Here is a 65,339-nt window from a genome sequence, read left to right as displayed (position 1 = left end):
GAAATCGGATGATCACTTTAGGCGAAACTTTATTTTTTTTTTAAATATTGTTGATATATAGAGATCGCACCCTGTATATTTTATTGATGGGACGATTAATCGGAATCATGGAATCGGGTGTTTTTTTCTGGGAAAGGGATCGGCTTTGGGAAAATATTGTTTGATTTACGGACTATGATTCATATTTATTAGTTGTTTTTTAATACTTAACCCCTTAAAAAAAAAAAAAAAAAAAAAAAAAAAAAATCGAGCTTAATACAAAATAATTTTTTTTTTTAAATTAATCTTTGTAAATTAATTTAATTCTTCAAATTTTCTTCCCAAAAAAATTAAATTTTCTGTGAATAACTATATATTTTTCTATTTTGTTTCCAAAAAATTTATATTTTTGAGACCAACATGGGATTTTTAATTTTTTTAACAGAAAATTATATGTTTTAGGACCAAGTGGGGAGTTTAGAAATTTTCCTAAAACAAATTTTTTATACTTTTTGAGAACATTCATGGTTTTCAGAATATTTTTCAAAAAAATTTAATTATCTGTTATTAACTACGTATCTTTGATTTTTTTTTAGAATAGATAAGAATTATTGAATTTTTATTTAAAAAAAATATTTTTTGTGAACATCTGTGAATTTTTGAAATTTTTTTTCCAAAAACTTTATTGTTTGTGAATAACCATGGGTTTTTGAAATTTTTTGTAAATAATTGTTGGATTTTTGGAAAAAAAATAGTTTTTTATTGTATATTTGTTTTTTTTTTCCAAAAAGTTTAATAATTACAATTTCATTTTCAAATTTTTTCCAAAAAATATCAATTTTTCGATTTTTTCCAAGAAATTCCTAAAAACCAATAAAATATAATCTTGTGGATTCCCTTGATAGCAATATAGTAATTTTTAAATATTATTTAAAATATTAAAGAATTGAAACTTGCATCAGGATTTTTATTTTTTTTTGGAATCGCCCATCAATTATATATTTCTTATTATTAAAATCCTTCATATTATCTGATGAGAGACTGTATTGTAATATTTCTAATTCATATTATATTAAAGCGTAGCGTTGTATTTGTATATTATATCCAAAATTATTTCATAGAAATAATTAGATAGCCAATACAACGCGGGATTAACAAAAATTAACATAAAATTGTATTCCTGTCCTCCTTTAGACGGAGAATAAGTGTAGTATAGCTTATTAATTCGTTTATTTATAAAAAAAGAATAAATCATAAAAAGTTTGATGTATCAAGTGAGACTAAGGATGAATAGATGACAACAAATTAAACTGGAAATTTTTGTGTGTTAGGCCCAGGTCTCTAGAACTACATGGTCAGATATATTAAATGAAATATATGGGATTCTCACTCAGCACTGATCAATGACAATTAATGCATTAATATTGCCTACATACATTAAGGGTTTGTATTTATCTGCCTAACTACTACTTACATAGGTAAAAGAAGCCATCGGCTATTAAAAGTTGTATAAAACTATTACTTGATATATATTATTATATATAATAGTTTTGAATGTATCTGCCTAAATTCTTGACATTCCGCTGTTTGGCTTTCTTATTTTGGAGATTTTATAATAATAATCATTATTATAAAAAAGTAATAAAATAATTTAAAGCTTTCTAAGACAGAAATACGAGTGAGTGGAGAATATTTTTCTTCCTCTCCAAAACGAATGGGATCTAGAGAGAGAGAGAAAAAAAGAAATGTGCGTAACCCAAACACGTACATACAAAATTGTACCGCACAAATTTTCAATAAATGACGTAAGGAATAAAGATTAAGAATTGTCTCTTATTATTTATTTTGAGTCGCAAATACCATCACGAATTCCACTACGTAATTTCAAATTGATATATTATAGACATTAATCCTTCTCTGCGTGGTTTGATTTACATATACGTACATTAGGGCGGTTTGTTTTTTAACTTTCTTCGAATTTTGATTACGTCTGGTTCAGAAAAGTTGTCAATTGCTAAAATATAACCAACGCAAAATTTAATTTTCCTACCATGTCATCTTTAGGTAGCATATCCAATTCAAAGTTATTAAATTAAACAATAGTTATTTTTTTAATCAATTTAGAATGAAATACAGTATCAATTCTTATTTTACATGAATTAATGATGATGGACATTATTCTAAAGTATAAACAGCATCAATAAAGTTTTTTAAATCTACACTATGGAGCATTTTAGGAGGATAAAATAAAAATAGGATGCACGCTATACGCCGATCATCAAATTTTCCTAACTTTTTCTATTTTTTTGATAGAATAATTATAAGAATAAACTTTTTAAACACCTTATATAGGTTTAAAAAATATATCTATTAAAATTTCTTTATAGAAATAAATTATAATTGTCTTATTAGTATCTATATTTAATAGGTAAAGTGTTTTTGTCTTTAAAAAAAAAAAAATTATATTTGTTGGAAAAAATTTCAAAAATCCCTAATTATTTTCACGAAATATTTGGTGAATAATTTTAAATCTTTGGTTTTGTGCTCGGCTGCATAATTTGCACAAATGACCTTATGTTAAGAAAATAAATCTTTCAATTAAAAAATTTTCCCCTACTTTTCGCGTAAAATTTTTTCCTCCTGACCAAAAGAATTTAAAGTCAAAAGCAAAAATTCCATAATTTGGAGCAGACAGCTACATCTCCTCTTGCTCATCCCCTTCAAATGCCCCTATAATATGACAAAATTCATTTTTCTTAGATGAAAAATGACTGTTCCTCATTCAAACAAAAATATAAAATATGTTTGTATGGAATTTATTTCAAAAATTGTGGAGAAATAAAGGGAAAATGATAGTACTTTTTTAGAATTCTATTAGGGAAGAGGTTACGTGATACAATAAAAGTTACGAATTAACAGAGTGCTATTGCAAGTAACTAATAAATACTTTTCGATTTCGACCCTATTCATATCTCTACAAAGTCATAAAAATACTCTTAGAATCCATATTGACATTGTATTTTACTAATGAGAATACCTACGATATTGAATATTTTAGGAGTCGTTTAGTCTTCAAATTACTTTACTTTTCTTTCAACATACAAAGACATACATACATTTCCACCAAAAGTACTTTACTTAATTCTAATTTTTGTTCAAATTTGGAAAAACAATGTACATATTCGTATATATTTTTACATTTTTTACTTGACAGAAAAAAATTGTTCAACTTGAAAAAAAGAGGGGGGGGAGAAACACTTTATTCATATGGTACAATGAAAAATGATAAAAAAACTTATATTTTTCACCCTTCACTTAGGGAAATAAATAAGACGTACACAATTGATGCAAAATGCAAAAAGGGATAAATAATTTATTTTTTTCATAGAAAATAAAAAAACAGATTTATTTCCATCTTTTTTAGTGCAAACATTTATTTAAATGAAATTAAATTTTATCTCATTATTGAAATCAAATCCATTCTTAATGACTCTATAATGTACATAATAGTGTAGTTGATGATAAAATATTTTCACTGATCTGATAAATTCCATCAAAACTGAAGGTGACCCATTTTGGGGACACAAAGTTGATATTTTTACAGCATAAATCCTTATGAAACTTCATCCAATGGCTTTATTAATAAAAAATAATAATTAATAGTTGGATTGAGTACTGTTTTATGTCAATTATAAACAGTTGAATACCTATGAAATGTCTAAATTTGTACATTTTTTTAATCAATTAGGTACGCAAAAGTAGGATAATTTGAGAAAAATATGTTATTGTTTCCCTTGTAATAGTTAATATTTGTTAACAAAGTGGGGACCCAAAACCTTAATAACGATTTTATTCCCATTATGTTTAATTATGAGGTTTTATTAAACAACCAAACATCAGTTTAAATAAAATAAACATGTTTTGTTTTAATCCCATGTCTTTAAGTGTAAATATGTCTCAGCAACAATAAAAAAGGCAAAAGGTGCTAATCTCCTCCACGGCAGTATCAGTTCACAGAAGCCTGAAGAGACATTAAGTATATCCATCCGAAATACTTAAACCTTATAAATTCAATTACATCCCCATACCGGGCAAAAAGAAATTAAAACTATTTCAATAACAAGATGCCTGACTTTTGGCCTCTTTTGGCATAGCTAGAAGCTCTGACATCAATTCCCTGGACTTGGCAGTTTGGGATGTTTGGACAAGAATGTCTGCTGCCCAATTTGGATTCGCTCCGAGTTGCCATCATGACAGTGTGGTACGCCATGGAGTCGGCCTTCTTCGTCAAGATCTGTCAATCTGTTCACCCCCGAGTTGAGGATGTTATTGTTTGTGAATGTCGGACATATTGAATATATATATTTACATATCACAATGGGTTTTGAGTTTTCTTTTCATTATTCCATAAAAATCAAGTTTTTGGTCTTTATTTTATGTTAGTATAAGTTTTGGGTCCCCCAATCAGTACAATATGGAGATAAGATTGTACAGCGATGTAATTATATATTTTAACACATTTAAGAGTCTGGTATATAATGCAACTATGCATTAGAATGATATATTTTTGACATACAGTATGGTTAAGTCCTTTTAATTTGATGGTCTCATATTAACATCTAATAGTTCACTATTTTTCTTAATATTCATGGAAAAAAGGCTTTCAATATTATAAAACTTGATTTTTAGGCCCTCAAAATATCCGATACCTTCACTTATAACGACACGTTAAAACGCTCTATAGTTATTGAAGATACCCATATGGGATTAAAAGAATGTGTTATGTTTTTTTTAACCACCTTCCATTATACCAACGTTTCCTCACTAACACAAAAATTAACAGTGGATTTTGTTATGAGGTGTTGATTGGTCAGGCCCCCCTTTAATCGGTGTTTGGAACGTTTCTTGAATGAATTTAAATTAGCTTTGATTAGGCCGGGAACATTTACAAATAATTTAACAAAAATATATCTTTTGAAATCGATATTCAATTCTAGTAGTACGTAGGTGGCTATTTATATTTCTGGCCAACTAATTAAAGAACAAATAACTAATAGAGAAATCGCCTTAATTGCTTTTCAAAATACTCTCCATGAAAATCAATAGATTTTTGCATACGTTTGAACCATCTTATAATCCTTTCTTTCATTCTGATTGAAGTAACTCCATAACAATGGTTTTGAATGTGTTAATGCCTTCTTTTGGTGATGAAACCCGAAGACCACGTAATTTATTTTTGATGTATGGAAATATAAAATAGTAATGGGAGATAAATCAGGGCTGTACGGCGGATTACCCATCATTTCATTGTTCAATAATGCTCTAATGCCACTAAAGCTACTTGACCTGTCAATTTGACAGAACAGGCAACCATTTGCTTTGATGTACTTTTCCTACGAACAACTTTTGGTGGATTTGGCTCATCTTGAAAGACCCATAAAGTTGTTAGCCGTTTTGTCTTAGGATCATATGAATATCCATATTTCTTCACCTCTGTAATATTATACACAGCTTTTGATGCACATTTAATAATTTTTTTTCAGTATTTCCTGCCACCAATCGAGATGACCCTTCTTTTGATCATATGGCACACTACGTGGATTCAATCTTTTTTAGATCCAAATGTTCATGCAATCTTCTGTAAATGCTAGTCATGCTGATCCCAAACGATGTTTTGATGTCTCTATACGTCACACGACGATCTCGTTTTATTAACTCATGCGTATCATCGATGTATTCTGCCTCAAAAATTTATTTTTGACGACCTTCACAAAATTCGTCGTGGAGCAAACTCCGACTTGGCTTAAATTCGTTATATAAGTGTTTCATCACACTGTAGGATGATGCATGATCGCCATATCATGAATTAAGCTTATCAATATACTCTGAAGCAACCTACGTACTTGATAAGTTGAATACGAATCTGTAATTAGTTTTTTTCATATAAAATCTGGTTTCCGAGAATTTTCTATTCGGAATTTTGGAGTATTTTTACCCTGTTGAGGCAACTTTTATGTATACAAAAAAACAATAACCCACTTTTTTTTTTAAATTTTAGGTAAATTTCAAATATATTCTCATATTTGATATGCAGTCATCTAATCCTGAGAAAAAAAAGGGGGAGGGTTCATTCTATAGCAAAAATACAAAACCGTTTTTGGAGCTCAAGGAGACTAGAAATTGTTTTTATTTATAAATCAAAAAGTGACTGGCGTTCCAAAAAACAACTATAAGAATAACTACGTCTTCTAAATTTATTCAATATCAAAAAAGTTTTGATAAAAAAAAGAAATTTCTGAAAATTGCAGTTTCGTTTTTTCAGGTGCAAAAAAATGAACTTTGAATCAAATAATTGATTTGTAAATAAAATAAAATTTGTCTGGAAAGTCGTTTGCATATAAACTTGACACATCAAAATTGATATTTAACAGAAATATCTGTTATTTTCTGAATAATTTTTCAATAATTTTTCCTTCTTTTTTTTTTCATAAATCGTCAATTTTCAATTTTTAAGAAGAAATGCCCCAAAGCGATGTACATAAAATTTTATACCCTAAAATTTCATAAATAGAGCATTTTCAATTTTCAGAACATTTAATAAATATTTTTTGCAGTATTAGCAAAAATGAAGCAGTTATCGTGGGTTATTTTTTCGAAAAAAATATTTCTGTATTTGCAAGTACGAAAATTAAAATACTGGCGGATTTGTTTTCCTCTTTACAATGCCAATAAATGCTATTAATTAATTTTTTGAAAAATTAGTACAAAAAAAGTTTCTTTAACAAAAATATAAAATGAACTTCTCCTCTGCACAATTTTTGATACATATATGTTGCTATGTTATTTGAATTTTATAACACATTTTTTTTATTCTGAATGTCATAATTATAGTACCAAGCCTTTAAGAGCCAATAGTATGAGTATTTGGGGGAGTTTCTGTCATGAGACTTAGTTAATTAACGGGATTTAAAAAGTTTGATTAGTATTTGAAATATAAGTTGAAGTTATTTTACCGCTCCATCGTTATTATCATAGTAAGATTAAAATTATTCATTTTTTTAAAACTATTTGACCATTGTTAATATGATTTCCAGCTCGTCCTTGGCTTAGCAATGCCAGGGAACCCTTTGCTAATGTGGTTTTTTGATAATAGATACATCCTTGACATTTTCTAAAAATAAAGGTACAAATTTCCACTCTTCCTTTGGATTTCTCATGCAAAAAAATTCAATTCAATGCTTCCTAGAATATGCTGTCCTATGGCTTCCTTATACTAATATTTTAAACTTAAACAAACTGCGTCTGATCTGAAAAGAGTAAATAGTAAAATAGTAATGAGATAGTTTTGTTAGCATTAACCAAGTTACTTTAGACTTTTATTAAAAAAACCTTTTTATAAGCTCCTTATAAAAAATTACAAAATAAAAAAATTGTTGAACCAAAATATGGGTTTTTAATATTAAAAAAATGGCCAGTATATATTTTTCCCCATACATATTCATGTGTACATAGATAAATTTTATAAAAGCAGCATACTTATATCTAAACATTGTATTTAGAGGGGAAAAGTTGAGTTAAACTATTAATCATAAATATTTAAAAAAAAGAAAGTTGAACCATACAGAAAACCCCTTTCATAAAAATAATTCCCTTGATGATTAAAGCCGAGAGAGATAGAGAAAGAGGTAATTCGACTAAATTTCTATAAAGAATCTCAGGCATAGAATAATTACTTTTTTATCATCAAAAAATTTGATAATCAAACTTGACTAATAGGAATTTAATTAGTCTTCAAATCCATTTTGAAAGTTGGATTTATAATTTCGAAAAGAAAGAGGCGGGAAACTTTAAGATTTCCCTACATTTAAGAAGATTAGGGTATTAGAGGATTATGAACTAAGAAATATTATAAAAATAATAAGTAAATCTAAGCAGGTGAAAAGGTCTACAATACTGTTTGGTGTTCAGTTAATTAAATCATGCATTAATTGAATTATGTCATTTAAAAAAGTTCATTAGATCCGTACTTTACTTAAAATAGTGTATCTAGAGTTAACGTTTTAGAAAAAGTATGGTATCGGTTAAGGATCAATAGTATGTTTTAAAGTTATGTTTGTCCTAATTATACTATACAACAAAACTCAATTATTTGAATGCCCACCAGAGAAAAGCCACATTTACTTTTTTTATTTAAGACATAGAACACAAAAAGGATGTTTAAAATTCTCAATTTTTCTCAGGTTTGACCTTTAAACCACTTTTTAAAAAATTACTTTTATAGAATATAATTTCGATTGAAACACATATTTCGAAATGAAATAACGATATACATGAACATTAAATGTAGTAACAATTGATAAAAAACATTCCAGAATCTGAAAGATAAACTATTTATTATTTATGTTGAATACAGTTCCTACAAAATCGGTCTAAACATACAAAAAATCTATTTAAATGGAGGATAATATATAGAAACTTATATTTTTTGGTTTTATTTTTCAATTTCTATATATAATTTATAAAACTAAACAATGAATTTTATACATGGATTACTTAACTTCTGGATAGATACTAGCAACACAACTTCCTCGATAAAGCCTTGAAAATATAAAATAAATAATTCTTCCATTAAATAAAAATTGTAGAAGAGAGGAATTAATTCTTGTCAAAAGTGATTAATCATGAAAATAGAGACGGGGAATTATCCCATTGTCCATTTAAAACCCTCATTTGTGATCTAAATAATCAATAATGGAATTTTGGATCATCTGGGAAGGATTTTGTCGGAGGTTAAACTTCAAAGAGTGCTCCAAAAGTACGACGTACAACGTATCACGTACGATTAAATTTATTAAATACATAAAGTCAATGAAAGAAAGAGCTAATTTTTTATACAAGATTTACATATATACTTTTCAGATCAAACTACTTCTAATCGCAGATCACTTTTATAAGTGAGTATGAAAGAAATACATCTCATGAAACCTCATAGAAGTAAGACATTTTTAGAGGGAATATCCATAACATAGTTTTGAGATTGTCAGTTCCTTCATCATATTTATCTTGTATTGAAGAAGAAGGTCTCTTGATGAACCATTTTTCATATATAGATAACGTCACATTATGTAACTTATGTCTCATCTCTTCAAAAATTGATTAAAATGTTAAAAATAGGGTTTGTTATTTGATTTCAAAGATGAATATATGTTTGTAAATCATTGTGTGAAGAATTTATGAAAGATGTCTCGTCCTCTCCTGAAAATATATATATACAGAGAGAAAGAGGGTATTTGCTTGAATATGTACATTTAACCTGAGGAATTTCAAACTTTTAAAGCATAAATTATTTAATACAACGAATCGTTATTATTGCCCCTACTCAAACTAAAGACATGGCATATAATGAAGATTAGCTGATATTTATTTGATTTCAAATTGACTTTCAGAATTTAGGGTGACAGCAAACTCAACTTTTACTTCCCAATATTTATTTATTACATTATATTTAGAATGATTGGTATTAATATTCTTCAATTGTAATAACTCATGATTATATTGATCACTCGATGTAAAATAATTCACCTATAAAATAATATATTGGAATAAACTTATAATTTACTTTTTATTTCTATAATTATTATTTTTATTTGAAAATCTTATCATGGATTACTCAAAATCAGGTTTAGTTAATCTATGATCATATTTTTTATAAATGCTGATACCTAATAGTAAATGTAGACATAGATGGTAACATCATAATTTTCCACTGAGATTTTGAGTTTTTTTTTTTTTTTTTTTTTTTTACATTAAACAGACATTTCTCTACAAAGTTTTTGAGTATAATGATGCAAAAATTATTAGATATGATGGACAAAAAGAAAAAAAGAAATACCTGATTTTAAGACATTGAAAATATTTGGCAAGATGTAGGACAAGACATAATAACTGAGTCAAGAGATTTACAAAAAAAAGGTTCAGAAGATGAAGAATTTAATAATATTTTGAAGGCTCTATATTTTTCCAGATATATGTCATTCTGAAGCTTAATCCTTTATCTATCTACTTTTATTTTTGTAGCCACACAATTTATATCTAATTTTTGTTTTAGCCTTGACAAGTTTGAAATAAAACTTTGAAGAAGAACTTTTACACCCTTAATTATATTTCATCACCTTTCCATTTAGACTTCACCTCAACTATTTACAAGTCCTTTGTATAATTGTCCTTTCTGTTTTTTAATCCTAAAGAGGATACATCATTTTTTCTTTAGATACATCTTTTTAGTTCTCCATTTGTCCATTTAGTTTCTATTTTGAAGTCTTTATGTTTAAAATGAAGAAAACAAACAACTTTTGTTGAGCTATCAAGGGATTTACCATCTATATAAAGATTTTTTTTTAGATAAGCACTCATCAGATATAACTAAAATAAGTATATAGTATTTTTTATAAGGTAATAAATTTGTATAGGTGATTTTCATTTTTTAAGAGTTTTCATGTTTGATGTTAGAAATTTGTATAAAGAAATTTTTTTTAAATTATTTTTGAGCCTTTGACCAGATGATTTACCAGTGTGGTAACAAGGAATCACACAAGTTGAAGGCATATTTAACCTCTAGGAAGAATAATCACTTTCCTTGCAAATTATAGGTTTATTTTTAATTTATTGAATCAAAATAGTAATGTTTATAAATAATAGAGAAATTGCGTGATTTTAAAAGTTAGAAATTAATCTAGATGTTAATTAATCCATGCTTTATATTACGACTACAAAAAATTTACCGTCAAAAAAAGTTCGATTATGATACATTTTTTTAGTTTAACTTTAAATTTTCTTATAGAATATTTAATTATTATGCAATGTAAGGTTGTGTGAAGGTGTTGTTTTGAAATTTAATATAATTGAGTCAATTATTTGACTAATTCTAAGAAGTAAACAATATTTTAGAGGAAATAAGAGTTCAGGAATTAAATATAAATGAGTCGATTATATTTCTTACATGTAAATACTAATCAAATACGTTGAATATGAAATATATTTAATTGAGGTTAATTTTCTTGTTTCTAGAACACTAAATACTTGTTAAAATTAGTGAAATAATTTTAATGGTGTTCTATAACTTAAATAACAATAATAAATGTGGGTTTTAGTTGGCAACCAAAAATGATTTGCCATAGTGTTATTATCTTTTATAAAATATTAGGAGTTGATAATAACTTTAAAAAAGAATGAATGTGACAGTATTAGTTATCAAACTTGGTTTGACAAATAATCCAATTGTCAATATTCATTGGCTGCTTAAAGCACCTAAAATTAACCATTGAATAAAATGAGAATCGAAATAAAAACTAACAAGCCACAAATTCTCAACTGATCCAAATGCTTATATTTTTTCGTCCAAATTTCTGATCCCGGTCCAACAAATAATTACCATCATTATCAATCTCATCAAAAACTTAGTTTTTGATCAAGTTTTTCATGAACTGTTGATGAAGTTTGTACATTTTGAGATTTATCATAAAAACCCTAATTTTGACAAGGATTCAGTCTTTATCTTTTATTAATAGAGTAAAAAATCCTTAAGCCACTTGCTGAAAGATTTTTTTTTTGGATTGGTACTCGGAGCCATTTTTCAAATAACACCATAAATTTACGTTAGGCACTGTTTTTTTAAAATCAGTTTTAATTTGACCAGATCTGAGATCCTACTGAAGCCAAAGGTCAATACTTTGACTGGAAAATAACAAAATATTTTTTACGCCCTTTCTATTCTATTGGAATAGACGTTTCAATTATATATGGCTACATTAATGACTAAGAAAGCTCAGGCACACATCTATTTATAGTATTAATTTTGTGATTTGTTAATTAATAAATTATACCATGTTGAGTTTTAAAATTAGGTGTTCAGATTTTAATGGACCACTTGGTATATCAGTTCTAAAAACTTATAAAGCTCAGCCCTTGATGACGTCATTCAACATTATTCCTTCTTTGTTTGATAATTTTTAGTACCGACTGTCCTAAGGACTGACAGTGTTAAGAACAGGTCCCAAAGACCGATACGGCCGGTCCTAAGACAGGAATGAAATAGATCGAAAAAATAAGGACCAACACAACATTAGTCTTTACATTTGACTGTCCCATAAAATATAGCCATGGGACTGTAGGTAACTGGAATAAAGAAGGCATTTCCCTTGTCCCAAATGAGTCATTTTTTCTTGTATTGTTTACAAAACTATAGAAGAGTAAACTAGGGGCCAAATATATTGTATATAACACTTTTTAAAGGAATAACCTACAAATTTCTGAAGAAATTAGTCGTCTTCAAATTTTTTTAATCAAATTTTAATTTGAACAATTATTCTTAGCAAAAATTTAATTTTCAAATTTCAAAATTTGAAATAAATAGATATATTAATTAATATTCGTACCGTTCGATATGTTTATTTTCAAAAAAACAATGACCAACGAAAAATGAATCGATATACATATTTTAGAACTTTAGAGAAGAAAAAACTTTCAAGAACCGACGTTAAAGTGTCGTTCACGCAACTTTTATATTATTGTTCCAAATTCTTTTGTCATATTTTATCTTCTTTTTTCTTCTCTAAACCTATTAATCTCCTTCTAAAAAAAGTGTGCATTGAGGAATATTCTTCAAATTTTACGATCTTTATTTTTTTATATATGAAGTATTCACTTGTTAATAAAAAAATTAATAGCATTGAAGAGCAAAAAAAATGTTACGAGAACCACTTAAAAAAACTTCTTGAAAAAATTCATCAACATTCCTTGATTGGTTTGGATGTGAACCCCGTACAAACACAAAAAGACATTTGTATTTGATATATATGCTATGGGTAATGTGGAAAATTGGGTGTTTTGCAAAATGCCCGTTAGAACGGGCAATCTATAAAATTTCAATATAGTGGTCATTTTAGGTTTATTTACATCTTCATTTAAAATGATTGTGATTAATTTGCAATTTCATTACATCGAATTTGATCGTGAGTAATTTCATTGCAAGATGAAGTTTTTCCAAAAAGAAGGAAGTTACATTGCAACGGACAGTTATCAATTCTGACGGATGGAAATGAAAATTGTATTAAAATCGTATCATAATCAAATCCTTAACGATGAAATTGCCAGGAATTAATTGTAGTAGCAATCAAATTACCCACAATAATTTACCTGACATTGTAAATTAATGTAAAATGGCCACTCTATTGGAAATTTTATAGATTGTCCACACTAAGGGGTATTTTTCTAGATTTTTTTGTAAGATATAGATCTAATATTCGTAGGTGACAGATTGTAATAGAGCTTGAAATGTCTACATGCATTATATAAATTTGAATTGTATTTTTTTATAAATCAAATCCGAAGATTTTGTTGAGTTGGTTTTTTATACCCTATTTATTTACATACTCTTTACGATTATACCTATACAAATGTCGTTAGGTACATAGCATACTAATGGTTGTAAAAAATAGGGAAATCTGACAGGCATGAAATGCTCATATGTATGTAAGTATATGTTATATGTTTGTACATACATTGAGCTTAGGGATTTACACTTGAGTTATGATGAATTTATTTATATTTATAAGTGAAAGCAGGATTCTCCCATTGTCTGCTATTTATTTGCTTCCTTTCTCAATTCTTAATACCTATCATTTGTATTCGTCATCAAGTTGTATCTCTAACAAATTTATGGCACGTTTGAAATGACAAGCAGGCTAGAAAAAAAAACTACATTACATACATTAATACCGAGTTGTTTTTTATAACATCTGTATATACATATATAAAACACAGTTTGACTGCATGTGGTGCGTCCTTTATGGGTGCCCACGCAGTTGGGCCTTGTATGTTGAAACTTTGCATGAGTGCCTCTTTTGAACCTTGTCAGGCTAAGACGAGTGGGGGGGGTCATATAGGGGGCTTATTCTGTACCCAAAACACAAAAACTATTTTTTGAGCTCAATTAGACAAAAGGTACATTAGATAAAGGGTTGAGTTATAAATCAAAATGTGATTGACGCCTCAGAAAATAACTATAAGAATAAGACGTTTTCTAAATTTATTCAAAATCAAAAAAGCCGAGTGAAAATTGCACTTTCGTTGTTGTTTTTTTCAGTTGCAAAAAAATAGACTTCTAAAGAAAATATTGTACTCGCAGATAAAATAAAGTTTGTAGAAATTGGTTTGCATATAAATTTGACACATAAAAGTTGATTTTTAACTAAAATATCTGTCATTTTCTGAATAATTTTTCAAATTTTTTCTCTCTTTTTTTTCATCAAAAGTCATTTTTTAATTTTTAGAAGAAATTTCACAAAGCAATGCATTTGAACATATGTTTCTAACAACACTGCTCACATTTTCAGCCACTTGCGTGTTCACCTAGTGTTTCAAGAAAAACTGTAAAATCTGGTGACTATTCACACTGAATTTACTTTTGTGAAGACGAAACACATATTACACCACTTGATGAAGTTATCAAGGTTTGTTGAAAATTCGTATAATTCTAGTAGCAGGATTATTAACTGTGAGCCCAAAGATGATGGAGTCTTCCATTATGATGTAATATATCATTCGAGACCATGGTGCCCTTTAAAAATCACTTCATCTGTACAACCTGAGGGTCGGAGTGTATTTTGGATACTAGAAGGGATCTTAATTATGGATGATGGTAAAAGGATCTGAGTAATAAAGAGATTACTTTGAAGGAATAGATTCAAACCCTTTTGATGAGATATTTATAAATATATCTGAAGGGCCAAAAAATGTGAATTACTATCTAATAAGAAAAGGAAATTATAACTGTTTGTAATAAACAAAAGTGAGAAACAGGGATTACTCATAGGGCGCCACAAGTTAAACCTATTGATTAAGATCTATTTTTACTTTAAATATACGTACAAGCCAATTTTTCAAAGGGACATTTGATTCAATCATATGCTTTATATTCAAATTTATGGGATGAGTTAAGATTTGCAAGAATTCTATTTATAGTGTTGAACCTTTATATGATTTAAGAGAGTTGTATTAGCCCTTATATGTATGATCTTTCATATAAAATCTATCCATTTATTTGACGATTAATTTTACCTACTTTTAGTGGAGTTTGCGACAGACCCAAATGGTCAATAAAAATAATTTATTTATATAAATTGACAATAATTCGTAGAAGAAGAATACAAATTTAATTCACACTTAATTTGCAAAAAAAAAAATTATATCCGGGATCCATTGATGGGCCTCATTTGTAATACCCAACCTTTTATCTGAGTTTTTGACATTTGGCCAATGACTAAAAAGTAAAGACTCTTAATAATAGCTCTAGAAATGGTTTTATCATCAAAAAGTTAAAAGTATTTACAACAGTACAACCCCTTAACAGTCTGAGTAATCAAATAGAAAGGACTGTTCAAGAAAACATGTTTATATTAGTGTTATGAATGAACATTCCATTATGTCCATTGAAATCTGAAAACTTATTAATTCAAAAAATTTATAAAGGTTGAGTTATTGAAATTAATTCATCATATCATTATTTTAAATTGAGTTAAAAATGTACAATTCATATATCAATATATTAAGTATCATTTTTTCGGTCAAATGTCGCAAATGGTCTTTCGACGAAATTTACAGTCGGCAAATTGTCCTTCAGAAAATGTATATCGCCAAATAGTCCTTTGGCGGCATGTCAATTCAGTAAATTGTCCTTATTCAGCAAATATTTTAAAAAACAGCTTTAAATGAAAAATTAAACTATAGAAGAACCTGAACACAACAGAATTCCACTGCTATATGTAATCTTCTAATTTACTACAAGGATATTTTTTAGTATAATTTTTGAAAAGGAATATACCGGCTGCACATTAAGCAGTGTGTGGTCCAATATATATTAAAATACATAACCTCTTCTCCCTTTTTAATTACTTCATCATTAGTGTATCTAATTTATTCAATTAAATGGTGTAGAAAACCATTTATTAAATTTTCCATTTTTTTTTAGGTTGATAAATGAGTTTCGTTGAATAATTATCAAGGTTGAATAGTTATGCTCATATACATACATATATAAATCTATATATATACAAACCATTAATATGAAATATGGTAGCCAAAAACCCATATAAAGGGTGCTATAACATGCTCCCTGCTTTTGCATCGATGTGTATATATTTTACATACATGAATTGATATATGGATAAGCTGAAATGAAAGAATAAAAATATATAAATATGTGCTTTATAGTATACTTTTCTTGCATCTAGAATTATTGACACTTATGTAACGTAAAAAGAGGGATTCCTAGGTTTTAACTCTGGGGGACCTGCTGTTTATTATTCTTTTACTGAAAAATAAAAGTAGCAATTGTATTGAATTAATGGTGGGATATGCAGAGTTTTTTTTTTTATTTTCACATAAATAGGTTGTTCATAAATAATACATATTTAGCTATATATTTTAGCTATTCATATTTAATAGTAAGTGAGGCCTCAAAATGTAATCGTATATTGACACGAACAGACAAAAGTTTAATACATTTTGTTTTAATAATAAAAGATTGATTTATGAAAGCCATTCACTAAATAAAAATATGAAACCAGGTTGTCAAAAACAAAACAAAAAAGACTTCATTCCCATACCCAATGCATTTACTATCTCTAATCTTATTTGTTAATCATTAATTAACTGACTAACATGTTTATATTTCTACAATAAAGCGTGAAGAAATTAACTTTTAAATAACTTTGTATGAAGAGATAACAGAATGTTTTTTGTTAGTAACATATGTAAATAAGTGTTTGTTTTGTTGTTTTTATACTCGTAGATTTATGTCTACTTTTAATAGTTGTTAAAAGTTTCAAAAGAAAAGTTGTCATTTACATTTAATTACTTATTATAATAAACATGAGACATATCTACAGAGTGGGATGGGAAAAATCCAAAGTAATTTATACTTATATCATTCATGAAGCACTTGTGAGAAAACCAATCAAAAATACCGAATTATTTAAAGGACGATACAAGGGCTTTCAAACGAGTGACAAGTTGTGCTTTACGCCTAAGTACCAAAAGTATAGGTGGCTTTGAATCCATGAAAGGAGGTCTCAGGGGTCCCCCAATAAAAACATCTAGCACAAAATATTGTTTATTTAATTCATGGCGTCAGATGGAAATATTATTACTCCCTAATTATTTAAAGCAGGAATTAATATTGTGGCTGTGAGTAAATTTAGGTCCTTGAACATGTCGTTATACCATGGATTTGTGCTAATTATCCGAAGGGGAACTAGGTCTGGCAGCTAGATGGTGGAGCTTGCCATACGTCCGCTATTTTACAAATTTATTAGACAAGTCAAAATGGTCACCTTCTAGCCTGACCTTAACCCTTTTGACTACTATTTGTGAGCCACTATCGGAGTTAGGCCAAAAAGTAAAAATAATTCGTGATGCATTAAATTGACATTTCAAATTTTCCAACTTTAAATAGACGCGATTATTGAAACCCATGGCAAATTTATTGAGTCAATTAATCATGTATGTACTCTTTCTAACAACATTTCCTGATTAAGTGAATTTTATCAAATAAATCCCAAGTTTTTATAAATGTTTAAACTTTGCATCTTTTCCTACTCCCAGCCTATATGTATTTACTTACTAGGGTTTCTCATTTACTAGGAAATAAATTTATTAAACTACAGGATCCCCTTGGTAAACAATAAATACTGGGAAATTGAAGTATTTCTTTCTGTACATCAAAAAGAAGTAATACATTTTAAACAAGTCTTTTTCTCAATTCTCACTTTCTTTATTTTCATAAATATTCAACTTTTTTGAAGTCCTTAGTCCAACCCAACCCATCATAACGACATATATAAACTACCGATATGAAACAGTTTATATATCATTTATCCGGAAGAGTTAAAGAAAACAAACTATGCAAATCCTGTCAAGTCTATGAGGCCCATGCAAGAGATCTCGTGGTTTTCAAAGTGGGTAGAAATAGACTTGTGAGGGCAGAGAGGCTACTTTTGACACCATCAATGAAAAAGAACCAATCTCTTTCACTGCAAGACTCTTTTGAATTCTTTTTTGCTCTTTTGCCCCCGATGAACAGCCCTGATGCCGACCCTCTCAACTACACCTTTTGGTTGATGTCAACCCAGTATGTACAAATTCAGCTGTTTTGTCCCGGCTTAATTTTATATGTAATGTTTCTCTCTGGCAGGTATGAGAGATTGGTAGTTAATTCCTTCAGACTGGCTATCCTTCTATCCTGAAGACGCAAGCCATTCCTTATAGACATATATTAATTGGATGGAAGTTTGTACTTAAACAAGACAACGTCCCAAAATATACATCCAAGCTCTGCAAAACTTCTTGGAGAAGAAAGAAGCCTCTCACATCTCATCTATTATGCAATGACCAGCTCAATCTCCGGATTTGAACCCATTAGAGGTATTATGGGAACACATAGACAGAAAAGTTTGGGGAAAGTGCCCCACAAGTAAGTGGAGCATTTTGAAGAATGTTTGGAAGGCTATCACACCTGCCTATCTTGAAAAACTAAGAGCAAGAAGACCAAAAGTCTTTTAAGCAGTTAGAGCGGCAAAGGAAGGATTTTTTTGACGCAGCTAAAATTTAAACTAAAATGCTTTGTTTTTTTTTTGTTAATAAATGTTTATATCCATATTGAACCCTAACTGTTCTTCATTTTAATAGCCTAATTACTGTGTTACCTGATGATGAAGTCATAGGTAGTTATAAAAATAAGTGAAATTCTGTTCTCTCCCAACTTTTCCTTGCCAGTGTATATGCTAGCAAATATCAAAATTTCTAAAAAAAATCTCCAACACCGATGCAGATATTGGATACTTTGCCCGATATATCGGTTTTAAGTTTTCAATCCGATATATCAGTTCGCTTCTACTAGAATCATATAAGATTGTTGTTGTTTATTCTTCAAAACATTTTTGTAGTTTTTGAGCAGTATGTATTATCCATTAATTATTAATATATTAAATGAGGGTTAGTATTTAACATTATTAAATTTAGGATTTATTGGTAATTTTCTGTAGGTGATAAATCCCGAGAAATCCTGTGAAAACAGGATATTGGAGAAAAAAAATCTAGAATGTACCTACATTGTAAATTAATAGAGACACAGCTTTGAACAAAATACCTTAGATCTCGAATGGCAAGACTTTTCAGTTGGTATGAAAAAAAATCAGATTATTTGTTCTTGTGTTTTTTTCTCGTCCTGTGTAATAAATAATTGTTGGTATGTAAACTTTTCTGTTATTGTACAACATAGATTGATTGCATCATCAATTAATATGGCATAATAAGGATTAATAATTAACTTCTATAAAGCGAATAGATAGGTCAAAAATAGATGAGCTCATATATTTTTAAATCATTATTAGAGAAGGCAAACTAACACCATTAGTAAGAAAGAGATGATAATAAATCTATAAAGGAAGAAAAAAATTATTTGATTATTTATTTATTTTCTGATGCTCTACTCCCCCTGCCAACTTTTCTAATATTAGGTTTATAATGTGTGTGTTTTTTTTGTTTTTTTATTAAGACACATGATGAACTGGCATCATTAGTTAATCGACTCATCTTTTCCTTATTGATGCAGTGTAATGAAGAAAGCAATATTTTACATGTATATGCTAAAGATAAAATTGTCAGCAATTCTTAAATGAATCTTTAGAAAGCATTAAATGTTTCAGGAATGCTATTCCAAACAAAGAATACTGATTCATCTTAATTGTGAGAGCCGAATTCATGCAATCTGCCTCTCTCACGTTCTTGTAAATTGCCCTAAAACTGATAAACTTTTGTTTCCCAACGGAATAGAATTGTAATTCCACTAACTCAATTTCCAAGTTACCCATGTTTAGTCATTCAAACAAATTTTGGTAAAATTTGCCTTGTCATGGTTATTTATGATTAGTAGAGTTTCTTCAAACACCCAAAATTGGTCTTCCAGATTGCTTAAAACTAACGTAAAATAGGCTTCTTCAACAATCCCAATAGCTTGATCTCGATCACTCAATTCCCTTGAGAAAGTATTTGTAATATTTCAGTTGCTAAATCATGTTTGGAAAATCTAGAGCTTACCTTCAAAACTAATGATGGTCCCAAACATAATATAAAACACTTTTATCATAACCTTGTAGCTTAACATTTAATTCATTTCAATACATTGACAGATTAGTAAAAAGTATTGTACAATGAATTGTACTGAAATCAACTGAACTATTATAGTCCCGATCGAGGTTACATCATTGAATTTTTTCAATCCATCGATATAAAGGAATGACCGAATACTTCCTTTAAAAGCTTTACAATTTTTAAACTAAACTGTTCTTTATACATTTTATGACCACTTTTATATCGGGAAAATTCTGCTAGTCGATCAAACAATTTGATATCAGTAGTTTCATTATGACAAATTGAAAAGAAATCCCAGCCTGCCAAATATTTTTCTAATTTACTCACTATTTTAGAGTTCATGGCCATTACCAGATTTTGAGCCGTGTTTTTGGAGAAAGGTAACTCTTCCTTGAGCTTGATAATAGCATCTTTGTTCTTAAAATCATAAAAACAAAAAAGGTGCACTGTCCACAAAAGCACTTTCAAAAAACTCAACATCAGTGAAAGGCTTCCCATCCTTAATAGTATTGTATGAAAGACTGAAAGTTGCTGAAACCAACTCTTAATTTCCACTAACGAATCTCAGTAAATTTTCGATTCAGCACTTGTCTTTCTTATCTCTTGTGTTAATTTTTACGGCAACTACAAGGTATGGCGTTCTATTATTTTTACAAAATATTATTTAGCTACTATAATTATTAATAAGTTATTATTAAGTATTAAGTAAGAGGATAGTTCTACACCGATTGGATATAAATTGTAAACAAAGTATTATGCTTCATTGAGAGGAGATTTGGAATTTAGGATACCTATTATCAATCGATAAATAGGACTTATTTTTCATCCCAAAATAAGGACCGAAACAGACAAAACAAATAATCTTCTTTTGCAAGGGGAAAATGCAACAAAAAATGGGCAAAACATGTTATATATGTTTTAGCTTTCTCTTAAACTATTTTTCACTGTAATTCACATCATTAATATTTTTTCTCCAAAAAATATAAGTATCTCTTAGAGTAAATTAATAAATATTGGAAAAACTATCAAACAAAAAGCTATATCGTGAACCGTTTTCACGATAACCGAGAAAAAAGTCACTTTTTCTGAAAAATTAGCAATTTCAAAACTTTGAAGTCCTTAAACTAACTCTAAAGACTGTTCATTTTTTCACTAACTTTACCAGTTGTATTTTTTTTTTAATCAAAAGGAACGGATTTTGACCTGGCGGTCCGAACATTTTAACAAAAGAAAAAATTAGAAATACCCTATTGAGTAAGAATAATAACTTGTAGTACGTATTTATTTACAGTATTTTTATTATTGAAAATACATAATATGTTTAACAGAAATGAGATATAATATGATTATCTATATTATTTTTTAAATAATAATCCCGTATTTATAAAGTACTTTGGAATTAAAAAACAAGTCCAATTCTAAAATATGATACAGTCTGAAAGCGAAGTAACTACTCCCTTTTTGACTCATGCCCTTTTGTATAACGTGTCGTTATCAGTTTGGTGTTGTACCTTTTGATTCATGTATCTACGTCGTATTATGTTATTCTATCTTGAGACTTGCTAAATCTTTTGTCTATTAACCGTAGCGTTGCATTCCAACTTCGTTTTTTGTAGATAATAATACTCACATATTACTTTTTCAACCTTTTATATTAAAAATAGCCTTAGTGCAGGGGAAAATATACTCATTATATTTTAATTCACATAAATAAAACAATAACAGGCTTTATTTAATCTTTAATAATTGTCAAACAGGTTGGATATTTTAGCACACTATTTATAATTCAATGTACTTTACCAAATTAAATTTTTACTCGATAATTTTGAAACATGTGTTTCTTTTGGAGTTGGATGATCCTACAGAAAATGCTTGGACTACAGGACTGTATGGGTCTTTAAATGGGACTTAAAGTTTGAAAACTTTCTCAACAATGCAACATTTATAATAGCACTATGATCCTGGCTGATATCTACTCTGTCGTCATTTCCCAAATATTATTCGATGAATTATTTTTTTACGATTAACGTTTAATGTTATATTTAAGAAAGACCTTAAAATGACGTCTAAATTTTGTTACCGTTAAATCACTATAAATTACTGTTCTAATGGTGCATGAGTGTAATATATTTTATATTAGTTTGTTTGCCAAACAATGAATAGTGGCGCAACCTCGCCGCAAAATAATACAACTTCCTGAATTATTTTATTATTTGTAATTTCAAAATTGTATCTGGGACGTAAAAAGAAAATGAAAAAAGGAATATCTTTTTTTCATTTATTCGTTTATGTTGCAACACCAAAGTAAGCACTGTCCCACATCTTTGCAGATAATATATATATTTTTTTTAACTTTAATGGCCCATTGATTTACACAGTACTCAGTCAACATGGTACTTTAGAATAGGGTACTAGGACAATAATTGCTAACGTACAAAACGTCAAAAAGACAAAACATATAACTGACAACTTTTATGAGGATTTTTTATATACAAAAAAATGAATTAAAGAAAATACAAAAGTACTTTTGGTAATGCTGATTCAATGGTTGTTTGTTATAGGTCTGCGCCTACATGCTCATTGTTATCACATTTCTAATAGATGGCATTGCAATTTTTCAAGTAGATTTGTATACAACACATAATGCTTTTTTGCCTTTTTTGAGTCTTAATCACTTCCATGATAGTTTGAAGTCACTATAAAATAAATATGAAAAACTATAGCTTTAATCAGAACCGAGTCTAATTAAAAACTATAAATCCTCATAAAATTTACTAAAAATATATAATTAAAGGAAATAGGATGATTTTTAGAACGTAAATGGAGATAAATTGGTTGCAATTTCATCATGGCCGCAGATCCATTGTTGTTAAATTTTCTTTATTCCATTCTTTTGTTTTGTTTGGAAATTGCCTCATAAAATTGAACGTTCAACTTTCTGTCCATTCTACGTTTTGTACGTTTGAACTGTTGTTTCTGTTCAAAGTTATGTCCCAGTAACGTAGAATTGTGATTGTATCAAGTGGTGAGGATTATCAAGTAAAACCCTTTATGGTTTATGTATTTCTTTAATGTTTATAATTTATTAATTAACTATCAGTCTCTCTCACCCCCTCTCCTTTTTTCCATCGACATACTATTTCTATATTAAGCTTGAAGTTTTATTAGTATTGCAGTTATTGACTTGTTTTTTTTCTTAAATAAAGCAATATTAACGTATATATATAACAATAAAAAATTATTAATCGATAATAAAAAGGTATTTTTAGACCATATTTTATACATTTATTCAATTAATCCTAGCTTATAGATATTGCAGTCGAACAAAATGAAGGTAAACCGTTTTACACATATATTCGACCATCTATAAGCATTTGGAAACATATAGGCTTTATGTCTCAACTAAAATTCTTATTCCACTTACCAAAAGTTTAGTTTTTTTTTACATTAATTTGACGTGTTTGTTTTTTATAAAGATATTTTCAAGTCTTATAACATACTTTAAATTTTTTCATAGGTAAAAGTTTGTTGATTAATGTTATCAAGGGAAAAAATACAGTGGCTAAAAAAGTGCTGAAAGATATAAATTGCCTTTAAAAAGGATTATCTAACATATGTTACATTAATAAAGGATGATTTCTCAATAGGAATTAAGTAAAAACTAGAAAAAGGTTTTTAAAAAAATGCAAGTAAGGCTTAGAATCATAGCGCCTTTGTATGTTATATTTGAATGAGTCAACAAATTTTCCTTTATTGAAATATAGATATTTTCATATTTTGAAATAATTTCTTCTGTACAATTTTTACTTTTTTTCCCACAGATTTGGTAGATTTATACAAGGGTTTCCCAGAATTAGAATTCTATCAATTTTAATGTAATTAAATTCAAAGTAGAGAGTGGAGATCCAAAACTAACAGTAACTAACATGATTGAATTACAAAAAATGGCGTTTTTAAGGAATCAAGGCAAGACAACTAAAAAAAAAGTGATCTGTTTTAATAAAATATTTAGCTATATTTTTCATTCAATATGTTTTTTGTCACAAGCAATAACCACCTCGACGCGCCGGCTAACAGATTTGCGGCTCAGGATGATAGATCAATGCTGTACTACTCTGTCATGATGGAATTTTGGAGCGAATCAAAATTTGGAAGGGATTGGCGACAGACATTCTTTCTCAAGGGCCATGAACTCAACCCCCCGGACTTTGAAGTTTAGTGTGGAGCAACTACCTTTTTATTATTTACTCTACAGAAACTTCAAAGTCCAGGGGGTTGAGTTCACGGTTAGGGGAGGGGCATAAGGAGGCAGGCCAGAAGTCAGATATATTGTAGGTGAATAATTTTTTGTTCTTCTTAGTTGTATGGGGCTGTAATGGACTTCTTAATGGTGTAAGCAGTTTGGATAGAGATACCAACGGTCTCATCAGCCTTCCTGCCACTGACACCGGCACAGAAGAGATCGCACACGTGTGGCCTTTTTGTGTTGTTGCTACGACATCTTTACACTTGGAGATATGGCATAATAACAAAACTCGTTTATTTTTGTTACATCTGTCGTTTGGTTGCGTAATGAAACCTTGTAATTAAAAATAACGAGGATAAAATCGTAATTAAATACTACTATAAGTTATAGTATAGATTTTCTTTAGAATTAAATATATCCCTTATTAAATCCAATCGATACTAGTGTATCTCGTCATTGGATGCGCTTTCTTATATTTAAAAAAAAATATTGTGTGTATTGATTTTGTTCAACTAGTTAGAAATCACGACACCGATTTTTAATAAAATTATTCACGATGAACATATAAAATACAAGAATGGTGGAACAAAACATTAAATATTTTTGGCATAAAACCTTTTGGGCTCCTTCACCTCCTTGACTTTGCTATATGGAATGTATTTGATATGAAGGTAAATTTAGCTTCTATACTCAGTAAGAACTCTCTGATGGCAGCTGTAGTTTCTGTGTGGGCAAAATATTCCCTTGTGCGTACTAGGTACAGGTCAGTGAGTCAGGAGAAGCACATTGACTGAGATATTGGTCAATTGTAAAGCAATATTAAACCAATCAAAAAGTATGAATATAAATCCTAATTCAAGCCATAGTTTCTGTGTGGGCAAAATATTCCCTTATGCGTACTAGCTACAAATCATTGAGTCAGGAGAAGCACATTGACTGAGATATTGGTCAATTGTAAAGCAATATTAAACCAATCAAAAAGTATGAATATATATCCTAATTCAAGCCATAATCTGTGAATAATTTAATTTATTTTATGTTACTCTAATTTTGTGCTACACTGTATATCCTGGTAATGAAATTATTTGTATACTTCACTACATAGAGACCGCACAATTGATTTGAAAGAATGGCCTCATTAGTGGCAAATAGGTACAAGAATATGATTAACTAGGTACGTATATGTATAGAACTTTTAGAAAGCCTCTAATTAAAAATACATATTATATACATATTTTATAGGCTAAGCTAAGGTATCGGGTAAGACATTGAGTGTCAACTGATTTTTAAAGGCCTTTCTCTGCAAAAGAAGTATATTACTTTACTAATAAATTAATGTTTATATATATATATATAAAAGTGAATATTTGAAGACATTGCTTTCAAAAGTATTAAAATACATAATGAATACCTTCAAGTCATTATGTGTATGTATTTATGTGCATGGAAATGCAATAAGTAATCATATAAAAAAACATTGACTTCAACTCTTGAGACATGTGATTCAAATGTTTATTTTCTCGAACGTACGCTTTACTATGAATACTAATTATTTAAAAAAAAAAAAAAAAAAACATTTGAAAGTTACGTGCATAGAAAAAGGAAAGAAAACATGCAATCTACATACATACAAGTACATAGAAAGAAAGTCAATTATACAACGTAAGTAGGTGCAAAAATTATTGACAAAAATCAAAATCTTGTTTTTGTTGTTCGTACTATATTTTTTCGCCTTCTTTTCTACACGTTTTCCTCACACTTTTTCTTGAGCGTTTTAGCAGACCGATACTCTGAGGGACACTCTATCATACATAATAATGTTCCAATAAATGAGGCAAAACACTCCTTTGTTCTTGGGAATCCTCAAAGTGAAGTTCATGAAGCAACAACCACAAAAATCACCATCACCACTCACAACTACAGTCTACTACCCCCCCTTGGGGTTACGAATGCCCACGCTATGGTGAGCGGATCCATGGGGAAGAAACATCATCTACAAGGTACAAATATGAATTTGAATGGCTATTATTGTATAAAATGTGTTACACTACGAGGGCGGATTAATACGTCAGGTAATATTGAATTTAGGAGGGGGATATTAATTCATTAAAAGAAAATTCGACTTTTGCACAACTTTTCTAGTAACTACGTATCTTGGTAGTATTTGGGTGGGAAAAAGAATTTAAATCGGGCATCAAGAGTAATTTTTTGAAATGATAAATTGGAATATAATCCATATTCCTCTTTTTAAGAAAAAAAATCTACCACTTTGGATATTCAAACAATCAGAAACACTGTACTGACCTCCAAATCGAATCTAATTAACATCAGTCTTAAATTTTATGCCTACATTAATAAAAATTACTGTTATGTGGAGTGTGAAAATTAAATATACTCATAGATGGATTTATTTTTTGAATTACATCATTCAATATTAACCGTTATATGAAAATATAACACTTTGGGCATGATTCAGAATGATTGATTAGTTCCAGTTAATTTTTATTCGGCTATCAATGAACAGTAGAAAGATAATCATATCAAACAAAAGCTACCATTTTATTATAGTTTCAACTTCGTATGACGATCACCATCAAGGACATTTGAATTTTTTTTTAAGGATTTTCACATTACTTCGTCTAAGAGATTATTTAATACATTTTTGAACTTCTTTTGGTTAGACATGATAAATATTCTGATCATATCAAAATCTTAAAATCCAAAGACATTTGTATGTGCTCTGCTGATAGAATCATTCAGTTAGTTTGGGAAAAACAATTGCTTTTAAACTTTTATTTGAATTAATTAAAAGGCTGACCGGCTGTGAAATATCTGGGATATCCCAAGGATTTATTTTTTCAAATCAGGATAAAGTTACTTCATTTTAGGTACTAAATTCTTGTATCAAACATTTGTGGATGTTGTTCATCGTAGGAAAGATTATACTAAATAGCAGTCTAATAATAACTGACAATATTCGAAAAATTTAGAGAAAATCGACTCCCTCATATGACAATGCAAAAAAACTTATTGGGTCAAGCCTATATTTTTATAAAACAATGTTATATAAAGAGAAAGGTACATAATCACACCACAAGGGTAAACCCCCACCCTAAATTATGTTCAAATTTATATGAATTGATTTCATGATTTATATTTCAAATCAGGAATAAAATATTGGTGATAATATAGTTCAACTGTTTTTGTCTGCTATTGTGTTGCCTCATGTCAGTTACTCGGAACACAATCTCTATATCTATATATATTTTATTTTTTTTGAGACTATGTCTAACCCAAAAAATAATTTCTTTATTACCATTAGCTATTCCCAAAAATATTGTCGTAACTATATAAATTGCAAAGAAATGAGGGTACATACCCCCTTCCCCTCCAGTGCTTCACTAGTGAGATAGACTCTGTAATATAAATTACATCTTGATTCATTCAATATATCATCGACCAAATAAATACTTGATAAATTTGTCAAAAAATAGAAGAAAAAATGATTAAATGAGCATTTTTAAGAAAAAGTATTTTTCGGGGTAGGGGGTTTGGCCAGGAATTAAAAATTATTTCTTCTAGCTAGCTTAAAATATGCTCTTGCATCTGAGAAGTAGGGCTAAAATTGAATTTGGTTTTAATACCTCCCTCCCTCCTCCTAATTGCATGAAGCAATTATACTAGCTAGAGTTAGGAGTTGACATTGTTTGTTTAGATCTGCGGTTACCAAATGGGGGAACGTATACCTTTTGGGTTGCTTGATATTTTGAAAAAAAAAATATTTTACAAGTGAGAGATCACTGACAAAAGTTTGAAAATGCCAGGCTTACATGATACTCACGGACAATTTCATACTGGTATTTTAATTAGTGCTGATTTGACTCCCATTTAATTTTGACAAGTCGTTTTTTTCCTTTTGGAAATGGGAAAAAGTATCACGTAATACGATATCGTGGACTTTTGTGATGATTATAAAATGTATTTTTATAATAGCACGAGGAGAAGGTGGGAACAAAACTTATGTTACTACTGAATTTTAACATGGGTCTTAACATAGCTGTCTGTCAAGTTATTTTTGAGAGAGAAAATGAATTACTGTAAGCAAGAGGAGAACTTTCTACATCTAAAATAGCATTACTAAAATATTATAACTATGTTTAAGCTCATACATATCTAGATTATTATGCATTTTTAAAGCAATTACCACCAAAGATAGGCAAGAACTTTTTGTTATGAGGGAGATATAAACTCACCACGATTAACTAAATAATAAACAAAAAGGAAGAAAGAACAAGCAAATACCCGTTTTTCCTTCTCTAATAACTAAACTTAGTTTTTTCTTTACACAAATACCTTCTTTGTTGATCATAACAGACTGGTTTCCTGAGGGAGGACCATCTTCAGTACTAGTTCCACCACAACGACACCTCAGTAACCCAGTTTAAATATCATGTAAACAAATGATTCTCAGCCTTTTTCCAGTGATGTATCACTTCTATAATATTTTTCCAACCCTAACAAGAGCAAAGTATATTCAGTTTAAGTGATGTACCACCAATTATAACGGTTTATTCAAAATCTCAAGTACCTCTGTGGGACCCACTGATCAAAATATGTACCACTCAAACATGTTAATTTATATGTTCCAGTATTATTACTTCAGTCAACTTTATCAGACTTAACTACTCTTGTATATAAAAGAAAAATATACATTCTCAATATCATATTAAAAAAACAAATTCTTGAAGAAGTGTATAAATAATAGTCTTTTTTATTTCGAAGAAAAAATAATTTGAACTTTATGTGTAATAAATTTGTACGAGTTTTTTATATCTGAATATAAAAATGGAAATCAATTAGAGACAAATAATATATAATTTATTTGAAGGAAAAGTATATTTAATTCTTTATAGCACAAATGCAGATTGCTAAAAATGATTAAATCTACATTCAGCTTATTTTTTTATTAAAATTATAAAATATACAGAGTAGTGACCCAAAACTTGTAGTTAAATGACTAAATTACGTAAAACATGATTTTTATGGAATCAAAAAAAAAAAACTCGAAATCAATTTCTGGTACGTTTAGTTATATCCAGCTTTTCAATATGTTTTCCTTCACAAGATTAGCAGCTCTTGAGGATGAAGGCTGTATCTTTGGCGAATCACACCATCATGATGGCAAATCGGAGAGAATCCAAATTTGGATAAGTGATGCGGCATGTTCTTTTCTAAGACACCTCAAATTGCAAAGTCCAGGGAGTATATTTCAAGGCTGAAGGATTGCCACATGGAGGCAAGGCCTTCCAAAATATACATTCATAGGTTTGTTTATTATTATATCGTCCTTATTTAGTTGTAAAGACAGCATTCTCGTCCATTTACTCTCGGCCCAATACAGTTTTGTTCATAAAATGCCTAAAGTTTGTTCCTTGATGACGTACCTCAACTTTATTTATTTTCTTTTTTTAATCAGTTATAGTACTGCCATTCCGAAGAACAGACAGTCTTACTGGCCGGTCCTAAGACTGTACTAGACCGAATAAAATAAAAACAAACACAACACTACATGTGTTTTTGTATAATCATAAATAAATTAGAAACATTAAAGAGCGAGTCTTTTCAGGCTAAAAAGATATACCATCACTTTACTTCCAGCAACTCTTTTCATATCTAAAATTTGCTTTAAAACAATGAATGCCTCTAATATATGTAAGTAGATAAGAAAACTTAAACTCTGTTTAGAACTTTTTTTTCTTTTGAGCAGTCTTTTCTTTTCTTTAGATATATATATATGCTGTTGTTCTTGTTTATGACAAGTATTTTCGTTTAAGTACATTTATTTTGTCATAAATATGCGATATTTTTGCCTCAATTTCTCTCTCCTCGCCCATAAATTATTTACAAGAGAGTCATAAAAGTGTATACCTATATCTATGTATAAAATATAAATGCTATATTCATGTATATGGATTTATTGTAGGCTATACTATTAAGTAAATAACTAAGCATACAATTTCTCTGAAAAAGAAAAAAAAAATGAAAGATTTCTTTTTCTTTTGGAACAAGACATTAAAGTACTTTGGCTTGGTTGTATATATAGGGAAATGAGGTTATCTAAATAAGATTGCGTGATTAAGTTCCACAGTAACAATATAAATACATACTTTATATGTATTTGTGCATTTATCTTTTCGTTAAATTGACTTATTTATATTTCAAGGTCAAATATCTTTATGATGTTTGACAGTTGAAGGTCACTACATATTATGACGTAATCATCCATATTTTTAACCATTTGCCATATATTTTTTGTAAGTATACATTTGTATATATAAGTGGGTGCGTGGAAATTCTCCGGATTTTTTTCCTCATGAAACTAACTTGTGGCTAAAGATTCTGCTTTGGGTGAATTCTTCTTTTGCAACTCCCTCATAGTCTTATCAGGCACTTCCAGCTTCCTAGAAAGCCTCTTGGTTGATGTTGAATCGTTGTCTTCAATCAGAGCTAGGGCCACCTCCATGTTTGTTGGTGTTCATGGCATCCCTGATATCTTTTTATATCTGAAACTCGTGCCTTTAACTTTGTAAACGGTCTTGTTGTTCACGTTGAACCTCTCGGTGATGTCTTTGAGCATATCACATACCACAACCCAATCTGTGTTTCTTGTGAGAATAGCCTCCATTTTCTATCGTTTCTGCAAACCTTTTGTTTATATCAAGCTAGAGACAACATTTCAACGCGGAAGGATCTGAAAAAAATTCAAGCAACTTTTGTAAAAATATCAAGTCTGTATCTTTACTCAAAATCGGGATATAAGTCTGTAAAGTCACATTTCCACGCAACCAGAAGACTAGCTCAATATTTTCAAGCCATCTTTCCTTTAATTTAAAGAAGATGATTAAGGTCCTGATTGTGACAAAAAAAAACCAATAAATGTTAAAGGTATGGTTATTGAGATCCGTCCTATTATCAGTCTCAGGCTGTATGGGACGTTTACCTATTTATTGTATATTTTTAATTCGTATAATGAAATAGAAGATACAAAAATCATCTTTTATATCTCTCTCCCAAGATTTCTGATCAAGGGTATTTATCCTTTTTTTATGTGATTTTTGTCTTTTTTCTTAGCAAAAACAACAGCGCACGTTTATCGTGCTCTAGAAGTGACGGATTTAACTTAAGAATATATTATATAATATACAAAGTCTTTTTTTTTTAAATAGGTAAGGTTTTATTATTGATGACATAAAAGCTTACTTCATATATTTCAAGGCACGAAAGGATTTTGTGTAAGTTGGGTAGGGGGTACCAAACAAATTCATTTGAATGTATGGGTTTTTATTTCTAGCTGCAACTTTTGATGTGCCTAAGCCCGTGATAAATCATTCAGAATACACAAGCTTTTTAATTGCACAATAGCTAGAATAGAAAATTTACCTGAGCAGCAATACTCTGGTTTTATCTATCAGGGAAGTGGTTCTCAAACTGGAGTCGTGAGTCATTTAGGGCATCGGAAAGATAGTATAAATCTTGTTTATTAAATATGTAATGGTACGTACTACGTAAGCTATGTAAAATATTATAACGAATCCGGACAATAAAAAAAATAAAAATTACATCATTTGATAACTATAGTTTTATATCATAAAACTATAACCATGAGCCTTCTAGATCCTTCTTTATAGTAGTGGAAGCACTCTGTAATAGTAGAATAAGATCTAAAATAAACAGTGTCAACGACAGGGAGACTTATCGTCAAGAAAAAATTGGAAAACTGGACCTGAAAGCAATGGTGAATACATTAAAATGCAACTTAACAGCTTCCCATCAAAAATGATTGAGATACAGATTGGCCAACTCTTCTTTTTTTACTAACAAGTAGGGGGAAATGTAGAGTATAGAATCCATCTGACGAGAAAACATAGAGACCTCATTTCCTTTGTTTTACTTTTGCTTGTAAGTGGCTCATGTTGTTAAAATGATGGAGTATATGATCCGTGTAAAGTATAGCCAGAAACTGACCACTTTGGATTGGGTAATAGCAACGTTTTTGAAATAAAAAGAAAACCTAAAAATTGAATATATTATTCTTACAGTCCAAGGGATAATACTTATATGGTGTTTAAAATAGAAAAAATGGATACTCTAGAAGATTCAATCGGTGATTATAGGTGCATGAAGGGGTCTCAGATTTATCTTTTTACGGTTTTCTACTGTTTTAATTTTTTAATTTCTATTTGTTTTATATTTAATTAAATTGGAGAAGCATCTTTTCAATTGAGTTTTATTAAAATTTGCCTGGATATGTAAAAAAAAATCCACCATGCAAAAAAAATATTTCTTTAATTTGAGAACCACTTTTTTAAAGCATGAATGCTTCGCTCGACAAGAATGTTCTAAAGGATTTAATTGTAATATGAATCCCTTCCAAAGAATAGAAAATCAATTCTACATGTATATATATATAAAAAACAATTGATCCAAGCGAAATTGAAAATAGTTGAGTAGTTTTGATAATAAATTCATTTCAGTATGCCCTTATTTGGAAAAAAAAAACTTACGCAATATTTGTAAGAAAACAACTTTTATATAAATATACCCATATATGCATAAAATGAAGACCTTTTTTAAATACCTGCATACATTGAGTGATGCATTTTCTACCCTTTAAATAATATTTGCAAAAAGATAAACTTAGTTATAACTACTTTTTTCTATAATTTTACGTTCATTAAAGTATGTATATTTTTTTGGGAACTTATTGTTTAATAAGGGATGGACCTTAAGGACTGTCCAAGGATGCTTATTAAAGCTTTTTATTCATTTTGCACACAAATAGATACAGAGTTATTCATCAGATTTAAAGGTTTCATAATTTGTCGGAAATTTTTCAGCACTTAATCATTCAATCTGGAATCCGATTCACTTCAACTCAATCCTAGATCAACAAGAAAAAATATAAATGAAATGGTGGACAAAGAAATCCCACATATAGTCATTATGCATCCATTAAGGAAAGCGGTGAAAGTTCTCTTTATAATTAAGAAAGATGCCATCGTAAGTTCACTGAAGACTAAATTACTCCATAAGTGTTAGTACCATTAAATATACAATCCAGAAGCTTTGTAGGGCTGCTAACTGTGATGACAAGCAAGGAAGTGGCCGTTCAAGGCCAACGAATATCTGGAGGAACGTTAACAAGGTCTGGTTGAAAAGTTATAGGAACCGTTAACAATCCAAGTCAAAAATGGCGTAAGAAATTGGAATTTTGCAGCCATCAATGTTTTAAGATGAAATTTTTTAGCTCAGTTACGGTTAGAAAGTCATAGAGGCTATATGAGTAAAAAAATGGAGAAGTCAGAGAAATTCTTGAATTTGTACGTGGAAGGTCTTTAGTGACGAGAAAAAACCGGATATGAATCACAAATTTAACCTGTTGTACTTGCATAGTCTAAGGAGAATTCCTCAGATAACAAGAAAATATTTTCCTAGCAAGATGGAGCTCAAAGTCATACGGCTTGAAAATCTGAGGAAGTCCTGAAAGAAATAATTCTATTTTTGGAAAAATTGATATGGCCTCCTTTGAGTCCATATCTCAACACCTTGGATTATTTTGTATAGATTTATCTAGAGTCAAAGGTTATGATTAATGCCTATCAGAAAAGACTTCACATCTGCATTGAATACTTCTTTACACCTATGATGAACACAACACAGTAGTATGTGGTTCGAATCAATCAATGAATAATTTCAAATCAAAATAATCCATCATGTCTAATGATAATTAATTGATTATGAAGAAGTGATTATTACTTTTTCCATAAGAATCGCTATCGTGTTTCTTTATAATTTAATTTATTTTAAGTTCCACAACAGTAAAGATTTGTACTACATTCAAACAACATACCATTGTGTTCTGATAATTTATGAATATAATTAATAAAACAAATATTAATCTGCAAAAGAACACCCATTAATTTACCAATATGATATACATAGTATATGAACAATACCTATATATCATCCTATCATTTTAAATTGAAATAAAATACATAATCGTATACATCAATAAAAATTAAATATCCTTTTTTCGCCCAAATGTTCTAGAACCCTTTATTAAATCTTTATTCTAGAAGCAGGATAAGTTCCTCATCACAGAAGAGCTTCAGGGATCTCAAGAAGCTATAGGGATGTTCGTTTACCTTCCTTATCAGCTCCGAACACAACTAAAAATCACATGGGCTAAAATTAGGACTGTTGGAAGACCACTCATTAGCTTTGATAACGACGTGAAACTAGCTGTCTAGGTAATGCATGACTGTTTTGCCAACATAACAAGGCGATGAGTAATAAACTTTATGACATGTAGCTTCCAGCAATGGGATTACAGCCTTCTTAAGAAGGTCCCAGTAGACTGAGGAGTTCAACTTGAGACTGTAGAATAATTTTATATATTTTATTATCTAAGTATCAAAATTGCCCAGTACAATTAAGTTAAAGAGACACATTTAGGTGCATTGAATACTCCCATCTACCAATGTTCTTTTCTCTCTTATATTTAGCCGATTTTTACGGAAATAATATTAATATGTTCGAAAGATTTTACACTTATGCTAGTGAACGCTCTAGAGACTAAATTACTCATCAAGAAATTTAATTTTGCCAAAGGAACAAAGAAAATGAAAAATTTGATCATTTTTTTTTTCTTAAATTCTTCTAATTATTATTTCATTCTTGAGGAGAGAACATATATGAATAGATACAAGTATTGAATAGCTATGTGAGAAAGTACTCGGGGAAAACGAAAAGTAACAGTGGGGATTTCTGGGGAAGTTATCCTGTATATTATTGAAGCAAAATTTGTACTGGCAAAACTGAGTAAAAAAACTCTTTTCTTTTTTTTTCTTGCTAAATTTATGCAAAAAGTACCTTGTTATATTTATGCAGTCAATTTTATTATTGGAATTAACCAATTTCTTAGAGTGCAAGCGTTAGAAAATTGTATTGAGAAAGAGCAAGCAAAGGCTGTTGTTAAGTATTGAAATATCTAATTTACGTAGTATGGAACTGATACAATTTTCATCTAACACAAGCCGTATTAACGGTGCTTCTCATAAAATATAAATAATGCATCATTTACTTGAATTGTTGCTAAAGTAGCATTTAAATTTCATCTGAAATTACAATCAAAAAGTTCTTATAAGACATTGTTTAAATGACTTAAGACACATTTGAATCAGGAGTTGATCATAAATAATTATTCTTCAATAATAATAAAAAATATGGACGCCATATTGTTGAATAATAGGACACTTAAAGAAAGGAAAATTTTGAGAGGGGAACTTATTGAGGTTATTTTAATCTTGATTGGTCGTACTCTTTCAGCAATAAAATAAACCATGCAAGAAAGATGACCAAATGAATATAGGTACTTGTTCAGGAGTCAGTTTGAACATACAAAAACAGAGAAGATTGATTTATGAAGAATTTGCTATATTCGTATCAACAGTTTTAGTAAAATATTAGATTGAGGATGTGATTTCTATATGAGCTCAAAGAAATGATTTCTGTCAACACAGCGATGTATATGAATACAGCAGTACTCTGAAAGACATATCAAAACGTAGTTATTAGTTCTATTTAATGATACTTATTGGAAAAATGGATCACCCTATATGTTTTTGACTTGCAAATAACCAGCAACGACATAACTATTAAAGTCATGAATGAATAGGCCTCCTTATAAGAAAATGAAATATGATAAGGTGAATAGGTGCAATCTAAAAGATTTTGCAACCAAAAGAATTATCTCCTTTGAATCAAATGGAAATTCCAACATTGCTTCTATATTAATCTCCAAGCTTGAGGAGTGGCATAAAAAACAGAACAGATAGTCAAACAGTAAAGAAATAACCAATAACAAAACTGCAAGTGGTCAATTCATTCTTCAAATTGTGTCAGGAAACCTAAATTTTTCCAAATTTTCGTAAAATACATTACTTAATTCAAACCCTTTTCAAAATTAAGTACTATTAAAAATAATGATTACTTTTATTATTAAGAAATAATACTCTTTATTGACAGTAATTGATAATAAAAAAAAAGGTGTACGTTATCCTCTGTACCCAAAAAACCTCTTTATACCTTTCTTTTAGTTAGTTCTTGATTTAGGAATATAGTTGAAAATATTTTTTAAAGATCAAATTCTCATGTAAAATATTTTATTTGTTACAAGCTATCCTTTGGGTATTTTGTAGACTTATAAGGAAATGTGATAGCATTATCTAAAAATCATTAAATTTTGAACGATAAAGAGCTTTGAATACTAGATCCGTGCCCTGTATCAGCTGATATGAGTAAATCAATATTCCAGAAGGAATCCTGGATCGAGTTAATAGGTAGAAGAGTAATAAATAATTGTTAAATAAAGAAATATTCACAATGGTCATTTTGGTAACTTTAAATATTCCTTAATCAAGTTCATATTTTGTAGCACTTATTTTTTTTTATCAAACAAAACAATTTTTATACCTTAAGAGCACAATTTTTCCAAAAGAGTTTTTTTACGAACCACTCTATTGTATAGAATCATTGATAGTTATGTTCCGAATGAATAAAAAGCTTGATTATTTTATTTAGTAAACTTGTGAGGCAGTAATTGAATAATTAATTAAAACACTTTCTAAAAACATTTTATTTGTATTTATGTATCAATATTATGTATACATTGTGGAGTTATACTGTCAAAACTAATTGAGGTATCATATAAATATTACACAAGTTCTCCTAGTTTTTAAGGTTAATGCTTTATTTTAAGGCAAAACAAACATAAAAGCTTTTTTTACATGATGTATATATTAATCATTCATGAAAATCCTGAAAGTTGGAAAAAAAAGAAAATTTTACGGTTAAATTTTATCAAAATTGGCCAAATTTTTGAAAGAATATATATAACATATACACATAATAGTTCTGTAATTTATCAGTTGTTTAGCTCATTAAATCCAGAGAATTGGACTTATAAATTTGGTGAAGAATGATATTCTAAGTTAATTTAAAAAGTTTTATTGGACTTTTGTGATAAAAAAGAAAAATAATATATTAAATGATGTTAATAAAATATTAAAATGACATTTTTTTGTAATAAAAATATTACTTTGATTTAAACTTGAACAAGTGCCCAACCTGCTTGATTACCAAGCTGATTTTTTTTTATCATAGTGTAGTTGAGTAAATGTAGCTTACAAAAATGATTTTTTGTTTTGTTTTACTTACTTTAGATGTTTATATCTCTAGTATTAATTAACTGATTGATCCACAATATTCAGGATTTTTATATCTATGTACTATTAGTTCTGAGATAATAATAAAAAGTAACTTAGTTAGACTACAAGTTACTTTATTATTTACATTCAGCAACTGACTCCCCCCACCCCTCGGCAACAAAAAATGATTAGAGCAGCATGTAACACTAGCGAACCATAAACATTTTGTAAACAATTATGAGTTAAACATAGGAGTGGGTTGAGCAAACCAGTTGTTGAATCTAACTAAAGGGAGCTTCTTAAATCTCCTGTCTGAAAGTTTATTTCCTATAGGCATGAGCACTAAACCGTCTAGACTAAAAAAAACGGTCAAAATGAACACTTAATGGGAATTTTCTTGATATTGCAGGACTGATGGATATTCTGAAGGTCATAGGTTAACTTCAGGTAGTCCATGACTTCCTTTCCTGTAGAACAGGTCTCCTAAGGTTTTGCCTCAAAAGCGAAAACAAATTAAACTATCTAAACGGGAGAGGATAGTTTCGAAATGGAAAGAATAGTCACGCACTATGGACATGGAAAGAAACATTAATTTGAGTACTGCTTTGAAAATAGTAGTACGTTAGATTACTCACTACTGCAAAGAATAAGTAGTCGGATTAGAGTAATGCGTTACTAAGTAATGTGTTTTTAGCATCACTGGATATGTTGGTTTATTTATGTCTAACAACACCATATATTTCCATACTAAATTAAGCCGTTACTTTTATTGTAAACTCCCAATCTTATCTTCGAAACGAAACCAAAATAGCCCGAGAATCATTTGGTAGTTAGTTAATACTTCCCAACTATTTAATAATTATTCATATCTGACCAAGAATGAATTACAATTCAACGAATCAACGATCAGAGCACTGCTAAGGTTAAAATGCAGAAACATCAACGTCTAATAAAAAAATAGAGTGTAAATTTTTTGTGGTAGTATAGTAAAGCCGTAACACTCTATTATGTCTGTGTGTGTGTTTTTTTAAAATATACCATATAATTATTATTTCACGAGAAATTTAAGCAAATAGATATGCATTGTAGCATGATCTCAGACAGCTTTTTATTGCAATGACAACTTGTGAATTCCTGGGTTGTAAGGAAATATCCTCACTTTAACCACTCTTACAAAAAAGCCCAGGCATTTTACCTTAGCTCTTTCCAGATTAATGATACATTTATGATCCGATTCTATTAATTGCAATGTTGTAAAAAATGTATTTAATATTGCTTTCGAATAAGTTAATGGAAAAATAAGTCTTGTGACTAAGATTATAATATAGAGCTAGTAATGATCATCTCAAATTTTTTTATGAAAAAAATCACAATAAAGAAAAAAGTAAGCATTACCCTCTGTCTGTACTTCTCAAACTTCAGAATAAGTATAACGCAATCAAAGAAATTGTTCAAGTTAAATTTGGAAATGTATTGTCACAATTTATAACAGTCTAAATCTTATTACCCTTGGGGTCTGGACATTTGTCGTCGAGAGTACCCTTAAAATGAAAACTAAAGTTATTTTTTCGAAAGCATTTGATCATTTGAACCGCTTCTCATGATCAAAAAGGACAATGGCTCAAAATATTTTTATCCCTCTTTGTAATTTCTCTTTCTGGGCAAACCCCACTCTTTAAAAAGCACAGTAAATAGTTAATATCTCCTCGAAAAAGTTAGATTACAAGATGAAGGGGAAAACTATGCACCTTGTTTTTTCGAAACAAATTGATAAATACTAACAAATGTTTGTACATAAAAATATTTTTAAGAATCACTCCGTTTTGAATAGCGATATCTTCTCTTTCACGGATTCGCTCGTTCTACAAGATACGACTGTAGACATAAGTAACCATTTTATTATTTCCATGTGCATTATGTGCATATATAAACAGATAATCTCCAACAGTCGCGAAAAAATACTTCAGTGCTGCAAATTGTGCTAGATCCACAATAGAAATTTATGAAATGATTACGACATTACAATACTAAAACTAAAATGTAGGAGGTAAAATCGTGGACTTGACTTAAAATCAATCTGGATTACTTTAAACTGAATATTTTAAGGATGCGTTCTTAAAATCAGGGACTTTTCTGGCTAATAAATAAAAAAAATCAGAAATCAACAGTTGTCAGCATGGAGGCGAAAAGGCAAAGTGTATCTGATTTGCTCTACGTTCAAGTGAATGTTGAAGAATAAAGGGTGTAGTGTGATCCTAGAGTGTTGTTTGCAAGATTAAAGCATGGTCGCTTCAGTTCATAGCCTTGAGATATATTTTGGCACCGGTAGACGGTGGAAAATCGGGATCATGGAGGATGTGGAAACCGTAATTACCAGAAGTCTGGGCAAGTCGATGAGGCAACATGGCAAGGCTATCAATGTAATTGATAGGACTGTAAGGAGATATTGAAGGATTTGGCGAAGGCTTCTTATGACCGACGATATCAGCAACTACTTTTAATAGCAATCAAGGCCAACCGAGAGGCCATCAATTGTTGACTTGGTTAAAGCATAAACATTAGCTTGGGCTCCTTCCTCCCTGAGGGTTCCTCCCTCAAATTTGTCATTTAGTATTTGCGCTACCCTTCACCGAAATTTGGATAATTTGAAGATCTCTCCCGAGCAGCAGTGGGCGAACAAGTCCAAGGCCTTCATAAAGAAGTGCTACGGCGCATTTAGGCCCAGGTTGGAGGCCATGGTAGTAGTCAAAGAAAATGATTTAGAAAAATAGAAAGGTATATCAATAAAGAAGTCTATGATAAATCCTAAATCTTACATTCCTTTTCATTCTTGCAAAAGGTTAACATATTTGTTAGTTATCAAAAAGTCTACGATTTTACATTGCAGACTGTATACATATATATAAGTTAAAGATGAAATCCAGTCCCCTTTAGTACCATTAAGGATAGGGCCTGCATAAAGAGGATACATTTATAGATATTTTTATTCGAATCTTTCGGATTAGTAAATTTCTTTTTTTTAAATATCTACATAGTATAATCATAAGTGAACTCCTTTAAAAAGAAAAAAATAGAAGTTTGTAATGCTTTATACGTGATGAATAAAATTCAACTTTTTCTTTTGTGTAATACTTTTTAAAGGTAAGTGACTTCTCATTACTTACTCATTATAAACTTTACAAAAAAAAAATACTTCTCTTTTCAATAATAAATACAAAAAAAGTTAAAGAGTGTTATATTGAAAAAAAAAAAAATAATACTAGATAATGGGGTTAGGTGATGCATACTCTTGATTAACTTTTTACTTTGTAATATGTACATTGTACGCCACAGAAAAGTTAGTTAATAATAAGTCAAGGAGCCTTTATTGTTGTAGCATGAGGGAAGGAGAAGAAACAGGACTCGAAGTATATTTTTTTCCAACAAATCATATGTAAGCTGTTACTCCACAGATGTCTTGTCTACTCTGTTATGGACGAATATAATATCTTATTTAATTATAACATTGCATCAGGTTTCATTAAAATGTATGTAGGTTAAATGTCTATTTATTGGTGATGGAGAGAATAATTGGAATTGTAGAATCGGATTTTTTTTTCTGTAATCGAAATCGGCATCGGAAAAAAAAAAAACAATTTTAATTTGCGATTCCAATTCTTATTTATTATTGGTGTTTCACTATTTATCATTTTTCTCGTTAATAAACAGAAAAAAGCCCGAAAAAATTGATTTTCTGTGAATAACTATATATTTATGAAATTTTCTCCAAAAAAATTTACATTTGAATTTTTTTTTAACAACTGTTGATTTTTGAAATTTATCTCCGGAAAATTTAATTATTTGTAAACAGCTGTGGATTTTTGAAATTTTTCTCCAAAAAATTTAATCTTTTTTTAAAAAGCTGTGGATTTGGATAATTTTTTGTAAACAATTCTAGATTTTTGAAATTTTTTGAGAATAGTCATAGGTTTTTAATTTTTTTTCTCAAAAATTAAATTTTTTGTGAACAATTGGGTATTTTTGAATTTTTTTAAAAAATCAACCTGTATATTTGAATTTTTTTTTCCAAAAATTTAGTTTTTGGAATTAAATTTTTCAAATTTTAAATTCCAAAAAATTTGGGAACCGCCCCCTCGCTGCTGTATATACACATATATATAAATGTTGATTAGTTGGTGGTCCAGGTGTGTACTGTTTTCTTTTTCGCTACGCATATTATTTTTTTTTCACATACATACATAATAACCTTTGAAATGATTTTTTCTTTTTAATAATATGAACATTATTTTTTTAAATATAATCTTCTTTAGGTTTTTTTATTCTTCTTTGATATGTTCAGATGCATCTCATCACTATTGTTAAAGCTGAATAAATCTTTTGTCCATATTTTTCATTGGAAATTCACTAAGAATATATTATTCGTGCGATGTCTATCTTTTCTATTTATTTATAATATTTTTTCTCTCTTTGAAATATTGTGTAGGCTGAATACTCACTGATGTATTGATTTTAATGTATTATTGGTAGTGTTGGATCAGTCTAAAAAAACTATAAAAGTGTGGGAATTAAGAAGAATTCTCATTGCCCTAGCTGTTTGCTATACTGCTTTTACGATTAAAATTCCAGATGATAAAATCTCAACTTGGAAGTTTATTGGAGATCTGATTAAATTTCATTCTACAATTCTCATCAAAATACTTGATGGTTTTGTATAATATTAATCCCAATTTTAAAAAAGTTCAAAAAATTTGTATCAAAATAGTTATTTGCTTCTTTTTTTGTTATTTTTTCTAAATTTTATCTTTACTTTCTCAATTTTAATAAACTTGTTATTGGTTTATTTTTTAGTCATCGTTTTAAAACAATGTAATGGAGTGCATTGTAGTTTTCTGTTGTCCTTTTTTCCATTTTAGTTGTTTCCATCTAAAATGTTAATTTATATCTGTATTATACAACTTCTTTGGATAATTAATGAGAAAAAAACAACAACTGTAGTAAGTTATTAATATACGTTTTAACGTTAAATACGTTATTTTTATTGTTTTTATATTCTTCTTAGAGTGAAGAAAATAATAAGATACCAAAGACTGTAGTACTGACGAATTGAGTAATTGGTCTTTAGGACCGTTGAATAGTAAAAAAATCAAACTGATAAAAAATTGAGAAATGAGTTGATTTTTTAGCATATTGAAATTGAAGTGTAATTAATTGATTTCCATAAATCGTACCAATAAAACGCAAGAGCCAAAATTAAAATTCTTTTAATTTTATAAAGTTTATCAATATTAATTTTCGACGGCAAACACACTCCAACGCATGATAATGGTTGACTGTAATGCTAAGAAACCCTTAGAATATCATCTTTAGAATAAAACCAAGCTACTACATGTACAGCCTGATTGCCCAACATTATAAAAAAGGAAATTTCGTTGCTGCACTCAGTACAAGTGCATTTGGTTATAAGATTTTCAGACATATGTCCCCTTTTTCAACATTTGAACAACAGAAAACCTTTAAGTTCTAGTTCATGTCCTTTGTTTAAACTAAAGGAATTGACATCAAATTTTACTAGTTCTGTGAAATTATCGGCAGAGAATAGAAAATCTTTACAACGGGTAAAAAAAGTAATTTAAGTTTTAAGCTCATGTTTCGGCACGACTCTGGATATTTATGTGTAACCTTTAATTAACAACCACCACGATCTTTCTCCTAAACAAATCATTTTATTTAAATACAAACCAATGGGAAATTAAAGCAAGTAAAAAGAATTATTATTATTCAATATAATCGCCTTTGACGTAAAATAACGAATTCAACTCCACCTCAAGAAACGGGAGCAGGTCCTAATCACAGCTCCTCAGGCAGATTCCGGAATTCCACCCGGACTCTGGGCATTAGCTCTTATTTTTTGTTGCAGTAGGATCTGTTGGTAGGTTTCTCAGGTACACCCCATACAAAGAAGTCCATGGGTTTTAGGTCTGCTGAGCTTCGAGGCCCAAGAAAGTCAAAAAAGTCATTCTGACAACCAGGTCATTTTTATTTTTTTTGTTATGGAGTGTGGTATGAACCAGAGTCTTATGTTCACCTCCAGCTCTTCCAGCTCTTTGCATCACAGCAAGGACACTCTGCCTTTTGCCCAATTACTTCCGTGATGGACACCATTTTTTTAAATGAGGCCAAACACTTCTTGCTAGCTGCAAAAGCTCCAAACAATGTCCCTCCTGCGCAGGCGCTCAAAGTTTGTTGTTAAACAAAGGCCGCAAACTATATATATAATGTAAATATAATATTCCTTACCAACTTGCTCATATTACGAGCCCTACTTTCCTTTTATTTAATATGGAGGAGTAGAAATGTATATGGTTATATATGGATATGCATATAATTTCATCGAATTATTTTCTAATTATATCCCTAACGAATAATAATAGTAATTAAAAATTACATGCAAACATTGAATATTTCTTTAATTATAAAAATGCTTGAAGTATTTTTATTTCTCATCTATTTTTAACTCGTGTAGAATATATATATATATTAACCACTTCTTTTTTCGTTCATTATATTAAAATTGTTTAGTTACAAATCTCAAGACTTGAGGCAACATTATTTTGAGAAAGCACCAAGTATCAAAATACCCAAGTTAGGTTTATGGGGACGTCACCAATCAAAACTTGAAATATGTACCATCTCAATGAAATCATTTGTTTGTTTTATAAAACTTGCTTTAATCCTTTTTGAGAGTTATGTATGCGCAACCTGTATAATTCATCCTTGAAAGAAGTTGTTGATGGAGGCAGGCAAGATCTTAAAGATGCCTTGCCAAGATAGAAAAAGGACCTCGTGGACACCAAAGCAAGTCAAAGCTATGAAAAATAAGTTTTGCCGGAATCAAGTATGCTTCATGAAAAAAATCAAAAAATTGGGAGGCATTGGAATTTTGCCCAAATATTTGTGACTGATATTGTTCTAAACAATTTTCTTTTCTTTTTTTTCGAAAATACATTCCTTGCTTGATGTTTTTTTTTTCCTTGGAAGCTTTTTTTAAGTCTTAGATTGCCCCAATATACCATGTATATTGATAGTTTCTACAGAATTGGAGAAGAACAATAACTCTCCTCCAACGTCTGCAGAGTGGGCCCCAGAACTTTCCGTAAATGAAGAAATTAACAAATACGGGATTTTTTTGGTAACCAGAAAGGAAAACTCAAAGCCAATTTGTGATATGTTTGAATTCTATATTTGTTTATAATGTCCTAATTCCTTCTTTAATAGTAATAACAACCTCAACACACCGTCTAAGAGATTGACAGCTTGTGAAGAAGAAGCTCGTGCCCATGGCGTACCACACCGTCATGATGACAGCTTGGAGCGAATCCAAATTTAGATGATAGGTAAAGTAGACATTCTTCTCCAAGACACCTCAAATAGCAAAGTCCAAAGGTTTAATGTCAGGACTGGAGGAGGTCTATGTGGAGGCATACAGAAAGTTTCCGTTGCTGCAGAAGTTTTGTCTCTTCTTGGATGTATGGGGCTTTAATGGACTACTTGATATTGTAGGAAGTAAGCTATATGAACTATATGTCAACGATCTTTGCATCCTTCTTGGCACTGACATTGGCACGGAGGAAATGGCACAGGTTTTGCCTTTTTGTTGTTGGTCCTACGTTTCAACACTTAGAGACATGGTATAAAAATAAAACTTGTATAATTTTTTTCCACTATCTCTTGGTTCCATAATGAGACATCGTCATTAAAATAAGGCTGATGAAATTTTAATTAAAGGCTACTGCAAGTTATGGGTCCTTATTATTATTGAATGAGTCTTGTCTAAGTTAATTTATTTAATAAAAACAATAACGAATCTCTCATAACTCGAGCAAAAACTGTAAGGTTTTCATGTGGATTTTTTAGTAGTGGTGTCTCACATTCTCCAAGGAGTCTGAACATACTGCTATGCATTCAAGTTCTTGCTTTAAAAATATCATTAAATATCGCAAAATACCTATTAATCCGAAGGATGCTCATGGTACATCAATTCTCCTAAAGTAAATATTATTATAGAACTTCCTTCCATATTTGGTATTTCGAAGTTTTGTCCGGGCTCCATTAGTTTCAGATTAAATTAATATTCAGTTGTTTATTTCTTTTGTAATTATAGCATCAAAATTTATTTAATTCCTCCTACTTTGTGGGCGGAAAGGAATAAATTAGCAATATAGTTTCAAAGAATGAAATAAAGTTGATTATAAAAGTTTGTTTTTGATAGAAAATATAGAGAACATTACGACAATATCCCACTAACACAAAAATTTTCATTTTATCCTTTGTTAGCTGTCTATTATTTTTCCTAATATTATATTTGTTTGTTTGTGCAGCTCCTGGATACACCCATCCCACCACACCAGAACTCAATCTGGTGTCAGTCGAAAGAGGTTCATCTATGAGTTTCTAACTATATCATTACAAAAATTATAATTACATTACATATTTAAAATCCTTAATAGTTGCTACTCCATTGTTCTTTTCTTTTTCACAGACTCCATAGAAAGTTAGTCATTTCTTGCATTGTATCAATATTTAAGGCATTGAACTCCATAGAGAAGCCGTTCTTCGAATATTTGTGATTTTTTTAAATTTATTTATATCATATGAGTTAATTAATTTATTTCTTTGGACTACTTACAAGTTCAACAACCTCGTTCCTTCTTTTTGACTTTCTTCAAAATTTCAAAATCATATGAAAATTTAATTTTTGTAAACAGCTTTGGATTTTTGAATTTTTTTTCCAAAAAAAAATAATTTTTAGTGAATATCAGTAAATTTGGAATTTTTTTTAAATAAATTTTTTAAGAGCAGCTTGTGATTTTTGAATTTTTTTTTTTTTTAAACTAGTAATTTGTCTATAACTGTGGATTTTTAAAAAAAAATCAAAAAAACTGATTTTATGTGGGCAGCTATGGATTTTATCTATTTTATAGATTTATCTTTTTTCATAGTTTTTGCATGTAAATGTTTTGTCTTACCCCTGATTAATACTACTCAACTCGGTGTTATTAACTTTTTTTTTCTTCCTCGTTACTTTGCTCTCTTTTCCTTTGCACATTGTTGTTACATCTCCCCTCAGTTAGAGTCTCACCAACCTTGATTTTTTCATGGTGATGATAGTTTGAAACTAATTCTATCTCTGTGTTATTGGTCTTAACATTCTCTTCGCATACACTGATTTGAGTATCGTTCCCATTTTCTATTCCTTTTTCTACATTATTTTGGTCTTCAGTCTTTCCATTGATTATTTCTTCATTGGGGATATTTTCCATGAATTAATTATATTCATTAGTTTGAACTCTTTTTTTAAATCTATCTTGTTTAATCTTTGTAACCTTTCCCCTCTTGATTATACTTCGTCTTGTCATGTCCAAAATTAAAGCCAATGGAACATTACTTGATGGCATTTGCAAATTCCATATGAAAGATTCTACTGTTTATAGGAAGGAATGTTGGAAGGTTTTTAGGTGAGCCCTTAACTAAGACATTTAATGAAAAGCTCAGTTGTTTTTGAAGATGGGGAAATTGTTTCAAAATTGAGGAACTTCTAAGCTCCATTATCTCTTTAGGCTTATGCTCAGCTACTTTAATTCATTCAAATTGAAAAAAAGAGCTAAAAGATAAGCAACTTTATCTTAAGATACCGTGCCCCAGGCCTTCTTCCATCTAATATTGAAGTTTCTGTCTCTTTGCATTACGTCAGTAAAATCTCGACACTCTATTTTTGATTGAAGGGATTGCCTTCTTTGTCTTTTAACCCTGCTGTGAGAGAGAACAAATTATTTTACCCAGAAGACTGAGGGATTAGAATTATTTCAGGGTTATATTTCAGGAGACAGATCTAAAATCCATTAGATTCAGACATAAAGTATCCCTTGCAATTACAGCAACGTCTTCTAAATTCATATGTTGGTAGGTTATTCTTCTAGGACTGTTTGTATTACTTACAAATAGTGAGCTCTTAATGAAACCACTCTCAGAATTTTTGAGGATGTAGATTCCATCCCGCTTAAATGCCTGAGAGACAGGAAAATAGGAGGAGTAGTTTTGTTTTATTGATTTTTTTTTCCTTCCAACAATCTCAGACTAAGAACAGACAAACAACTTTCCTTCTCTTTAGCTGTGGGAGTATCACGAGATGACTTTGATGCAGTGTCTCTCAAAAATTTGGATTAAAACAAGACACAATACATCGGCTAATTATTCTCAATTATTAGACATTTCTTCTTTTATAGTGAGGAGATTGAGATTGGAAAGGAAATTGCGCTCGGGAGAAATTATTCCTTTGAACTGAATATGCGTAGGTTCGCGCCTCTGTCGTTCCTATAGAAGGAAATATACTATATATAAATGTACTTTAAAGACAATGCCCATGCCAGATAGAGTAATTGTAATACTATAATGGTTACTTATACATAGTCAGTACATCTCAATCTCACCAATTAAAGGAACATTTAAAAAAATTTAGAAAAAGACTGCTTAACAAAAGGTAATTTGTGTTCAACCAATTAAATTTAAGATCACTGATAAGTGAAAATTAGTAAATAAATTGACAGCTGACGAAAAATTATATTCTAAATTTTCATTTGAACCGGAATACTATCAAATACATATTTTTATCAATATGTTTAATTTAAAAAACAGATTTATTTACAACAAAATGTTTGATGAACAATCATTAGTTAAGTTGAAGTTTGACCCTCTTTCTACTGGTATAACGCGATGGCCCTTAATGGATCATTTAGGGACACCACTAAATTTTTCATCACAACGTTGAACATTTTCTGTCAATTTCCGGAATATATAAGTATAAAAACAGCAAGATGGAACAAATGGCGCTCAGGAGAAGTTATTTTTTTCAACTTCATTTGAGTAGGTTCGATTCACGGTCACTCCTAGAGAATGAAATATACATCATGTATACCAAATCCTAGGTCCGATGGAGTAATTGTAATACTTAGAGTTGATATATTTGGTAGTAAAAACTAAATTTAGAAAATGGAAAAGGAAAAAGGGTTGTTGAGTGTGCTCTTTTTTTAGTTTTGTTCTTTTTCTATAGGGGTTCTGTTGGTGTTAAATTATCCTTCTGAAGTAATCATTATAGCCAATCTTTGGTGTAAATTGTTGTAAAAAATGCATAATGAATTAAATATATGTAAATTTAAATATAATTATAATATTTTCCCTACACAAATAGCATTCTAAATGTAGAAGTGGCTCCTCTTTATAGTAGTAATTCAAAAATTCATATAACAGATAGCTGATATATCTTGCTCCGTCCTTCTTCTCGTCCTCTTTTTTTCCTCACCAAAAACGTCAACTCTAGCAATACTATAATTATGTACTTATACTTAATTAGTGTAACTCCATCTGACCATTTAAAGGAACATTGATTCTTTGAACTCGATTTAGCTAGATTTTAATCTATGATTAATTAATTATCAGCTATTAAATGAAGAATTGGCAAACTACCTTTAAAATGATATTTGTTTGATGTTTATGACAAACTCTTGAAAAAGTTAGTACTTTTTCTTACTTTTTTTATATAAAAATTAATTATGATAGATCGAAATATTGCTTGAATAGGAGACATTATTTATTTTATATGTGGTTTTTTTTTCCAGGTATTAATATTATTTAATAAGTATATCATGGATGTAATAAAGTCTTTCACCATAGACTATAAATCGTGTATTTTCCTTTAAAATATGTATGTCTATGTATATATATATATATTAGAGTGTCGGAATTTGACGTTGTTATCTTATGGTAAAGGACATTTGTTCCATCATAACGATATGAAAAAGGGTTTTTTGCTTCTCTTCTTCTTCTTTGGGTGACAAAATGAAGAAGAAGGGAAAAAACCCTATTATATATTATTATGAAAAAAAATGTCTTTGATAAATTATGATATATTAGACTCTGTAAATAATGACATAAACACACACCGAATATTTGTTGTCACCTCTAAGTAGTGATGGGTAATGTGAGCAATGAACATATATTGTAGAATTTACACCAACCATGCATCCATTATGACACTTCTCTTATATCATATTTCTTCTTATCTTTGTTCCATGTCCCATCATCATATTTGACCTGGACCAGAAGACGGATTGAGTTTGAAGATAAGACCATCTCAAATCATAGTTTTGAAAGTAAGAACTAATTTTATGGATAACGAATATCATTTCACCTTATTTTTTCTATAAAATTGAGAGCAGAACAGGATGCTAAAAAATAAACAATGAAAGGTTGCACAATTATGTCATCAGTAATTGACGTCATTTTTATAAAATTGTCATTCATTGGTTCACATAGAAATCTGGTGTGTTAGCACAAAAAACAATCTTGAACATAAATCATAAAAAAAAACCTTTCCGTCTTTTTTTAAACATTATGAAAGCAATATTTAATGGCCATATTTATACTGATAATAGACTTTGTATTTAAATTTCTGATATGATTGAATATATCCAGTAATGTTGAATCTAATTTAAAACCCTTTATTTTTTTTATGAGACTTAATTTGAACCTGATGAGGATTTTTAATTGCAAAAAAAAAAAAAAAAAAAAAATTGCAGCGCCTGTAAATCATTAATCACAATAATTTGCTGATAGAAATGGATAACAATTAGTCAAAAAATATAAATGTAGGGGGGTATTAGAAGAAAATACTCTTTAAAAATGAAAAATGAATTACTCAAAAGCTTAAAGACCCGAAGATTCATTCAGCACTGAAAAAAACTCTTTCAAATTATTATATTTTTTTTTTCTGTGGCATTTTCGTATACGCACAAAATATAAGCACATCTTGGAAATTACCATTAATGTAGAAATCCGTAGTGTTTTTTTACTGTTTTTTTTTCACGTAGATTTCATAAATGTAATTTTAAAGAAAAGATAGAATGACCCTAAGCTACATCAATTTCACATTGAAAATAATAGAAAATGCAGTTTTTTCTATATTTCAGAAGCTTAAAGAGCCCAAGATTTATTCATCACTGAGCAAAACTCTTTCAAGTTAAGGTTTTTTTTCTGTGGTATTTTATATATTTTTTTTCTGAATTGGATCGTCTAACATAAAATACAAGCACATCTCCGAAATTACCATTTTTATTGAAAATAAATAAGTTTATTGTCAAACATATATCTAATTTTTTATATTACCTAAAATTACCTAAAAGCTTTTTATTCCCCATAAAGTATTAAAACATTTCAAAATTAAAATCCAAGTAACTCAAAAACTTAATTACTTATTCGTATATAAGGTTTCAATATTCAGATAAATTTCAGATAAAAAATATATAGGTATGTTTGATATTAAAAAAAAACATGAGAACAAGATGAGTAGATAATCGATAATGTATTATCATACATAAGTTGTAGGTGACATAAAATGTTTACTCTGTATTTTTTCATGCTTACCACCTGTGTGGTACTATACTAAAAATCTAGGGTATTTTTTAAGTCGTCAGGTATTTTTTTTTTTTTTTTTTAACTGGTAATCTGGAGAATTATTTTTTCTTTCCTTAGCCATTTTCATTAATATTTAACTCCTGAATAGTCAATTTTCTTTTCTACTGCATTCAATTATATTCAAAACTTAATTTAAAATTCGTGTGTGCTCATAAAAGACGGAGAGTGGCTTGAGGACTTGTTGCAGAGTTATAATTGTATGTCCTTGTTGAACTCGGAGTAGAATTGAGGATCGACATCGGAGTACTTCTTGTCAATGTCCTTGTTTATTTCTTTCATTCTCTCGTCACAATTGATTATACCTGCTCTAATGAAACGTCAAGACAAATAAGCTGCTCTCCTCAAAAAAACATTCTTCAAATTGGCAGGGTTACCATTTTGATTTTCGGTTTATTTTTTTAATAAGCCCGAAATAAAAATGGTAACCCTGCCAATTTGAAGAGTGGTTTTTTTTTGCAGTGGAATGTGGAACGTAATGTGGAAATAAAGGAGGAATATTGTTTATAAAGAGTAACGGATCCGGGATCATGACTCTACTTTGAAAGGACTCATAGACTAGGGATACTTTATTCATACTCATGATCTTAGTTCAGGCTTGAAGAAATATATGAAACTCCATCAATAGAACGAAAGTAATGTTTCAACCAAAGTTAGAGCCTAAATTAAAATAATATAATTTTTTTTGTTTAAATTACTTAAACTCGAGATGTCTTAAAGAGATAACTATTTTTTTATGAAAAGATGCAAAATATAATCAATAATATTTTTTATCTCATATTTGTGGATTATTAGTTGATTAAATAATAGATTCTTGGCAATTCTGCAAAGGTCTTAAAAATGTTGGTTTTCCCAGAACAAATCCGGTTCCATCTATTTGATTTGAATAAATTGGAGCAATTTAGAACTCTTGTACAATATTGATTATGATGTTATAAAGTTTAGCTCTCGAAAATTATTATCAGTTGAGTTTTAAATAATTTTGCAAATTTCAAATTATGAAAATGAACTGAAAAAATCGTTTTTTGTTCGTATGTTGAAAATTGAAGCCATTAACTGATTTTTATAAATTTCACCAATAAAAAATCCAGACTTAAATTTTAGTAAGTTTAATTGTATAACGCACATTCCTCCCTACCCCAAGGTATGATGGCAATGGACTGTATTTCCAAGAAAACTTTAGAATATATCCTCAAGAAAAAACAATGCCCACCACAAACCTAATTTCTGTTTGCCACACATTGTAAAAAAGGAAATTATGTTGCTACAACCTGTATATAGATTTCCCTGGCTATAAAAAAATCATACAGATGGAAAGTATATACTTCTTGATTTTTATATTTTAAATAACGATTTGATGTGTTATTATATATTAATTCCACATAGCTTATGTAGGAGAAATGAGAACAACCCACTTTCCTACATGTACTCAATTCATCTCAACATTAAAGCTCTTAAATATCCTCAAAGAAACCCCATTAACCATCTTCATTACATTAATTTATTCCAATATGAAGTCAAAAGAAGTCTCTTTTTTATATAATTCAATTTAAATGAGCTATGTATTTTCTAAAATCCAGAGAGATTTTTCTTTTTCTAATATTAGAACTTAACTACTATTCATATTAAAAACACACATTCGAAAGCTTTTTTAAATGTCTTTAAATGAGTATGTCATTAAAATATGTAATTCCTTTTGAAGAATTTTTTATTTTTTGTTCAGGAGTTGTTGTTTTTTTCTGATGCTCTCATCATCATCTACTGGTTGTCCAAAAAGTCTTGGAATGTTATTCAAATGGAAATTTAAGAGTTTATCTATGCATATATTTTTTTTTTAATATACATCCGGTTAGAACTTTTTGGTGTGATAGTTTTAGAAGTGAGGTTAGCTGTTTAGTTCAAATTAAATACTCTTTAAATGGAAAATACATTGGAGGTTGCTGTTTTATGAACATACTCACAGTCAGCAACCAGACGATTTGAAGGGTCAAGAAATGATTTTCTCTGACAGGACCCCGTTTTCCCAGGATTTATCAAGGGTTTTATATTTATCATTTTGCTTGTTAATAATAGAATCAACAGTGAAGGTTTTTTCATCAATGTAGAAAATGACCCTCTTTCCATGATGTTTAAGCCCATTCAGGATGCATTTATAGTGCTGAAGACGGGCAGTTTTTTGTGAAGCCTTAGGGACTTACCACCAGCAATTTTATACGTTTCTTGACATGTGGACTTGACAATGGTTTTTTTTCTTGAGTAGCTCAGTCATTTCTATTCTTGGATTGGCTTCAAAAGCCTCTTGAGCAGCTTTCGGAGTTACTTTGGTTAATTGACCACTTTGAGCTTTGTCTTCAATGTTATCTCCAGCTTCAAGTTGGTTCCTGACTCTCCAGATCCGTCTGATTCCTGACTGAGAGTATTTTCATGATGTTGGTGTGACTTGTTTGGGCTATAATGGCAAATTCCTTTCTTTTGGATTCCATTTCCCCATTAAGAGTATTTTATCTGACCTAAACAGCTGATTTCACTTCTAAAACTATCGTGCCATAATGACCTAATCGTATTTTTCAAAAAAAAAAAAAAAAAAAAGCCTACGAAACCTCATAAATTTTCATTTTAAAAACACTCCAAACTTTGTTAACACAGTATATTCCTATATCATTGAGAACCTTGGGAATAAATTTATAACAAAAAACCTTTAGATGAAGTCTTTGTAAGCCCTTACATTACCTTAAAATACCCCCCTTCAAAAACACAATCTTTACATCATACAGCAAATCTACAAACATAGTTCAAGATAAGTTTGACCTTCAAAGGATTACGATACATTTCAGAGCGGAATGAAAAAAAAGAAGGAGAATAGAGGGATTTAGTTTGATTTTAGCATCTAATGAAGGATTTACAATAAGATAAAAGGGTTTTTATTTGTATATAATACATAGGTATTATCAATAATTACTTTGCTTTGTGTTGTTGGAAAAGCAAAAAGAGAACACATTTTTTAACAAAAAAATGTATAAATATTATAGTCAAATTACATTTAATCTATACTCATGGATTTTTATGTTAACTCAAGATATAGAAGTTTGTAAAAATAAATGATCTTTGTTGTTACTCCTCGATAAAAAAAATTTTACGTTACAAACCAATGTTCAAAATTGATATAATCAACTAAGAATATATACAGACACAGTAAGAGGCTATTAAATTTTGCAAGGTCAAGGTCAAAGTTTAAGGTAGCACATAACGTTGAAAATACATAATCAACCATGAATTTTGAACATATTGAGGTAGAGAGCTCAAATTCGTGTCCTTATGTATAAAGTGTTGGAGCCAAATTTCCGTGTCGACTTAATCACATTCTAATGTATTTTTTTATTAAGATTTTTGTATTTTGTTTTTAAATTATGTGATTTCATCACAAATAATCCTGTTTTGATGCAGTTTTGGTTTTGAATTGACCATCAAATGAGTGAGCAGGAGGCAAAAAGGCCTCGAAAATCAAACTTTGTTTGATTTACGAAGTGTAGCACAAAAAGACAATGTTGCCATCGTTGGGGTGATGTGAGGACCGTCTGCAATATCCTGGATGCCAAAAACATTTGTATAGGCACGCCCAGAGTTCCAGGAATTGGAATTCTGCTCCCAAAACATTGTTGATTTCATATATACATGACTTGAATCCCCTTGATTACTTTTTGTGGGGTGCCATCGAGGGCATCCCAAATGAATCCTGCACCGAAATAGTGATGACTTGTCATCTCAAAGATCTGGGCCAACCACCCTAAGGACAAAATTGGCAAAGCTTGCATCTTCTTTAGTCACCGTATTGAGGTTGTCATTGATTTTAATGAAGACCATATTGTATAAGATGTAGCCTCTGAGATAAATATATATTTCTAAATCAGTTAATAAAATTTTGAGTGTTTGAACCAATATTTTTTTGTTTTTGTTAACTTGAAAAATTTGCTTCTGCACCCTGTAGGTTCAATAAAGGTCATCCAATCCACAAAAAGATAAAACCTAGGAAAAATAACAATAGTTGTAGGTTTTACACTACCAAGTACCCATTCTAGTTTCCCATTAAAATGATCAAACTTTTTATCCATATACGGAGAAATTGATCTATAAAAATATGCATTACATTCGAACTTTGCTAATTTTTTTCATAGCTCATCAAATTTGTATATGCTGAATACAAAATTGAAAAAAGATTTTTTTTTTTAAATTTACAAAATGAATGTTGAGTTAATTTTTGAACAGTTTCTCTTATTTTTCAATGTTTGACAACAACATTTGAAGAGTTTACTTTTAAAAGTTTTAAAACTACAATATATATTATGTATGTGTAAATGGGAAGGGTAAGGAATCTAGGTAAAAGTCCATTCCAAAGCTTAGAAATGGGACCCACTAAAGTTTTCATCTCTCACGAAGGGTTGATATTTGCCCTTACACCATCACTAAACTAAACTTTTATTTTCTAAAAAGAAGTGATTTTGCAGCTATATATATATTATTTTTTTTAGAGAGAGAGATGGAACAAAATCAATAAACGCCGCCCTTATCACAGAAGATAACAAATTATCATAATGCGGGAGGCATAATATATGTTCCCCTGCGTGAGCGGAAAACTTTCCTGGAGAAAATTGCTATCGAGGAAAATTTTGTTCAAACTTCATGATGAATGATAACACATTATAAATTACCTTAATATTATTTATGACAAATATCTGAACATATTTGTTTGTTCCATCTCCCAAAGGAAGTACCTTTAAGTTTGAATAATATAATTGCAATATAGGAGGAGGAGAGGAGGAGGATAAATAGCTTAGGGCCTCTTCATGTATGGCTGAAAACAGGGTGAATTTTGGGGGTGGTTTTTAAGGATCCAGGGGTACCCCCAAGTACCCCGCGAAACCATAGGGTTTTGAACTTTTTTTTGTATTAGAGGGATTCCTTGAATATATTGGATGAATTGGGGTTTGGTTTTAAAGATCCAGGGGTAACCACAAGTACTCTGCGCAGCCCAGGGGCTTGAAACATTTTTTATGTATTAAAGATGTTTCATGGATATACCGGATGAATTAGCAGTGGTTTTTAGCAACACCAGGGACAAGCCGAGGGTGAAGGGTATTCCACCATATTTTAAGAAGCCCTAAGCTATTTATCCCGCTCCCTTCTTAACAATTCCCTTTCTCCATTTCTTTGAAGATTTGATTGAATTTAAAAATTGCAAGGAAATGGTGCTACAATAATATTATATTACAGGGTGTCCACGATAAATTGGAACTATCTTAAAATTCAACCTACTTGATAAAAATGGACTTTGGAGTGTATTTGTTATGATGAAAAAGTTAGACATGATATTACACAATAAATTTATTCAACATATCCTCCCTCAGCACTCACCATCTCCTCCATCCTTCCCCTAAAGGATTTGCATGCCCTGATGACTTCCGCGGAATCGACAGCATTCCACTCCCTCGTAATGGAGCCCTTCAGGGCCGCGATGCTCTTGTGGCTGACCTTGCACACCTCCCTCTCCAACTTTCCCTACCAGTAGTAATCACACGGATTGAGGTCGGGTGAGTTGGAGGGCCAGGTGTTGCGATCCCAGAAAGTGATGTCCTGGGAGTTGAAGACGTTAGTGGTCCTCATGGCGATGTGTGCGGGCGCTGAGTCTTGTTGTTATATCAACTCCCTCCCAGCGGCCGTATCCTTCATCCAGGGGATGACAAACTCCTCCATGACTTCGCATTACCTTATCGCGTTAACCTTTTCCTTGGGATTGAAGAAAAAAAGAGGCATCACCTCACCGGTGCTGCAGATGACACCCAGGGTCATCATGGAAGCCGGGAACTTTGTGGTGAAGACTGCAGGGACCTCTTCTCTCTCCTTGGCAAGCCACCTGTCATTCTGTACGGTGTAGCTTCTGTCGACAGTCCAGTTCTTCTCGTCGGAGAAGAAAATGATTCTTCCTCCATGGCTCTTCAGGTCATCTAGGAGACGCTTACCGTTGGTGAGACAGGTGGCCTTCATGGATGCCGTGAGGATGTGTTGTTTGGCCATTCGGTATGACCTGTACCTGAGGTCCTCATTCACAGCCTTGGAGACCAGCTGTTTGCTCACTCCACGGTCCTGGACAAGGAAGTCCCCGACGAAGCCTTGATGGACTTCCGGAGGCCTTCAAGGAAGCGGGGAGTGCGGATTCGGCCACTTCTCATGCTGTGGGCCTTGTTGCAGACCTTCCCCTCAACCTCCCAGGCATTGAAGACCCGCTACACCGTGGTCTTGGGGTAGTTAAGAAGCTTGTAGATAGCAGAGGGCTTGTTTCCTGCACGAGCCAGTTCGAGGATGGCATCTCTCCTTGCTTGTTCCATGATGACTATTGTTTGTTGTCAAAACAGTTGTGGTGGAAGTTATAATGTATTGTTCACGCAACCTTTTATATTAGTATGATTTAACCCCGAATATCCACATTATGGATCTGGATGAAGTTTAAAGTATTTCCAATTTATCGTGGACACCCTGTATATTATTATTCATCATGCAGTTTGAACAAATTACGGGCAATTTTCTCCAGGGCAATCTGCCATGGGCAATTTCCCTCAGTCAGTTATCCTAAGTACCGTGTTCCCGGTATGTAAATATATAATAAACAGAAAATGAACCTGGTCATTGTGACAATTTGAAGAATTTTTGGTAAGAGAGCAGCTTAGCTGTCATAACGTATTCATAACAGCTGTGAGAGGAAGGAAATAAATACAAATCCTACTCTGTTTATATCGAGGACATATAGGAGGGAGTTACTCTGATGTCGATCCTTAATTATCCAACAAAGGCTTACAGTAATGACTCCCGAGTAAAGCTTCTTTGCCACTCCTCGTCTTTCATGAATGCACACATTAGTAATTACTTTATACTTAGATTGTATATCCTCAAGAATTAAACAATTATGATGACAGCTTTTGAAAATATTTTTTTGTTCAAATTACAAACTAGAAAAAGCTGCATCCACTTTCTAGGACATGTTTTATACACCTCTAATTATATTATACATATATACAATGCAAAATTCTTTAAGGGTGATATTGACCAATTGTAGTTTTAATTTAGTGATACTCCGTCTTGACTAGAATAGTAATGTTATTTTTTTTTTCTTACATTGATAATTATCCTATTTGTTTGGTGAGTATTTTATCACAAATATATTTTCAATTAAGTTCTGTAATTTAACTACGATCGTATTGTTTTTCTGTATTCTATATCTTTATTTTCTTTTATTCCATATGTTTTTTACTCAACATATAATTACATGCTGGCTTTCAACAATATATGAAAAAAAGCCACGCCTAATGGCTAAGAAAGAAAAATATAGGATATTTGCTTGTTTAAAATGGAAACAATTTATTTTCTCACATAAATAAGAGCTATTCTACCAAAAAATGATACAATTCAGCGCGATGTTCGAGTGATATTAACTTTTGGTGTTTTTTTTTTGTCAATTTGAAATGAAATGATCCAAATACTTTTACAAAAAAATATTTATTATTTATACAATTAATACTGATCATCTCCACATTTTAAAAGGTATCAGCCCCAAGAAGGAAATCAAGCGGTCACATTCCCAAGAGCCCAAGAGCTTGAACATCTCTTCACCTCTCTTTTCTGTAACTTCTATGCCTTTAAACAAAAGACAAGTCATACAGAGAGTAGACCGGCTACGAATATCCTCACCGTCTGCTGAGAGAATGGATAAGGATGTCCTTTCTAGACAAGAAGATCTTGTGCCCCAAAGCATTTCCTCCAAGAAAATTGATTCATCTCGTAAAATGGAGGTTATCCTTAAGTGCAAAAGTATATAATTCCACATATTTTATTCTTTAGATTCTATTTATTTTAATTATGTTTCTGAAATTTATTTTTATTCATTAACAAAATGTACAACCTGCGTTTTTTTTATTCCTTTTCCCTATTTAGCTGCAAAATGAGTTCTTTGAGTGTAATAAACAATTAATTGTATCCTCTCGTTATACTTTTATTCAATTTAATTAAGAAGGGGAGTTGTTAAATGTGTCTTGAAATTAGGTACATTTGTCTATTCAGAGGTATATTCGAGTAGCATGAATACATTATTATTTTCTTTTTTAGAGCAGTATTTTGGTAAAGTAATTAATTTGAAGATATAAAGAGGTTTAAAGACTTAGTAAGAAATAGACTTTATAATGTATTTTGGTCTCCCTAATTATGCAAAAATTGTTGATTGGCAAAATCAAATCAATATTCACATTCTATAAAGAAAAAAATGATAGTATATGTGATACGAACTATGAATCAATAGTATCTATGTAATTCAAAAATACTTAGAAATTTACAACAAATTATTATAACATGGATATTTCCTTTTCATCGCAAAATGAATCAAAGGGCTCAGATAAATATAGTTTTTAGATTCCTAGAAATTATATGAAGAGAAAGTCTTGATAGATGTACGTCTGTTGTCGTTGTCTTTATTTAGGAGTTAGAAAGTCATCATGGCTCAATAAAAGTAAGCTTGACTTTCGTAGGAAGGAGAATATATTTTTCACGAAGCTTTTTGAAATGACTGTTATAGAAAAAACTCTATTGAATCTATCTATCATCTGTTACTACTTGTCAAGGAGTAATTAATATTCTCTTGAAAAATCATGATCCACAACGATATGAGTAAACTTTTGAGCATTTGATTGGAATACAATTCAAACAGTTGATCAGTAATTCCATATGTTTTCTAGGAAAGGTTAACATTCTCAAAGATAAAAAGCCTGGAGGTTTTTTATCCTTAGCTGATCCATTTTTACAATACTCTACAGATTATTCATTACCATTATGAAAAATATATTGCAATTATTGGTCAATTATAACACATAATTAAATGAAGCCCACAAAAAATTTAAATAAAACGCTTCGAAGACCTTTAAAATAGGAATCATATCAACTAACAATTTTAAGTCAATCAGAAACCAGAAGGAAAAATATAGTCTTCTTCTACTTATGGCTCGATAGACTACTCTATGGGTCACATTTAACTAATTTGTAATACTGATAGTACTTATGTCTACGCCATGCAAAAAAATATATTAACCCTTGAATATTTTGAGTAAAAAAACTAAATAAATTTTCGAATAAGTTAAACGGGTTTGTGGTTTTTTTTTAGTTTTTACCTCTTTTAATTCTTTCTTTATTCAAGTCTAATGCAATAAAATGCAATATTCTTCGTTATTTTGCAAAATTTCGATGAAAAAGAAGCCAAAAATAATTAATTATGTGAATCAACGTAGCGCATAGACAACGCGCTTGGAAGAAATTATTCTTTCAAACTGAATGATTGTAGGTTCGCTCCCAGGCCACTCCTAGAGAAAGAAATATCTTTTATATATATGGATTTTAAACTATATTCCTACTCATAGTTTAGATGGAATAAACGTAATACTATAATGTTTATTTATACTTAATCTGTGCAAATCTATCTAACGAATTGAAAGATTATTTTAAAAGAATAATAATTGATAATAACTTTTAGAATATTCAAGAAAAACCCAGGACACAAAAAGTTATCTAAGAATTAAGATAAATAAAGAATTCTGATTTTTTTTACGAAATTAAAATTATTACTTTTATTTAATAAAGAGCTTGAAAGTACTGGATTAGCCGTACATTCTTTCAAACTTGATTGACATTGCCTTTCAACACCATTGATTAATATAATGCATGGATTTATTATTACCTTATAAATAGTTTTATATAAAATAAATATTATATCTTGATATATATTTTGTATTATTTTTTTGGCTAAGTACAATATTTTATGAAGGTATACACATTTTTAACACACATTTGAGTGTTAATATTCGTTTGTATTTATGTACAATATTAGAGTGGGTGGAAAATTCACAATTTTGAAATGGATGATTGGGGTATGGGGATATTTGGGATGCTATGAAAACGAACTAATCCATACTAAATTTCAGGTCGATTGAAGGTATTTTTGAGTAAATAATAAGGGGTTACAACATCGATCATACATGTACACGCAGTTTCTTCCAAGAACTTTGCCTATTATACATCTTCAAAACTCAAAAAATTTCACTCAGAAAATTTAGGAATGCCAATATGGGGTAACAAAAATTTATAGAAAAGAATAAAGATTAAGGCCCTAGTGGTGAGTTTCAAATACAGGATGATGACTCAAAATTAGAGTCCTCTTCAAGGCCGTCTAGCCTCAGTTCTAAAAGTCTGACAATTTGGTACTTGGCATCATTCGAAAGAAAAAAGCTACAATTTGATGGGTTTTTTTGTTTTTGTGCAATCAAAAATGTTTGAGAAACAAGAAAAACGGCAACGGATCTGAGATCTCCTCCGTACACAAGTTGACAAGTGGACGCAAGTGGATACCTCCCTACCTCTTCAATGCCAACCTAAAAATCAACACAGGCATATAATACAAGGTCCTCAGGTACCATGTCTTGCCATGGTTGAAGAGTACGTTCCCCAGAGAAAACTATGTGTTTCCCCAAGACGGCGCCCCGGAACACACGTACAAGAATGTGTAGTATTTCTGCAGAAAGAAAATATCAACCATCTGGCCTGCAAAGTTTTGGTATTCGTCCTCACCTGACGTGAGCCCCCTAGACTTCGCTATTTGTTGCGTCTTGGAGGGCAAGACAAGTAAGACTTCCTACACGAATGTCGGTGCCCTGAAGGCCATGATCACAGAGGAATTGAATAATTTGTCCTTTGACTTTATCAAGGGCAGCCGTGCTCCTGTTACGTCCTGTATTGAAGCCATCATTAATAATTGAGGCGGACAAATTGAATAAAAAGTATAGAAAATTGTTGAATTTTCAAAGGTTGCAATAAAATGACATAAAAGAAAATATGGAGAAGTGAAAACGGCTTTTAAAATTTTCTAATTTTAGAGTCCTCACCTTGAAATTTTAAATTTTGCATATATCAAATTTTGAGAGATTAAGAGTAATTTTTTATAACTTTCCTATGTGCAATCTTATAGAAGACATAATTAGCTGTCGATTGCTAAGAACAACATTGTCCTAGTCACCACCATGAGCACACATTACGAGAAGAAAATTAAGATTGCAGTGCTCCTTCACGTGGGATTGTCCAAAAAGGTTATTGAGGGGCAGAATGGGGCCTGGAGGAAGACGATTTACTCTGTCATCGATACAAAGAGAAGTTATAAATCGTTTTTCTCGACAGTTATGTTGTACAATTTTGTTCATAGAAAAATTGTAAATAAATTACTCTTAACTTCTCAAAATTTGCAAGGTAGAGATGAATAAATCATAAAACTTGGTCTGGTATTTAAAATAAAACCTTGTCTTTACCGCGAACTATCAGAGAAGGAAATTACTTTAGTCAATAGTTTTTCTAATAAAAAATCAATAAAAGGAAGAAAAATAAACTGCACAAATTTAACACATTAATATTCATTGGAAAAACCCATATTTTTTACAAATTATTTTTAAATCAATCCACAATTTTTCCAAATAGTCAGTTTTCTCAAAATTCGAAAAAAAATGATCAAACCCCTCTAAAGTACTCACCCTAATGTACATATATTATATATAGTTTTTGAAAAGAACTAATGTGGAATTAGATTGAGAGAAAGCTGGTTTTGTAATACATGAAATCATCGATCAAAATATTAATAGTTAGTACTTGAGAAAAGTACCCTATGTTCATACAATGCTAACACATTTATGTATTTGATATGTGTAAATACCATATGAAGAAATTACTAAATGACACAAATCCACTCTAACATCCAATAGTGGCTTTGATTCATTTTGTTTCCATTTTAAAGTATAATGATAGATTTCAAGTCTCTCAATCCATTTTTGCACTGAGATTTCCGATTGACCATTTTAATACGTCATATAAATTTCCACTTTTGAAAGTAAGGCTTTAATATTCTAAAAAGTGCATTAAAAGTGTTTAAAGTATACATTGGTATGCTATATTAAATGAATTTAAATATTATATATGTATTAAGGCGGGTTTATATATATATATATATAATCATCCAATATTTTTTTTTATTGAATTAGCGGGTTGTTTACTTGAGCCAATAAAAGAGAGAAGCTGTTTACTATTAAGCATATACTAGCGTTTTAAAAGAATAAGCAAAATAATTTTTAATGGTAAATTAGAGTGAATAAAACATTGAATTCCCTATATTTGATCCGTATCATTAGATTTAAGAAGACAAACGTTCTAAAGTAAGGTTAGTTTTTATATAAAAATAATTTTTTTTAGAGTTTAATGGTCAATGCCTTGCCAAAAATGTTTTCCCTATATTTTGTGAATATGGTGTTTTCTTTTGTCCCCGGGAGAGTATCTGATAGTGTAGTTTAAAAAAACCTTTCACATATATATATATATTTTTTTTTTTTCGATGCATTGAAAGTCAAATAACTCAATATGCTTATCTTTTCTTTGAATAAACTTATGTCCATCCATAGATCTTATCCAATTATTGGCAGGGTCTCCTATGAAATAAATAAAAATCATCCCTTATTTCTATCGAAATACACCTATTTATTCTTTAAGTTAAAAATGCCACAAATTTATAAAGAAATTAATTTTAGTACACTTAATTTGATATATATATAAATAATCTCTCATAATAAGTGTTTGCCCATACTAAACAAGAGCTGATATTAAAAAATTTGAAATTCGATATTTTACTAACGATTATATGAAAGCATTAGTTTCGTGTATGGTTATAATTGCTTTAGTTTGTTTGTCAACAAGTTCGTATCCTACGTATACAATATTTAATCTATTGGTTAATGATTTACTTGATCAAAAAGGTTGACTGAGGAGAGACAAACAATTAGAATAAAAATATTTGATTTATCAAGTACAGATTCATCCATTATATCCCAGTTTATTAAAGTTAGCAAGATGACAATTTAAAAGATTAGAGTGCGAGTTTTATAGGAGAAAAACTTGACATGCTTTAGTCATGGATTTTTTACCTAATTTTTTAAGAATTATATAAGTCAAAATATCTGCATTCATTCAGTCATCTAAATGGGAATACTTAGTGTATTGAGAATTCTCTGACAACAAAAATTGTCCAGACTTTTTTTTTTTTTTCAATTTCTTTAATTTTTCTAATTACATTATATAAAATAGCAAATATAGAACTTTCAAAAAAAATTATCCAATACCGATAAGGTTATTGGATATTTTGCCCCATATATCGATTTTCCGATTTGAATTCGATATGCTCAACCAAAGTTTTGTAAAGGAATAGTCTACTTATAAAATATGAAATTGGAAGCTTATAATTAATCAGAGGTATATACAGAGCGGTTTAGAATTAGTGTACCATAACCTTTAATATTATTAAAATAAGAGTATTATGTTGTGTTGGTTCGATCCTAGGTTTTCATTCCTTATCAGTCTTTTTCCCCCCCATTTGAGTTTTTTTGCTAATTGATCCAGTCTTCTTCTTCACCATTCATTTGTCCTCCTAAGGAACAATTAGTTGATCCTTCAGTACTACGGGCCTAGCCATTTCTATATTTTCTTTACTCTTAGCAAATAAAAACGATTGCAAGTACGTATAATACTTCAGGTGTCCTGTGTTTAAAAAAAAAAGCTTCCATAAAACTTCAACAGCTGAAATGAAGTACGTTAAATTTTTATGTTATTTCAAATGTTGCAAACCCGAGAAGGACCGGTCCTAGGACTGAAAAAATGAATCAAGACCGGACTGATGGGACTGTAGTCCTATCAGTCCGGTCCAACTCTAGATTATGTGTAGAGATTTCATTATCCAAGTTAGAAATATAACAACAGCAGGATGGGCCACAATCCACACTGCAATGAAGTGCAAGAAGGGTGTAAAAGCAACATTGAGCACGTTTGGGGGAAACTCTTTTGGGTCCTTCTTCACTTGATCTTAACCCCCATGACTTTGCAATGTAGGATATGATGAAGGAAGAGGCCAATACAGTTTACAAGCGCATTAATGGCAAAAGCGGAGGCCTCGTGGGCAAAATATTTTGGTTGATGTTAGTCTGTGAGTAGGGATCTCAACCAAG

General features: G+C 30.1%; 1 long non-coding RNA gene across 1 annotated transcript; it reads left to right on the top strand.

Annotated features, from left to right (window-relative positions):
* Positions 1-26,187: 26,187 nt before the first annotated feature.
* On the top strand, positions 26,188-59,247 carry LOC121121852 (uncharacterized). The gene is made up of 3 exons (XR_005865598.2): positions 26,188-26,433; positions 49,858-49,907; positions 58,816-59,247. It is a non-coding gene; the product is annotated as an uncharacterized lncRNA (long non-coding RNA).
* The last annotated feature ends 6,092 nt before the right edge of the window (positions 59,248-65,339 follow it).

Source organism: Lepeophtheirus salmonis, chromosome 7, assembly GCF_016086655.4.
Source record: "Lepeophtheirus salmonis chromosome 7, UVic_Lsal_1.4, whole genome shotgun sequence".
In the NCBI taxonomy this organism is placed as follows: Eukaryota; Metazoa; Arthropoda; class Copepoda; order Siphonostomatoida; family Caligidae; genus Lepeophtheirus; species Lepeophtheirus salmonis.
The sequence above is the reverse complement of the archived record's forward strand: the minus strand, read 5'-3'. Positions and strand labels throughout refer to the sequence as shown.